This window comes from Engraulis encrasicolus, chromosome 10 (assembly GCF_034702125.1).
Source record: "Engraulis encrasicolus isolate BLACKSEA-1 chromosome 10, IST_EnEncr_1.0, whole genome shotgun sequence".
NCBI classification, from domain to species: Eukaryota; Metazoa; Chordata; class Actinopteri; order Clupeiformes; family Engraulidae; genus Engraulis; species Engraulis encrasicolus.
In genome coordinates, this window is record NC_085866.1 from 3,823,609 (window position 1) to 3,880,324 (window position 56,716).

Below are 56,716 nucleotides of genomic sequence, written 5' to 3' on the forward strand. Positions count from 1 at the left end.
GTCGAACTCCCACAGACTTCTGGGGTCCGTTTCTCGAAAGCGTCTTTGCTATCGTCGTTAGCAAAGTCCTTCGTAAGAGCGACTCAACTCTCCCTCGACAGCGATGCTCACCACTAAATCCAAGGGAACGGTAAGACGGTCTTAAGGTGGTCTTAAGACGGTTAGCAACGACAAAAATCGAGAAACGGACCCCTGGATAGTAAAGTAACCATCGTTTGCCTACTCCAAATATGACTGGATATAGAAATTCTTCCGGGTACCGTTCACCTCCTGGTTGAAAGCTACAAGGGTACTCGGCTGTACTACATCCTGCAGGCGCTTCCTTATTGTTTGCCTTCTACATAGGAGGGCTGTAGGGACTAAGAATGAAATCAGACGTAGCCCCTTCCCCCTATCACCTAATGAATGTGATTAGTAATAAATAATCAGTAAAATATAACCATGTACTTGGAGTGGCATTGTGTATTGTTTAAATGTGTGGGAAATAATGTCATAAATAATCTGATCAGGCAAGAAAAATCTTTCAGGATGTTTTAATCCATCAGGGAATGTTTGTGCTGACTCCTATACTGTGTGAAACTGTGTTACTGGATACATTATCGAAGAAAACAGGACTATACTTTGCATTATTAAATACTGAATTCACAGACGGAACGTCCTCGACGAAAGATCCCATGCCTTATACGAATGGTCCCAAGTTTTATACGAATGATCCCCTCGGAACAATTCATTAGACGAAACGACCTGTACCCAATTCACAAGATGATTAAATAATACTGTAGCAAACATGTCTTTTGTTAGTGCTGAATGATTTTAAACGGCTAAAGTGTTCAGGAAAACACAAGGCAACCTGATGTAGCATTTATTTATTTTCTCTGATGAGCACCTCACCATTCTAGGACAGGAGGCAGTGCACTGCGTACAGTAGCCTTACCAAAGCATGTACTTAGCCAACAGATCCATCTCTTTGGCTTCTCCATTTCTTATTTGAATCTATTTGGTTTTGACTGATTGCATTGCTGAAAAATTGGCCAAAGGTTAGTCAGGTTTCACAGAAAGTCATCTGGTTTTTATTTATTTAATTATGTATTTATTTATTTATTTTAGATTTCCCTGAATCATCTTCGTCACCCACGACCACCACCAGAGAGCTCATCTTCTCACACAGCCCAGGATGACATCATCAGCTGAAGCAGCACTGCCTGGAAGAGGCCATCAGGTGATTCCCACTTCCCACTTCACTGCATGCTTTGGCAGCCATGACCTAATGGGAAGGGTCCCACTTCCCAGTTCCCACTTCACTGCATGCTTTGGCAGCCATGACCTAATGGGAAGGGTCCCACTTCCCAGTTCCCACTTCACTGCATGCTTTGGCAGCCATGACCTAATGGGAAGGGTCCCACTTCCCACTTCACTGCATGCTTTGGCAGCCATTACCTAATGGGAAGGGTCCCACTTCCCAGTTCCCACTTCACTGCATGCTTTGGCAGCCATTACCTAATGGGAAGGGTCCTAGTTCCCACTTCACTGCATAATTTGGCAGCCATGACCTAATGGGAAGGGTCCCACTTCCCAGTTCCCACTTCACTGCATGCTTTGGCAGCCATTACCTAATGGGAAGGGTCCCACTTCCCAGTTCCCACTTCCCTGCATGCTTTGGCAGCCATGACCTAATGGGAAGGGCTGGCCTTGAAATCAGAGTGTTGTAAGTTTGGTTGGGAGGTTTAATCCCACCTTTAGCGGTAGGAGGACTGTTTGATCTCTCTCTCTCTCTCTCTCTCTCTCTCTCTCTCTCTCTCTCTCTCTCTCTCTCTCTCTCTCTCTCTCTCTCTCTCTCTCTCTCTCTCTTCCCTTGCCCCCCAGCCCAGACCCCCTTACTGCTTCAGGGGCTGTTACCAAATGCCTATACCTCAGTGAAACAGAATGTCACTTTGGTCTCAGTGTGTCAGTTACACACAAGTATAGTAATGTTCTTGAGGAGCCTGTAGTGATCATTCCAAACACAGAGGGCGCTAAAGGATGCGATCCAGTAGGCCAGGGTGATTTGGGAGGGGGGAGGGGGGGTTGGGGGGCATGATGGATTATGGATATGGGGTAACACTTTACTTGACGCCGGCGTCATACGTATGACAACAGTGTCATAACATTGTCATAATGCATGAATCATGAATGTGTCATAAACATTATGTCAATGTCGTAAACATTGTATAACTTTGTGTTTAAGTGAAATTCGGTTATGACAAAGACAGGCCAAACAGTCTTCTCATGCCCATTAAATATTTATGACATTGGCATTATGTTTGTGACTCGTTCATGACACTATTGTGACACTGTTATGACACTGTTATGTCATATGCATGATGCCTGTGCCAAGTAAAGTGTTACCGGGCCCCTACAGTTTCAATATGAGGAATTTATCTACCTTGTGTCTAGGACTATAGGCCTACCGTATATAGATGTTTTTTTTTTCTTAAAACATCTCACCATTTTTTACATCCAACCATTTTTTACTTGTGAATTGACTATTTCTCTTCAATATTAGAGGAATATAATAAGAATGTAAAATATAAGAAATAGAGGCGTTAGTTTAGTTCAGTGTTTCTCAACCTTTTTTCAGGCGAGGCACCCTTTCAATTCCTGAATTTTTTTGAAGGCACCCCAAACCAACAAGCTGTAACATGGCATCGCATTGGATGCCACAAAAGCTTAGAAAAGTAACACATTTGTAGACGTCACACAACCTACGTTCGAAGCTGCAGCTTACTGGGGCGACCTAAACTTACTTTATTGTACATAAATGGCAGATGAAAGACTCCACTGACTAAGCAATACTTTATTAATTTAGACAAATATGTATTATATTACATAATTTATTTATCAGCCACGTTTCCTCGGCACCCCTGAGGGGGGCCTGTGGCACCCCAGGGTGCCCCGGCACCCTGGTTGAGAAACATTGGTTTAACATAACTGGTTAACTGGTTAACTGGTTTAGTTGATAGACCCATATTGAATTGATTAACACTAAGCCCCAGTGTGTCAATTGCAATATCCATGCACAAACAGTTTTAAACATGAAAGAAATGGCTTTATTTGTTAAATATACAGGAACAACACATTAATGTTCTCCTTGTTGTGCTGTTAAATCTGCTTAGCTTTTTCCCAGTCATTATTTTTTCTTTTTTGAAATAGAAAAAGGTCTAAACGGCACAAGTAACATTATTAGATATAGAAAAAAATTATAAATTACACACAGCTGAATTACATATGCCAAAAAAAACTTAAGGGGGTTTACACTATTTCAAAAAGACCAAAGAGGTAGCGACCAGTTTGAACAAATAACCTCTCGGATCAAAATGTTTAACGTTCAAAGAGTTCAGTGCAGCATTCAATTCTGAAATGCACGTTTACAGTACAAAATCTTTACAACAGCATTGAGGAACTGAATAGAGGAAATCAAATTTCATAAACAAACCAAACTTTATTTTTTACCTTTCAGTCAGTGTCGCATTCCAGAGTGTTCAAGGGCCCTGCTGATTCAAACTTTATTTGGCCTAAATCAAAAGTCATCGACATTGAAGTACACTGTAATTGTCGTTAAAAGTTCCTCAAAAAAACTTACGTTTGCAACTGTAGGGCAACCCCTAAAAGGCCTTTTAAGAACTTAGAGGTGACAAATTAGATCTGGGAAGAACCCTGAAGTTTTTCTTAGTGGTTCCTCAGAGAACCAAAGAGTTCGGTAACACTTTGGTTGACACCGGCATCATAAATATGACATGTGTCATAATAGTGTCATAATACAGTAATGGATGTGTCATAAACATTATGTCAATGTCATGAACATCTTATTATTGTTATTATTAAGTGACATTGTGGTAAAGACAGCCCAAACAATGTCAACTTTTCATGACCATAAAACGATGATGACATTGACAGAATGATTATGACTCATCTATGACTGTGTCATGACACCGTTTTGATACTGTTATGACTTGTCATGGCATGCGTATGACGCCGGCGTCAAGGAAAGTGTAACCAAAGGTTCTTTGAGGAGCGTTTGTTTTGGAGTGTGAGTCTAGGCTTACCTCTAAAAAAATCTTTGAGGAACCTTGAGGTTCTTCCAAGAACTAATCTGTGACCTATAGGTTCTCCAGAGAGCATTATATGCAGTTCAGTTTCCCTAATATGAGGCATATCCCGGTTATGATCAAGTTCGGGATAAGGTGTTCCTATAATGTCCTGGTCTACATTCTTTCCCAGCATAGAGTTCTCTTCAAATGCGTGTTACCTGGATACCAGCAACAGCGATAACGTGTTCCCATGCGTCACCATCCCAGCTTCTGGAATACTCTGGATACTCCACCTAGCAAATCCTGATTTCTCAAAGTCCTGAATAAGGGCTTATCCGGGATACTGAAGTCGGGAAAAGGTGTTTATATGTTCAAACACAAATTTGGAATACTTAATATCCTGATCATATTCTGGATAATGAACTGCATATAAATGCACTCAATGAATAGAAGAAGCTCCAAGTTTTACAGAGTACCTCACCCATTCAGCAACACTGGGCGCTTTCACCATTAGCATTGTAAAACCACTGGTGTTTGGCAAGAGTGATACTCATCACTACATCCAAGCAATTTTTAAACCAAACCAATACTTTGTTAGAAAAAAATCATCTTAATTGTACTTGTTTGTAAACTTTAATTCATCACAATACAATCATACACTGTTAAAATAAATGTTACTAGTAACACACCTATACAAATAATGATAAGTGATGTATGATGAGATTTTTTTCAATTGAAATTTCTTTTTGTCTATACTACATATGATCAAAGAAGCAAATAATAAAGGGGAAAGCTAAAACTGAATAAATAAATAAATAAATAAATGATTAAATAAATAAATAAAGATTCCTTCCAAAGCCAGCGGAATATCAGAGCACTAACTGCTGAACACCCTCTGGTGCTAACATGTATAACTCCTACAAGTGAGACCAAAAGAAAGTTCACGCTCGCTCGTTCTCGCTCTCTCTCTTGTGATGTTGTTTTTCCGCAATTTCCTATGAGACATCACCAGCCTGAGATGGAGGAGGAGTCCCCACAGTGCGTCTTCACCAAGCACAGTGCGAGTGGGTCTCAGGGACAAGGGGGGGTCACAGCTACCGCAAAAGGTCATAGGTCATTCATCGAGGGGTTGCCAGCCAGTCGTCACTCTGGCCCCTCCCCTCGGGTGAACGCTACAAAGGTCAGTCCCCAGAGCCTGAGGGTCAAAGGTCACTCGGTCCCCACAGCCTGAGTTTAAATGCAGCATACAGGGCATGCCTCGTTTCAAGCCACATCACCACACGCCAGGAGCACAGCACATCGCCTCCTCCGCCTGATACTAGTGTTTCTATTGTTGTTTTTGTTTTCTTTTAGACAGAGCCACATACAGTTAAGCTTGTGTTGTAATCTTAGCATGCCTGCTATTAATACGCACACTGTACTTCTTCAGCGATTTGATGCTAGGTTTTATTTGGACGACCTCCATTCGTTGTGACTTTTCGCATCTCACTTTACAGATGTACTTTCTCGTCCGAAACGAATCTGGCTGTTTTCGGTCGGGGTGCTATGTTACTTGATGAGCTCGGAGTAATGAGTAGGCTCAGAAGGTCATTCCGATCCTTCGCGCTGAGCTTTTTGTGATGAGGAGCACAATGTATATTACAATAGTGGATATGCAATATTCAGATGTACTGGTATATCACATTATACAGTGTCTGTCTGAATATTAAATGATGTACACTCGACATATATCACAATATACATCTGTAGTCAACAATGGAGCAACTCAATGCAGAAAGAAGGACGAGAATGGGATGGAACAGAAATAAATGTACGAATGACAGTTCATCAAACAGATCAAAAGAACAATTCATTCTTCCAAAAATGTTCAAGTGACATGACAGTGTTTTGTTTCGAGGGATAGAAGCATTTTCTCCATTTCATTCAGTAGCCCAGTTTCATGAGCTCACTGTTCTCCCAGCTTCTTACCTATACAAGTTCCAGTGTCACATCTGGCCCTGTCTAACTAGCTAAGTAGGTTCAGCTAGATTCAGTTACTGCTCCTTCACTTTTGTACGCCTTTCTTGGCTTTCTTGGCTTTCTTGGGTAAACTCTTCCTTTCGGTATATAATGAGTTTGTTTTCTGATCAGACCAAACGACTTCAAGTCATTTGGAAACAGCGTTGAAATGGTGAATTGGTGAAGAAGGACTTCGGTTTTGAAGGACTTTTGCCAAAATGTGATGAGCAAACTAAAATGATCTCGGCGGCACCATGTGGACTAAAGTGGAACTACATGATCGATACAGCACATGCAAAGTCAAACTGTCCAAACGTTATATCAGAAAGCCAATCAGCAGTTAAACAACACTCAATTAAAAGCACAAAGTTCTTGTCAAAAAACACTTCCTCAAAATCTCACCCAATGATGTTGTAATCTGACATTTTGAAGGAGATAGAAAAAGTTTGTTATAAGTATAAAATGTTTTTTTTCTTCTTCAATATGCACAACATAAACGTGTGTTTAAAGAACAACAGAAGTTTAGAATGCATCAGTGCTTGTCACAGTTTGGAAGCATGGAGACCTGGTGTGGGGATGGGTAGACTTACTCTCCCCAGTAAGGTCTTAGAGTTTACAAAGCTTCAGCGAGTCATCGTCATACTCCAGAAATATATACAGTACGTACAGTATATCCAATCGGTTTCAAAATAGATGACATTTACAATGCGCAAGACTGACATCCTTTTAAAAAATATAGCAAATTCAATGTACAAAGAGGTTGGGGGTATAGTATATGTAAGGGGCTCCTCGTAGCTCACAGGTCAGGGGGGTTTAAGGGGGGAACGAACGGCAGACGGACTGCAAAGCGTTTTGCCTGTGGGGTGGGGAGGAGCTTTAGAAACGTTGCCCAGTATAACGAGGATTTCTTCTGTCCGGCACCTCAATCTGTGAAAAAACACACGCACACACACACACACACACACACACACACACACACACACACACACACACACACACACACACACACACACACACACACACACACACACACACACACACACACACACACACACAGAAGATGTTTCAATGGAAGGTTCATTTGGACTCTACACATTTACTACCAGAAATGAGATGTATAGAAACAGGAAACCAACCAAGATGGACATACGTCATGTTAACCAAGTACTGCAATTTTAGTGGCATGCAGACAGTATTGAAAAAAGCACAATTTAATGGATTAAGGAAAAACAATGAGGGGCATGCAGTGTCAAACTGACAGGAAGGCACATGCATCAACATTACTCAATCATGTTTTAATTTGGTCACATGATCATTTTGTAAAAAATATGCAGGCCTATAATGAGTAAGACAGTTGAGACAACCTCATACACCGATGAAATAGAAATAAGGATACTAGTATTTATCCTGCTAATTGGGACGTTACTGTAATACAGTATATGGGTTTCTCCAATTGTGTGTATTACCATCTCTGATAGTCACCACGATACTGAAGTGCACAATTAATACGATACAATATCATACAATACGATACCATAGCACTTTATTGTCAGTTTGCACTTAAATTCATTTTGCATCCCTGAGCACGACTCATTTAAGACAGGACATACACATAATATCACAAGACTATTGCACATGTGCCATGCTCCACATACATAAGCACTAACTGACAAAACACTGCAGGACAGAGGCCCATATACACTTAATACACTCACTGCCACATTCGTGAGTGCATGATAGCAGTTGCATGCATGCAATGCTACTGAACTTACCCTAGACACAACCATGTCTGAAAGAGAGGAATGGGAACATCGTCATGTAGTTATTCTGTGATACAGCAGTGAATAGCCTACATCTGCTTTTGCTCGCTAAAGGGCAACCTGTATGTTAGTTTTGCTGCCGATGATGATTTAAACCCAGAAATGCAAATGGTCATCATGCCACAAAAAGTCACATTGCTTATTCAATTTGTGCCACGCCGCGGCATTGTCTGTAATAAAACACTGGTCATAGATGCAGCGAGAGGAACTCAAATAAGGGGGCTGACTACAGTGAGGGAAAAAAAACTTATCCCCATGGTTGGTAACCATGGAAACCCTCTCATTATAGTTGAGTCGTGATGTTAATTTATTAATATATTTTTTTCTCCCGTTCTACAGTCACCACAACCTGTGCTCTGGGTTTATGGATGCTAAGTACACTTTACATTCATATTTTGCTAATATTTGGCAAAAACAAAGTACCAGCAGGAGAAAAACATTGTCGATGTTAAGTGTGCAATACAGCCATATGCTAGTGCAAGCACGACATTTCATGCAGAATATTTTTTCTTTGTTTGAAGATGTATAATAATGTGTTTCTCGAATGTGTGCCATGACTATTTCCATGTATGACTCACACATGTGTAGTTTGCTTTAGAAAAACACACTTGTTCTCAGAATGATAAGGTCATCCAAGTATATTCCTCTGAATTGCTAAATGAAGTGTACGTGTATGTAAAAAAGCTATTTATAGGCATACGGCGTGACCTGTCTGCCATTGGACTATCATCAGTCTAGCTTCGAAAATAATGCATGCAGGTCATCAGTGATTAGCAGACATCAGCAAGTACATAACTCAGCCTGTCAAAACATCTTTAATCCCGATTCATACACTATTTATGACAGGGTTACGGATACGTGTAGAATATTTCACAGGCGCTAACCAATGGCAAAATACATTTTGAGTGTTAACACAAACGAGCAGAATTATACCGGCACGTATGTCGTTTACCAAACATAGGGAATGAAAGGGACATTACATGTTAATTCTGATCAGTGACCATGCTATTGATATTCAGTATGGTAAATCAGATTGCTCGCTCACCACTTTTAGGAAAAAAATCTGGAACAAAGTGGGTTTTGAGTATTTCGCCAGTGGCGTACTATAGCCTATTGTACAACTACCAAATTTGGTCATCATGGTCCACAGACGTCCAAATGGTAGGACTGTGACAGGAATGTGATGTGCTTAATTTTTTTGCATGATATTTATATGGGCAGATGTTGCAATTGTAATCTATAATCTTCCACATGCAGATTCTAAGATGGGCAATGTTTTTATGTACAGTACCACACCCACCAATGGGCAATAATTCCATCATTCAATTCAATATAATACGACATTTCAACTATGCACCAGTCAACATGGAATACAGTAAATGCATATGTGTGGTCTTAGTTGCATGATGAAAAGTTCACTGGAAGAGTCCCCAGGGGTAGTAAATAACGCCAGTGTACGGAGCCAGAGTGGATAGCAAGTTTTTTCACAACCTAGTGTGAATTTTAAAACAAATTGGCCTGATGTCTTCAGGTTCTAGGGTTAGGATTAGAGTTAACTTCACAATATCTTTAGTATACAAACACATGAAGGCTGCTAAGTGTATACTATGACTAAAGCAACACCACATCACCCCTCAGAGCTGTAATGTTACCAATTTCAGGCCTTTCGTAGTTTTTGTCTGTCAAAAAGGCTGCAATAATAGTAATTGAAAGGAAAATGTTTGCACACTTTAAATCCTCGTTGTTCTTTTAATTGCCAGGAAGGAGGAAGGTCTTTGACCGAAAGCTTGACAACTAGGTGCTGTTTCCACGTAGCAGGATATTCTTTTAGCAGGGTATTTTTTCTCCTGCTAGGTGTAAATGCAACATCCTCCATTGTAACAAATGCGTTTCAGCCCCCTAAACAGGATATTTTTTTCTCCTGCTTTTTATACCTGGATTTTAAATATCTGCTACGTGGAAATGGAAGGCCAAAACCAATGCAAAACCAATACAAGCAGGAGAAAAAAATATCCACATATAAAAATATCCAGCTACGTGTAAACAGCACCTTAAAAAACAAAAAGAGGAATTCATTTTTCTTTCAATTTTCACAGTTGTTTTTGTTTATGGCTGTCATCTTTTAATTGTGACCTTCACACACACACACACAAGCCTTCAATCAAAACACACTTTGTAATATGGCAACATATTAGACAATAAAGTTTTTTGAATCTTTGAATCTTGAACCTTGAATAAAACAACCCCTCCTTACCTTTGTTGTCAGTTCGGACCTCCTCAAAGAAGAAGTCGCTCTGTCTGTTACCCAGCACGAAGGCGAGGAATGAGAGGATGAGGGCGTCCAGGATGCCGATGATGGCCAGGATGTAAGCCCAGCGCACCGAGCACCTGCCCAGGGTGTACTTGCCCGTCTCCTCCCCACACAGGTCCCGCACCACCTCCGCGTCCCAGCCGTCCGGGAAGATGATGCAGCCAAACACCAGGCACACGGCTGGAGGAAGGGGAAGAGGAGAGGAAGGGGAAGGGGAAGGGGAAGGAGAAGGGGAAGAGGAAGGGGAAGGAGGAGAGGGGAAGGGGAAGGGGAAGAGGAAGAGGAAGGGGAAGGAGGAGAGGAAGGGGAAGGGGAAGGAGGAGAGGAAGGGGAAGGGGAAGGGGAAGGAGGAGAGGAAGGGGAAGGAGGAGAGGAAGGGGAAGGGGAAGGGGAAGGAGGAGAGGAAGGGGAAGGAGGAGAGGAAGGGGAAAGAGGAGAGGAGGAGAGGAAGAGGAAGGGGAAGGAGGAGAGGAAGGGGAAGGGGAAGGAGGAGAGGAAGGGGAAGGAGGAGAGGAAGGGGAAGGAGAAGGAGGAGAGGAAGGGGAAGGAGGAAGGGGAAGGAGGAGAGGAAGGAGGAGAGGAAGGAGGAGAGGAGGGGGAAGGGGGAGAGGAGGGGGAAGGTGAAGGAGGAGAGGAAGGAGGAAAGGAGGGGGAGGGGGAAGGGGAAGGAGGAGAGGAAGGAGGAGAGGAAGGGGAAGAGGAAGGGGAAGAGGAGGAGAGGAAGGAGGAAAGGAGGGGGAAGGGGCAGGGGAAGGAGAAGAGGAAGGGGCAGGAGAAGGAGAAGAGGAAGGGGAAGGAGAAGAGGAAGGGGCAGAGACAGGGGCAGGAGAAGGAGAAGAGGCAGGGGCAGGAGAAGAGGAAGGGGCAGGGGAAGGAGAAGAGGCAGGGGAAGGAGAAGGGGTAGGAGAAGAGGAAGGGGCAGGAGAAGGAGAAGAGGAAGGGGAAGAGGCAGGGGCAGGGGAAAGGGAAGAGGAAGGGGAAGGGGAAGAGGAGGAGAGGAAGGAGGAGAGGAAGGAGGAGAGGAGGGGAAGGGGCAGGGGAAGAGGAAGGGGAAGAAGAAGAGGAAGGGGAAGGGGAAGGGGAAGGGGAAGGAGGAGAGGAAGGGGAAGAGGATGAGAGGAAGGGGAAGAGGAAGGGGAAGAGGATGAGAGGAAGGGGAAGAGGAAGGGGAAGAGGAAGAGGAGGGGGAAGGAGGAGAGGAAGAGGAAAGGGAAGAGGAGGAGAGGAGGGGAAGGGGAAGGAGGAGAGGAGAGCAGGAGGATGGGGAAGGAGGAGAGGAGAGCAGGAGGATGGGGAAGGAGGAGAGGAGAGCAGGAGGATGGGGAAGGAGGAGAGGAGAAGGAGGAGAGGAGGGGGAAGAGGAGGAGAGGAAGGGGAAGGGGAAGGAGGAGAGGAAGGGGAAGGAGAAGGAGGAGAGGAGGGGGAAGGAGGAGAGGAAGGAGGAGAGGAGGAGAGGAAGGGGAAGGGGAAGAGGAAGGGGAAGAGGAAGAGGAGGAGGAGCGGAGAGGAAGGGGAAGGAGGAGAGGAAGGGGAAGGAGGAGAGGAAGGAGGAGAGGAAGGGGAAGGAGGAGAGGAAGGGGAAGGGGAAGGGGAAGGGGAAGGGGAAGAGGAGAGGAAGGAGGAGAGGAAGGGGAAGGAGGAGAGGAAGGAGGAGAGGAAGAGGAAGAGGAAGAGGAAGGAGGAGAGGAAGGGGAAGGAGGAGAGGAAGGGGAAGAGGAAGAGGAGGAGAGGAAGGGGAAGGAGGAGAGGAAGGGGAAGAGGAAGAGGAGGAGAGGAAGAGGAAGGGGAAGGAGGAGAGGAAGGAGAAGGAGGAGAGGAGGGGGAAGGAGGAGAGGAAGGAGGAAAGGAAGGGGAAGAGGAGAGGAAGGAGGAGAGGAAGGGGAAGAGGAAGGGGAAGAGGAAGAGGAGGGGGAAGGAGGAGAGGAAGGAGGAGAGGAAGGGGAAGAGGAAGAGGGAGAGGAGGGGGAAGGGGAAGGAGGAGAGGAAGGGGAAGGAGGAGAGGAAGGGGAAGAGGAGGAGAGGAAGGAGGAGAGGAAGGGGAAGAGGAAGGGGAAGAGGAGGAGAGGAAGGGGAAGGAGGAGAGGAAGGAGGAGAGGAAGGGGAAGGAGGAGAGGAAGGAGGAGAGGAAGGGGAAGGAGGAGAGGAAGGAGGAGAGGAAGGAGGAGAGGAAGGAGGAAAGGAAGGGGAAGAGGAAGAGGGAGAGGAGGGGGAAGGGGAAGGAGGAGAGGAAGGGGAAGGAGGAGAGGAAGGGGAAGGAGGAGAGGAAGGAGGAGAGGAAGGGGAAGGAGGAGAGGAAGGAGGAGAGGAAGGGGAAGGAGGAGAGGAAGGAGGAAAGGAGGGGGAAGGAGGAGAGGAAGGAGGAGAGGAAGGAGGAGAGGAAGGGGAAGGAGAAGGAGGAGAGGAAGGGGAAGAGGAAGGAGGAGAGGAAGGAGGAGAGGAAGGGGAAGAGGAGAGGAAGGAGGAGAGGAAGGGGAAGGAGGAGAGGAAGGAGGAGAGGAAGGGGAAGGAGGAGAGGAAGGGGAAGGAGGAGAGGAAGGAGGAGAGGAAGGGGAAGGAGAAGGAGGAGAGGAAGGGGAAGGGGAAGGAGGAGAGGAAGGGGAAGGGGAAGGAGGAGAGGAAGGGGAAGGGGAAGGGGAAGGAGGAGAGGAAGGGGAAGGAGAAGGAGGAGAGGAAGGGGAAGGAGGAGAGGAAAGGAGAGGAGAGGAAGGGGAAGAGGAGGAGAGGAAGGGGAAGAGGAGGAGAGGAAGGGGAAGGGGAAGGAGGAGAGGAAGGGGAAGGAGGAGAGGAAGGAGGAGAGGAAGGAGGAGAGGAAGGAGAAGAGGAAGGAGGAGAGGAAGGGGAAGGAGAAGGAGGAGAGGAAGGAGGAGAGGAAGGGGAAGAGGAAGGGGAAGAGGAAGGGGAAGGGGAAGAGGAAGGAGGAGAGGAAGGAGGAGAGGAAGGAGAAGAGGAAGAGGGAGAGGAGGGGGAAGGGGAAGGGGAAGGAGGAGAGGAGGGGAAGGGGAAGGAGGAGAGGAAGGGGAAGGGGAAGGAGGAGAGGAAGGAGGAGAGGAAGGGGAAGGGGAAGGAGGAGAGGAAGGAGGAGAGGAGGGGGAAGGAGGAGAGGAAGGAGGAGAGGAGGGGGAAGGAGGAGAGGAAGGAGGAGAGGAAGGGGAAGGGGAAGGAGGAGAGGAAGGAGGAGAGGAAGGGGAAGGAGGAGAGGAAGGAGGAGAGGAAGGGGAAGGAGAAGAGGAAGGAGGAGAGGAAGGGGAAGGAGAAGGAGGAGAGGAAGGGGAAGGAGGAGAGGAAGGGGAAGAGTAAGGAGAGGGGGAAGGGGAAGGAGGAGAGGAGGGGGAAGGGGAAGGGGAAGAGGAAGGAGGAGAGGAGGGGGAAGGGGAAGAGGAAGAGGAAGAGGGAGAGGAGGGGGAAGAGGAGGAGAAGGAGGAGAGGAAGGGGAAGGAGGAGAGGAAGGGGAAGGAGGAAGGAGGAGAGGAAGGAGGAGAGGAGGGGGAAGAGGAAGAGGGAGAGGAGGGGGAAGGGGAAGGGGAAGGGGAAGGAGGAGAGGAAGGGGAAGGGGAAGGGGAAGGAGGAGAGGAAGGGGAAGGAGAAGGAGGAGAGGAAGGAGGAGAGGAAGGGGAAGGGGAAGAGGAAGGGGAAGGAGGAGAGGAAGGAGGAGAGGAAGGGGAAGGAGGAGAGGAAGGGGAAGGAGGAGAGGAAGGAGGAGAGGAAGGGGAAGGAGGAGAGGAAGGGGAAGGAGGAGAGGAAGGGGAAGGAGAAGGGGAAGGAGGAGAGGAAGGGGAAGGAGGAGAGGAAGGGGAAGGAGAAGAGGAAGGAGGAGAGGAGGGGGAAGGAGGAGAGGAAGGGGAAGGGGAAGGAGGAGAGGAAGGGGAAGGGGAAGGAGGAGAGGGTTTATTAATACATGTATTCTCTTGCCTTTATTGGACGGTGCAGTTTGAGAAGAGACAGGAGAGTAATTGGGACAGATAGGGAGATAGGAGAGGATCAGGAAAGGAACTGTGGAGATAGGGGAGGATTGAGAACTGTGGGTCTGAATGGAACTGTGGACTCTGGAATAACAATCAGTGCCCTAGCACTTTGGGCCACGGCCAAGGCCATGGAGAAGGACTGGGCCTGTCACAACTATGCAAGCAAACTAGGCAATTCGCAAGGGCCCCTGCTGAAAGAGGGCTCCGTGCAATGCATGGTAATACTTGTATTCAAATGACAGCACAGAGTGCAGTGGCATGCAGTTGTAATGCTATCACCCCATATGTTCCCACTGTAAAGAGAGAGAAAATGAGGAAGTGTTAACAGCCAATCAGTGGTCTGGGGGGGCGGGAGCAAACCATCCATCTCTATGAATCATCATGAAGCCACAGTGGAGTTCTAGAGGTGCTCAGATGATGTATAATGGCTGACACCAATCATCATAAACTTGACAAACTGTCCTCTGGATACAGTAGCTTTACTAGATGACAGAGACATATAGCCTCAGACTTGTAATTAGAGCTTGACAATGTCATGGTGACTCCCCCTCATTAGCTTACCTTATGAGCTTTATTTACAGGAATTGAACATAATATTATAATATAATTAAAAGATGGATGGAGTGAAAATGCAACGAGACGCTTTCTGGCATATTGTGATGGAGCTCTTCCTGACGTATTACAATGGGGGAAGCCATGACCTAACCTGTAGCCCCTTAATGCGCGCCGTACCTCCTGAGGCACGCTGTAATAGACATTGAAATGTAACTACCATAGCACTACAATACTATGACACAACACAGGCCCTTTAGTAATGCACCACGACTTGGTCATTACCATACTGGTAACAATGAATTTATAAAGCCGCGCCTTAAGGGGTTAAGAGTGTACCGTCACACTGGTGTGACGGGAATGTTCGGGCAGAGAAAGTTCTATAGAATTCTGGGCGTCATTCAATACAATATGGAATTGTAGAATCTTGCATTGTTATAGAACACATTCTTTTTATAGAATGCTCAAAAACCCACAATTTTGGTCTTAAGGAGATAGATTTGAGATCAGAGGGTTTCAGCAAATGATTGTCTGTTAGAGCAAGATACACCAAACTGCCCAATGCAAAGAAGTGTGCTCAAGTTTGGTCTCCTAATGGGGCGTCTCCTAAGGGGGTCCCCTCCTTCTTCTTCTTCTCTTACTGAGCCGCTTGGTGACGGCCAAGCCAAAATCTCCAAAGATCTCCTAACTGAAGGTCTCCTAAAGGGGCATTCACCTGACGTCACATGGATCCAGTACACATACGGGCTTGATTAACCCTTCCACTCCCTACCTCACTCTATGGCTGAGGTGCTGAGCAAGGCACCTAAACCTGCACATTCCCCCAGGGACTGTAACCAATGCCCTGTAAATAACTGTACGTTTCTAAGTGTAATGTAATGTAAAGTAATTGAAAGCTTCCCAGCAATTGGAGGATTCCTGAGGTAACTCCTTGTCTGCAGCACAGAATCTGGCTATATTGTTTGCAATCCCAAGCCAATGGACACTTCTATTGCATTTAATTTGGTGGGTTTCACAAGCTCAGTAAATGTATGAAATGCACTATCTACCGTTGAGTGCTCTTTCATTCTTCAAGTTCAGAGTTGAATGCTTGTAAAAAAACCAAAACAAAAAAAAACAGCAAGTACTAAAGAAGGACGGGTGATGATGTACAATGGCAGGCGGAAATTGGAAATAAATAACATTTTGGATTTGTTAACATATCCTTCAGTTGACCATGCATATACAGTTTGATGAGGAGACTGACAGATTCATACAGTTTCAATTGCAAGTGTAGGGATGTACAACCCTACACTGCGTGCAGATTTTGCAATGAACTATGGGTCCCTGGTATATAGTCATTATTAAACAATAAAGTGATGCACATATACAATTAACTGCAATTATGAGGATCTTTAAGAAGTCCCTGAAGAGTCTACTGATCCATTAGCTCATCCGGACAGGACAGCAGCAGGATGAGTGGGAGCTTACAGTATGGATGACGCTGATGGAAAAGTGTTTATGTCCAAGCTGGTTCCTGTAATAATGCCCACCGCTAGGAATTGGAGTACCTGCTGACGCCAAACATTTGTTTTGCAACACACACACACACTCACACACACACATACACGCACGCACACATGCACACACACACACACACACTCTCTCTCTCTCTCTCTCTCTCTCACTTTCACTTTCTCTCTCATACACACACACACACTCTTGCTCACTCTCTCTTCCTCTCTCTCTTCCTCTCTCTTGCACGTACTCTGCTGCGTTGATGAAGTCGTCTGTGCTGCTCCTGGGCTAATTAAGCGGTGAGAGGGGGGCCCCTGATGACATTGGGCATTACTGCTGAGAGAGACACCTTTCTCTTCTCTTCTCCCAACATGGCCCACCCTCCATCAGCATGTTTGGAGGAATGGAAACCACACAGATCAAGGTTGTTGATGATGGTGCTTTTGTTTCTGTTTTTTGCTTACACCGTGAAATTTAAAATTAGCTGGATGCTGCCTAAAAAAATCTGCCTTGGAAATATTACAGTGGATATTTGTGATTTGATCCAGGTGCCCCTCATAGTCAAGGACATACAGCATTTTCTTCTTTCTACAGGCAGTGGTTGTAGCATATGTACTCCTTGCATCACTTCAAAACCAGAACTGGCATTACTGTTAACATGACAGTGGGGGATATATGCAACCTGACAAGTCGGCCCACGTCTGGCCATGGTGGATAGTGGAGCAGGTACTATCCAAGGGGGCAGCGTCAGCGGCTGTCTATCAAAGTGCCTCTGTAGCCTATGCTATTATATAGGGTAGGCCTATTATATGACAAAGCGGAAAAGGAAATCTCCTATTTTACTGTGATTTACTGTAAACCTTTTGCATTTTGTTTGCTCTGTCGGCTATTCCATACGTCATCAAGGGGGGAAATAAGGCTTGTAATAGGACCCATAAACATAATCGCAGCGTCTCATGTTACAACACAATAATTTCTTGCACGATGTTCTACCGTTGATTAATGGTTGATGTACGGTATGTATGTCTGCTAATTGATGTTATTGATCGGTGTTCAGTGGCTGGCCTGCATGGATGTTCACAATGTTGCTCTCCAAAGTCATGAGTGAGCAGGGCTGCTGACAGCTTTGGTGGGGCCCAGGATAAGTCATCCGAAAGCCCCCCCCCAACCTTCAATACATGCAATGTAATGAGGACCCAGTTCTGGGCCCACTGTCTCCCTGGGCCTGGGACAACTGACCTCTTTGTCCCCCTCCCCTGTCGGCTGCCCTGTCTGGGAGCCTGTGAGAGGAGGCTGAGAGGACTCTTGGACGCCTGCCTGCCCTTGGTAGGGTAGCTCCCTCCCTCCCTCGTCTCGTCTCGTCTCGTCTCGTCAGGTGCCCGTCTGTCTGAGCTGTCAGTATGGAACACGCTAGCGTCTCCATGATCCAAATAGCCACGGCAACCAGACATGACACAACAACAACGACATGCAGAGCAGAGCGCATCTCATCTCATCTCATCTCATCCCTTCAGCCGCGCCAGTCATACATCCCCCTGCCTGAGGTCTCTCCTGGGACGCCACTTTATATAGCCCTATGACTAAACTCAAAGCATCATCACAAGCGGTAGAGAGAGAGATACAGATAGAAAGATGCTGAGGAGACAAAAGGGATGCATGTTGCAAAGTCAGAACATCAAGCGCTCTAAATATAGAAAACAATATGCCTTCTGCCGTAAAATATATGTATATTTTTACAGTGCCTGGTAGGCAGATGATTACCAGCGAAAATAACAGATCTCCACTACACCAGTCGTGAGAGGGAAGCGTGTCTTCACCCATCTACACTAGATAACAAAAGACTGCTTTCCAATAGTCTACAAAAATAATTTGTGTTTTGATGTTTGACACACATCGAAACATTTATACATGTAAATGCCTTACTTCAAATTACTGTAATATCTGAAAACATTCATGTAACAAGACAAAGACAGAACACAGTCAACGAATTGGTAATTTAGGGCCACTACTACACATTCATGCTGTCCATCAAATTAGCTATACATGAGAGCCTTTAGCATAGAGCTAACACATGCTATTACTTAACCTGGGAGGGGGGAAGTTGATTCTGGGAAAGAATTTCAGGGTCCACAGACCACAATGTGTGAGTGTAAATTTTACAGACCATAGGGGCAGTTGTGGTAGGATGCGGTGGTGTGCAGAGACATTTTGGAGGGCAAGTGTAGGCATTATATTATATTATATTATATTATATTATATTATATTATATTATATTATATTATATTATACAGTATGTCAAAAGGGCATTTTTTCCAGTCCCCAAAACTGCATGCCAATGGTAGGATGCTTTTGAAATTAGTCTTTGGATCAGAGGTTGCGGGTTCAACTCCCACCCTTGCCCATCCATTCAGTAGCCTAAGTCTGAGATGCCATGTTTGAGCTAATGCTCTTGGACTATGGGGAAAGGCACCTAACCCCTCAATTCTCCAGGGATTGGAACCAATACCCTCTACATGTATGTTGCTTTGTATAAAAGTATCAGCTGCGTAAATGTCATGTAACATATAGTATATCGAAACCTGAGGGAGCATAGGGTTTATTTGCAAAACGGTGTATCTCCATTTTTTGACTTTTGTATTTTATTATTGGAAGTGACTGTTCAGAGGTCCTATCACCTATGTGTGAATTCTTACCATTCAAATATTTTGAGAACATACTTTTTAAACCTATATAAAATGCATTTTGCAATGTAATTCAATGGAATGCCCAATACAAAAATGTAAATTTCCCGACATCCTACAAAATGGAGATACACCGTTTTGCAAATAAACCCTTCAGTAATACTTGTGAAATGGTGTGATAATAGCCTACTTGAGATAATATAATACTTTGGTAACTCTAAGGTGCAGGTGATATTAATAATAGCCATCAATGTGGAACAGATGGAACTCCATGTACTGCACATTGTATTGTGCGCGCCCCAATCAGCACAGGTACCGTACAGAGGCACTGGAGGAGAACAATAATCTGTATGGGTTTCAAAAGACCCATCTGTAGAATATCTCTCTGTGGGTGGGCTGTCCTCCAGAATAAGATAAGTGTTACCCAATACCTCCCGTACAGCACAGCACAGCACAGCACAGTACAATTCAGCACAGTGACTCCCAGCTGTAAGGCTGTTGCCTGCACATATGTTCTTCTCCTCAGTAAAAGCTGGCCCACAGGTTGGAAATCGAAGCTCCAAAAATATCCTCTTCAGAAGAGCGAAAGGCAAGAGAGCTTTGAAGTTGTTGTCTTTTTTTCCCCCTTCTTCTTTTTCGCTCCTTCATTTTTCTTTTCCTTCAATACCCCTCCCGTCAGATATTACTGAACTTGCAAAGGAGCTTCAAAGGCAGTTGGGAGAGGAACAAGGTTAGAGAAAGAGAGAGAAAGAGAGAGAGAGAGAGAGAGAGAGAGAGAGAGAGAGAGAGAGAGAGAGAGAGAGAGAGAGAGAGATGAACAAGGTTAGAGAATAAAAAGCGAGAGAGAGAGAGAGAGAGAGAGAGAGAGAGAGAGAGAGAGAGACACAGATAGAGAGAGAGAGACAGAGAGAGAGAGAGAGAGACAGAGAGAGAGAGAGAGAGAGAGAGAGAGAGAGACACACAGATAGAGAGAGAGAGACAGAGAGAGAGAGAGAGAGACACAGAGAGAGAGAGAGAGACAGAGAGAGAGAGAGAGAGAGAGAGAGACAGAGAGAGAGACAGAGAGAGAGAGAGAGAGAGAGAGAGAGAGAGAGAGAGGGGTCTGTGAGGAGGAAGAAACAACAACTGAGAGAGGCTGAGGAGGCTTGCTCTCTCTCTCTCACGCTGGCCCACTTTCTGCCTCTTCTCTTTTCTTTTCTTTTCCAGCATCTGTTCAGGTTTACAGTTTTCTTTTTACAACAATCCTTTTCATTGTGGATTTACAACGAATCCAGGATTATGGAAAATACGGCAAATGTCTACATTATGTGACGTTACATTGCATTATGTTAAACTGATGTACTTAACCAGGCTGTCAAAAAACTTGAATTAGGAAAAGAGAGAATCTCCCTGGAACAAAGTGGGGTTAGATGCCAAAGTGGGGTTAGATGCCAAAGTGGGGTTAGATGCCTTATGCACTTCAGTCATAGATGAGGACCGGAGGGCACCGGGAACCTCCACTCTCGTCCACATATACAGGGGCACATACTGTATATTTTATTTTTATTTTTTTAAAATATATTTTTAGGGGCTTTTTATGCCTTTATTGACAGGATAGTATGAGATGCTGACAGGAAGTGAGTGGGAGAGAGAGATGGGGGAGGATTGGGAAATGACCGTGTCCGGACTTGAACCGGGGTCCCCATGGGCATGAACGCCCAAATGTGGGGGGCTAATCGCGTTGTGCCACAGCGCCCCCCACATAGGCCTACCGTATATTTTGACGTGGTATGGGAATCTAATGCTATGCCTTCTGATTATAACCATTCAATTGAGTTTATATTGGTGCAAAGTTAATTCAGGTATGAGGACCATAGGCACTGTATTAACACTAGATATTGTGTTTAGCCTTTTGGCATGGGGCCATAGATACTGTATTAACAATAGATATTGCGTTTAGCCTTTTGGCATGGGGACCATAGATACTATGTTAACACTAGATATTGCGTTTAGCCTTTTGGCATGGGGACCATAGATACTATGTTAACACTAGATATTGCGTTTAGCCTTTTGGCATGGGGACCATAGATACTATGTTAACACTAGATATTGCGTTTAGCCTTTTGGCATGGGGACCATAGATACTATGTTAACACTAGATATTGTGTTTAGCCTTTTGCAGAGCCATCTAATAACAGAGTTGCGCAAACCGGGGACCAGGAAGTCGGTTGGTGATGTGATTCGCGTAGATTAAAATGTTTCTTAACAGTAAACTTCTGTTCGTTGGAAACTAACACAGAACCATCACATACCAAACAAAGATTAAGTACAAACAAATTACATTACCTTTACCACATTTTCTGTGTTCTACGGCCACCTCCTGGAACTAAGTAACTTCTAATAGAACTAAAGTCTGGGCATTTCCATGTTAACGCTCCGTGAGGCTCCATGAGAGCCGCCATTGCTGTGGAAAGATTGGTCCATAGAGGTCTATGGGAGTGGCGTAACTCTGATATTAGATGGCTCTGGCCTTTTGGCATGGGGACCATAGATACTATATTAACACTAGATATTGCGTTTAGCCTTTTGGCATGGGGACCATAGATACTGTATTAACACTAGATATTGTGTTTAGCCTTTTGGCATGGGGACCATAGATATTGTATTAATACTAGGAATTGCGTTTAGCCTTTTGGCATGGGGACCATAGATACTATGTTAACACTAGATATTGCGTTTAGCCTTTTGGCATGGGGACCATAGACACTATGTTAACACTAGATATTGCGTTTAGCCTTTTGGCATGGCCGGCCTGCACACCGCCACTACAGGCTTCCTCAGTCTTACACACTTAAAAGTGCACTGTGTACTATTTTTTTTCCAGAATTCATGCTGCCAATTCACAAATAATATCTTTTTTCGCAAATTCCACCACCTTGAACACCCAAGTTTTCATTATGACTGGGAAAATTGCACTTTTCATACATAAAAAGGTGGATCTTCTTCATATTTCCAGATGTAGGCAGGTTCCAGAAATAGGTTCTACCTTGCTGCATGAACGTTCATCTGGAGCTACGCCATATGCAAAGATCTGCAAAGATACGGTTTTATCAAAATCTCCTTGCACATGGGGGGGCGCTGCGGCGCAGCGGGCTAAGCCCCCCACATTTGGCCTTGCATGCCCACGAGGACCCTGGTTCGAGTCCGGCCGGGGTCATTTCCCGATCCCACCCCGTCTCTCTGTCCCACTTGTTTCCTGTCACCATCTCAGACTGTCCTATCAAAATAAAGGCATAAAAAGCCCCTAAAAAAATCCTTGCACATGATTGGAGAAACACTTGTCTGACATTTTTAACGAGGTGCTACTTTAGCAACTCACAGATTGGAAAATACAGTTGAAATTACAGAATCAATGTCGATGAGTGAGTCCATGCGACCATCCATTGTCTGAAACAACTATTGCAGTTCACTTATTTTCCCCTTCTCCACTATGTGTAAATTTGGACTATGTCACGATCCCACAATCTTTATTGCTTCAGTTGCGAGGCAGTTCGGGAGCAGCACGAATCCAAAGGTTCTCCAGACCCTCATGTGAACTCACAAAGCTGCGTGGAAATGCTGGAGGATTTGGCGAGAGTCAGGCTAACTCACATGATGGACTTCAGACAGTTTGTGTGGTGTAGAAAATGTCCAAATTGTTCCAAATTGAGTCAGACTTGCTGTCAGATCACATCTTTAACCCCTTAGTGCAGCACTATGCTGCCCTACAATCTTAGAACGCAGTAACTCTGAAAACGGCAAACTGAGAAAAAAGGCTTCAAAGTTTTCCATATGGCGCGACAACTGTGTTGTCGGTAAATTGGTGGTGACACTTCCTGGTAATGCTTGTTTAGGATAGAAATTTAATGCACACAAAAAAAACCCAAAAAAACAACATTTATGTGTCTTTTTGCCACAAAAAACAGAGTTACTGCGTTCTTGGCTGGTATTACTGCCACAAAATGGAGTCACTGCAGCAGTAACTCGCCGACTTACTGCGTTTTTGTTTAACCTTTTTTGGGTCATTTTTGCACTTTCAAAATGAGTTTTCTCCAAAACGGGACGGTGTTGGACCACCATTTTTGGACACAAGACAAATGAGGTAGTTTAGAACCGATTTCCGATATAAAAAAAATTTCGACCATTTTGAGTTACTGCGTTCTAGTATTGCACGGCAGTATGGCTCTCTGTAATGTCATGGCAATGTTGTTATGATGTAGTTAAGCACTTTCAGCAAGTGAATAGGGTCACCGGCGACCCCTGCTGCAGTAAGAGGCGACCTGTAGTGTTGGTTCTCCATAACAATGTAATTTGTCATTATACATATCAATTATAACACTAAAAAGAAATGCATTTACACTTGACCTTTGCCGTCCAGCCTTGGTACAGTTGTGTGGAAAGGGATTGATGAGGGTGGCGTGGGTTGGGTGGAGTTGATGAGGGTGGCGTGGGTTGGGTAGGGTTGATGAGGGTTGGGCAAAGCCCATGTGTAATAACGGCCAGGTCATGAAGTGGTTATGGAATACTTTGTGGTACGGGAACCTCACAATGACCTTACACATATGAACCTGATCATTAAGGATGAGGCTGGTACAACAGATTGGTACCAATTACAGCTGATCATAGTTCACGGAGATTAATGGATTTGAGTACTTGTAGTTAATCAATCATTTGAAATGAAGTCAGAAAAAATCTACGTGGGTTGGTAGATGGGGTTGCTGTCCTTTTGAGTCACAGTTTAAGCGGACCAAGGCTAGACCAAAACCATTTTGGCCGCTAGGCAGGTTCATTTGTTACAACGGGGTCATCCCTATGTTCCCCGGGTCCTATGTTCCCCGGGTCCTATGTTCCCCAGGTCCTATGTTCCCCTCTCCCGGGGAACATAGGACTTTTTTTTCAAAAAAGGGTTCTATGTTCCGCACTGCTTCCAAGTAGACAGCTGCCGCATGGTAAAGCGCAGGTTGTTGTTGCAGGGATAGTTTTGGTCAGGGCACAAATTTAAAATTCGGAAACATTGCATTACTGACAGGTTAGGTTTAGGGATGGTTTTGGGAAGGGTACAATTTGAAAACTCGGAAACATATTATGTGGGGAACATAGAAACCTCTTTTAGAAAAGGGTCGTATGTTCCCCGATCCCTAACAAAGACAGGGGAACATAGGACCTGGGGAACATAGGACCCGGGGAACATAGGTACGCTCCTGTTACAACAGTCTTGGTCTTTGTTACTTCAGGTAGAAGTGTAATATCTCTACACTGCCCTGGAAAGCAACAAAGGAAACTCTTAACTGAGTAAAATGATCTTGTAGTGCAGTCTGAGTAGTTTTGGGTAGATTGTTGATACGTGGCAGTTTTGCTACTTCATATTATCACGTTTTGCAGATCATTTAACTTTATATTTTGTATGTCATCAAAATCAAAGTAGTCTAACTCATTTTCAACAACAATGCAGTTACTGCCTTTTTGCATTGTAGGGCAGTTACAGTCAAATATAATTTGGTATCGTGAAATCAACATGTTTTGCAGAGGTACAGTAGATATACTGTATTTTTTTCAGTAGTCCTTTATCATTTTATGCATGCAGAACGTATGCATTAGTAGAGGGCATGGTTCACTGATGACAGATATTACACTACATTGCTTTATTGTTGGTAGAACAAAGATAACTTCGGAACTGTCTATTCTTGGTATGAGCTTCTGCTGTCTCAGAAATGTATTATAAAATGTAATTGCGTTTCAAAAAGGCATTGATGCAAATATGCATACAGTACATATTGTACATGCGCATTTACATACACATTAGAGGCTTTGAACATCTACAGTCTTCCACTGCCATTGCATTGTTGTTGTGACAGATCAGTGATCACGACACCACGACGCCCTCAACTGTAATTTTAACAGCTTTGTACAGTATCTGACAACAACAAAAATAATTCAGGAAAAGCCTGCACTGAATCTGAGTTGGTCGGTCGGGCTCGGCGAGCGTAGAATCGGAATCTAAATTCCTTCCACGTTTCCCCCTGTATCCATAATCACAGGGGAGACAATGCAATGCAAAGGTGGGTCATTTAGATGCATTATTCAGCCGCTGAGATATTTTTAGCCCTTTAGGGCCCCTGGTGACTTGGAATTATTTATTACGCCCGATAATTAAAACATGTCTATCTCGAGGAGAGAGAAGACACGGGGCTCGGAAATCTTGAGAAAGAAAGAGAGAAAAGAGGGAAACACTCGACTCTGCTCGCCTCGCTGGGGATTCCCTGGGAGATTAGCTCCCCCTTTCCTCTCCTCTCCTCTCCTCTCTCCTCCCGTCTATTTATAGCCACCGCACACAGCACCGCACACTGCAGCAGCAGCACCCCGTTTCACAAGATTACACACACACACTACACACACATAGTACACACACACACACACACTAGACATACACACTACACACACACTCTATACACACACACAGTACACACACAGCACACACACACACACTACACACACACAGTACATTTGTGAGTACACACACTGCACACACACACACACATGCATGAACGCCCCCTCCTACACACACACATGTAACGTGCACAAACAGTTATTGTGATTGCTTTGACGATATGTTAATATCATCCCCACACACAATGGGGGAAACAAATCTTCTTGCGTGACCTTTTTTACGATGCGCATTGATATGTTGCGAGTGGATTTAACGCGAGGCGATGATCAGAGTACATCCCAAGCCCATACATCTATCTCCCTAATTTAATTAAAAATAATAGATTGATTCAGGCCAATGGCAATAACCCCCCTGCTCTGTTTTTCAGCCTCTGACAGTGATTGCCAAAATGGCCACAGTAGAGAGGGGATGGTGGAATAAAACAAGCCTGCTATAAACATGTCTGAGGGCTGCCTGCTGCCTACTGCAGCCGCCCCTCTACAGGGCTCGACTGGACATCTGGCATAGCGGGCATTTCTCACAGGGCCCCACACCCTCGTGACCCCCTATTTTCAGGATTGTAAAAATGTTGGGTTTTTTTTTTGCATTTCTGAAAATAATGGCCCACAAGGGTGCAGGGCCCACCGGTGAGTCGGTTCTGCGCTGATAATTATGAGGGGTCCCTTTCAGCCAAAAGTGCCCGGGTCCTATTTCTCCCCCAGTTCAGTCCTGCCCCTCTACACCAAAACACGCTGAATGCGTCTGCTGTGGTACACTGAGGAAACCAATCATAGAGGAATATGGGGGTTGGCGGAAGGCAAAGGGGGGAGACACCAATAAATTAAAGTCTTCATAAGGCCATTCATATTCCCCTTTCCGTTTTTCACACCAGAAAGACCAAACAGAAATGATTTTGATTTTCATTTAAATTCATATATTTTTAAATTGTGACATGCGACTATGAAACTGGTCAACTTATATTCGACAACATTCTCCTTCTGTTTTGTTATAGGCATCAATCACCATTTTGCCTAAATTCATGCTGACTAAAGTTGATACACAAATATGGGATGCTTCCTGCCTGCTTTCATCCATACTGTGTAGACACACAAAGTAAGTGACAGTGTGAAAGCGAAAGAAAGCAAAATATAAAACCAACCAAATTAAAAATAAATCTTATGCTGCATGATGGCTATATTTATACATGTGTTTTACTTACCAATGCCATGCACATTAGGCCTATACAGTACAGTAGAGATACTGTAGCTTATGCAAATGACATTGGTAAGATGTAATGTAAAACAAAAAACACCCATGATATTGCATGTTGAAAACACCTGTGATGTTGCATGTTGAAAACACCTGTGATGTTGCATGTTGAAAACACCTGTGATGTTGCATGTTGAAAACACCTGTGATGTTGCATGTTGGCTACACTGTTGCCAGATTGGGCTGTTTCCCACCCAATCTGGCTGCTTAGGATGGCCGTGTGCGGGTAAAAATGGCATTTAGCAGAAAAAACCTGCCCAATTTTTGCCATAGAAATCAATAGAATTTGGCGGGATTTTGTGATTCTAGGCGGGTTTTGAGCATTTTTTGGGCTGGAAATCATCAGCCTCATCTGGCAACCCTGGTTGGCTTATTTTGTTCTACACAGCATACTGTGTAGAGACTAGTTGACATGACATCTGTTCAGACACATGCCAGTGTAAGATACACCCATCCTGCAGCTACTGCTGACACTAAAGAAGAAGTGGGAAGATTATGCATTTCTCTCTGTTCTACATGGATCTCTTTTATTCAGAAAAACCTTTTTATCCAGGCAAAAAAAAACCCAAAAAAAACCAACACACTTAGAAAACAGGAGCATGCATAGGAAAATGGATGGGTGTTGTCCAGGCCTGGGCTTCATTTCAAGAAAGTGTGTCCTTTGAAACACTGTTCAATATTTCAACAGGACAAGGTCAGTGCACGAGCAGAAGACGGTATAAAAAGGTATGTTACGGCTAAGAGAGTGGAGTGAGTGGAGTGCGCTGACCAGTGAGCCATGAAAAGTGGGCTAAGTTTCCCCGCGTTCTCCAGCATGTTAAAACACATGCTTTTAAACTTATCTGAAAGCTTTTTTTTTTTTTTAAATATGATGATGATGATGGTGATGATGATGGTGACGACGATGACGGTGATGATTTTTATAATGTTCTTTCCAGGGAACATGTAGCAGTGATGGAAATCATGCAGCAGGGAAATGATTCAGACATGAAATCCACGGGGTCTCTCTCTGTGCAATAAAATGTTGAGTCTGTTTAATGGAGCCACTTCCTTGGAAATTCCTGCTGTAAAATATTGTGCTGAGTCCTCCATTTGGACTGGAAGTGAGTGCTGTGGCATGGAAGACTGAACAGTGCATACGAGAGAGAGAGAGAGAGAGAGAGAGAGAGAGAGAGAGAGAGAGAGAGAGAGAGAGAGAGAGAGAGAGAGAGAGAGAGAGAGAGAGCATAAAAGCTCTTAGCCCAGAAACAAAGAGAGTGGGAATGTAAACAGCCCTTTTAGTAGTGCAGTATATGTGTGAGACATACTGTATCGTGTCCATATACACTGTGTGTTTTTATGAACAGACTCACACACATTATGAAAAGAACACATAAACTGCCTCTCAGCAGCTCATGTACTGTAGTACAGTGCATAAAGTCAAAGTAGTCCACAACATTTTTTTTTTATCCACACAACACTCACTCGTACACAGGGCCGCCGCCAGCTTTGACTGGGGCCAAGACAAAGTCATCTGAAGCACACCCCGGCCTCACCCGACACATGGATGGCTGTGCAGCAATGTACCGTAATGAGGATCCAATTCTGCCCCCCCCCCCTCTCCTGACCCCTTTGCCCCCCCCTGTTTCCGCGGGGCTGCTGACACCTTATCACCCCCCTGGTGCTGTTGTTCTGCATTAGGCCCATGTAGTGTAGCCGCCATGCTGGATGGGGGGGTGTGGTGTGCAGACAGACGGCCCGGCGCATATTAAGTCCCATGTGCTCTCACACATATCTGACAAACGGTATGAAACATGACGCTATAGGCCTTGATGGCAGTCAAGCAACAAAAATCAATGCTTGGCACTTAGCCACACGCTATAGACAGTCAAACGGAGGTGAATTGATGGCCAGCCGGAGCTGTGATAATGTCTGGCACTAAAGCTTCATACCTTGGATACAGTTCAGGAAACCTGGGAGTACATAAAGGATCATTTAAAACACTCCCTTCTCCTCATGGGGTAGGCCTGCCCCTTTCTAATTCCAGATTTGTATTAAAAGTTAGGCCCATTAGGTACTTTTCTGGGTCACGATTTATACAGTATATAATAGACTGTATTAACATCTACTACACTGTATAAACAAAACCCTTCCTTCAAGCATCAATCGGCTCATTACAAGTTGTCCAAGTGACATTGTACATGGCTAGCTTAAAACAAACAGCATCAGTCAGTCAGTCACTAGTCTATAACAAATATCTCCTCTTGGAGTAACTCTTTTCAATATGCTGTTACATTACATTACATCGCACCTAGCTGATGATTTTATCCAAAGTCACTTTCATTTATTTAGGTACAGGGTATTGGATACAGTCCTTGGAGCAATGTGAGGTTAGGTACCCTGCTCAATGGCGCTTCAGCCATGGATGATTGGAGGTTCGACCTGCAACCTCTCGATTCCAACGATTACAGCTGCCACAATATGTACAGTATTTACAATCGACATACTAACACAACCTTCCCTGTCACGTCCCTAATGGCTTCATACTTTAGTTCACCCTCATGCTCTGCATGTGTTGCCTAAGTGCATCACTTGTGAGCAGGAAGCCGGTTCAGTGAGGTCTGCTACTTTCGAAGGCTCGCCCCTCTCGCCCCTCTCTCTCCATTTAATCTGAGCACTCCGAGTCGAGAGCAACCGGAATTTCCCCGAGAGTGAGCACACGCAAAGGGGCGAGCAGAGGGAATACTGGGTCTCTCAGAGACTTGGGAAATGTAGGGCAGATGCAGAAGCACGTAGGCTTTTTCTAACCAGGCTACTGCCTTCATGTAGTGCCTTCTCTCCACTCAATATGGTGGTATTTGTTTGGCTATTTGTGGCTATTTGTTATTGGCTATTTGTTTGGGCATTTGTTTGTGCTACTACAGTGCGTTGGAGAACACAGCTAAGAAATTCATTTGTGTAGACAATTTTTTTAGACTATCACAACTATTAAAAATTAAGTTTGCAGCAATAAGCGTGAAGTTTAAACAAAGTGCCCACTTACTACAAAGTTAAACATGATTAGAGTGTCCACCTACTGCAAAGGTTTTTTTTTTGGTAGGTTTTCACCAATGGGAAATGACCTCAGGCCGGAATCGAACCCGGGTCGCCGGCATAACAGTGCAATTTCGGTAACGGTGGGGCCCTGACAAGAACGGTAAACATGATTAGAGTGCCCAGGCCCCCTGTGAAAACATGTAGGGCTGTGGGCACAGAGGCTCCGGACCACCGCATGGCCTGTGGTCCTTTGCCGTCTATTCTTCCTGGGATCCAGCAATAAAATCATATACAGCTCTATACAATACAATTCAATACATTCTTTTAAGCAACCATCAATTGAAAAGAAAAGAAAGAAGAAAAAGAATAGAAGTGAAAAAGAGAAAAACGGTGATGAGACCGTCAAAGAGTGCCCAGGTATTGTGGATGGAGTGGAGGCTGTGAGAGCCTCCAAATGCCAACACCAAGTGCCTGGTTTATCAAACTATTTACCCTTCCTGTGAGAACATGTAGGGCTTTGGGAATAGCTAAAGGGGTGGTGAGTGTGTTGGTATAGCATGGAGGGGAAGGAGGGTGGGAGGGGAAGGAGGGAGGGAGGGAGGGTAGCGTCAGTGGCCAGTCCAATTCTCAGTCCAAGTATAGTGTGGAAGGGAGGGAGGGAGGGAGGGAGGGCGGAGGGTGGTTAGCGGAGTGGCTAGTACAATTCTGCCAGCACCAAGCACTTGGTCCACGATACTATGCTTCTCCCTTCCTCTGAAAGTATATACGTAGTGGCTTTGGGAAAGAGGAAAAGTGTGTGTGTGTGTCTGTGTGTGTGTGTGTGTGTGTGTGTGTGTGTGTGTGTGTGTGTGTGTTATGTATTGTAGTGTCCAGTTCTGCCCGCACCAAGTCCACTATACTACATGCTACATCTTTCCTGTGAAACATGTAGGTCTTTGTGGAGTGTGTGAGGGAAGAAGGTAGGGAATGCAGCAAGACCGCCAGCACCAAGCAGCATGCTTTCCCCTCCTTGTGAAAACATGTAGGGCTTTGGGAAAGAGGAAACGGGTGGGGTGGGGTGTGGGTGGGTTGAGCTTGGTACGTTTTAAAGAAAGGAGGGGAGGGGAGCAGGAGCATCCAACTCTGCCAGCACCAAGCAGCATGCTTTACCCTTCTTGTGAAAACACACTAGTAGCTTTCGGAAAGAGGAGGAGAGGGGGGTGAGTGGAGTAAGGGAGGGAGGGAAGAGTAGCAGGAGCGTCCAACTCTGCCAGCGCCAAGCGCTTTGGATGCTGGGAAGCATCTGTCCGTCCTTGTCCTCCGCTCTAGGCCCGCTGTTGCCTGGCCCGCTGTTGCCTGGCCCGCTGTTGCCTGGCCCGCTGTTGCCTGGCCCGCTGTTGCCTGGCGCGTGGCGTGGCAGAGTGGAGCGGGTCGTGGCTCGGCTGGCTCGGTGCTGGGACTGACAGCTGATTAAAGCATCATCATCTCCAGGCCCTATTGTGGCTCCAACGGTTGGGCACTGGGCTGCTATGCTGAGGACCCGGGTTCAATTCCGGCCCGGGTCAAATGCCAATCCTACTCCATCTCTGCTTCCTCTCTCGCACTCCTCTCGGAAATTAAGTCGGTAAAGACGGAAAAAATATCTAAAAATTAAGCATCATCTCCAGTCAGGCTGAGAGGAGAGCAGGGGAAGGTGCAGGGACAGGGCCAGGGGCAGACTGAGAGGAGAGGAGGAGAGCAGGGGCAGGAGAGGAGGAGATCAGGGGCAGGAGAGGAGGAGATCAGGGGCAGGAGAGGAGGAGATCAGGGGCAGGAGAGGAGGAGAGGAGGAGAGCAGGGGCAGGAGAGGAGGAGATCAGGGGCAGGAGAGGAGGAGATCAGGGGCAGGAGAGGAGGAGATCAGGGGCAGGAGAGGAGGAGATCAGGGGCAGGAGAGGAGGAGAGGAGGAGATCAGGGGCAGGAGAGGAGGAGATCAGGGGCAGGAGAGGAGGGGATCAGGGGCAGGAGAGGAGAGGAGCAGACCAGGGGCAGGAGAGGAGGAGAGGAGGAGATCAGGGGCAGGAGAGGAGGAGATCAGGGGCAGGAGAGGAGGAGATCAGGGGCAGGAGAGGAGGAGATCAGGGGCAGGAGAGGAGGAGATCAGGGGCAGGAGAGGAGGAGATCAGGGGCAGGAGAGGAGGAGATCAGGGGCAGGAGAGGAGGAGAGGAGAGGAGGAGATCAGGGGCAGGAGAGGAGGAGAGGAGAGGAGGAGAGCAGGGGCAGGAGAGGAGGAGAGGAGAGGAGGGCAGGCCCAGATTGAGAGGAGAGCAGGGACAGGAGAGGAGAGGAGGAGAGGAGGAGAGGAGAGGAGGGCAGGCCCAGATTGAGTTTCATTAAAGAGCGCTGTGTCTTATAGGTCAGGCCTCACCACCACAGGTCTTCCCTCATGGCTGGCACAATGGGAGGAGATGGAGACGATATGGATGTACAGTACGTAGGCTCACAGCATGTAGTAGGCCCATCCAATAACAACATTCGCACAGCTCTGATGCTGATCTTGGTATGGATCCTTGAAAACTGTCTGGGAATGACTTGAGTTTTTAATCTTTTTTTATTATATATTTTTAAATCAGTCAATTTCAATTGTATGCATTTGATGTTTTCTTTTGAACAATGTACACACATTAGTGCCAATAGAATACAGTGGTAGCCAATGCAGTGGGCTATATTTGTTTGCTGTCAAAGCTTTCCCTTTGATAGGCTGAAGGGGGAAAACACTGAGCAATTTGCATAAACCGTCACAAACACCACAGATAACAAAACTGATCCCTCTGCAGCATCAAACCCTTGTCATTGAGTCTCTGATATGCGAGCCACTGTTATCGATACCAAAGTAGCCTACTGTTCCCAGCACTGAACTGATATCGCTGCCTTTTCTATTTTTATAGGTTCAGGCATGGCGTGACCGATCCATCAAGTGGCCTGCTTGTATTACAGTACATCCAGATCCATTGGATAATAAAGACGGCATTGGATTTGATGGTGGATGGTGTGGTGTGATACTGAATATGATAAATGGTTATGATGGAGCTCCCTAACTTGATTTGCACGTCCTCATCATCATGATCATAATAATAATCGTCACCTTCTTCTTCACCACCATTAGAAGCATTATTGTGAAGTTCTTTGCAGTGTATGCACTAACTGAAACATCCCCTTTGCATGGAGAGGGAAATCTTTGTGCAGCAAGATCCCCCTTTTTCAGATTTTATCAGGACAGAACAGAGATCCCCAGACTCGACCAAACGAAAGATGGGTGAATACAATGTACTTAAAAAAAAAATAATAATAATAATAATAATAATTCAAGGGTCTATTACTACTGCAGTACACTGAAAAGCATTCTGTTCAAACTGACAATACCAGCAGCTAATTGCAATAAAATCCCCACACCTTATTTGAATGCTTTTTATGTTGCTGGCCTGGAGGCAATGATGAGTCCACACTGGTAGGCAGGCTGCTGGCTTTCCCATAGCAGCAGCTCTCACACACAATTATTATCGCCACTAAACGCTGACCACAATGCCCTGCATAACAAATCCTTGTGTATCACTGACACGGAACATATGACGTGTTGATGGCCACCATCAATAAATAAGCTACAATTGCACGATGATTCGAAGTCATTTTCACAAGCATACCCGCACACACCAAATAACCAATGGGTATAAATAAGACAGAAGATGGTGCTTTTATGGAGTGTATCACTGTGTAGTAACAGGGAACAACATGGACATGGTCACCACGGTGGCTTTCATGTAGCCTGTATCACTCACCACAGAGCAGCTGCATCCAGGCGCACGTCTTGTAGACAGTAGCGATATTGCAGAAGAAGAAAAGCGCCATGCAGGCGATGCAGCTGAGAATGAGCACCATGGACAGCAACACGAAGAAAGACGCCGCTTTGAAGGCGCCCGACGGTATGGAGGCGAAGTCAGACATGCTTCCCTGGCAGGCCATCTCCTTGCTCGGGGAGCCGGCCCCGATACAGTAATGAAATAAGCCAAAGTGGCCCGCTTGTGGCGTGCTCAAGCTGTCGCCGATCCAGTAAGGCTGAATGAAGACCACCACGTTGATAATCGCGAAGCATATTGTGAATATCGCCCACAACACCCCGATTGTTCTGGAATTCCTCATGTAATTCTCATGGTAGATCTTTGAGGCTTCTTGCGAAGGCAGCATTTTTCCCTTTTCCCTTCGGTAGTCCTCACAGAGACTCGCCCGTATTTTCCTCCCTTTTGTCGGGTTCTCCTTTATGTATTTTGAGTGGCTTGTGGTTTTCCAGTGATTTGGAAATCAATGCATTTGATAGCAAATTGGTGTGCCTTGTTATTGCTACTTCTACTGCTTCTAGACTACATATGTGATCCATATAGTGTGCAGTGCCTATTTCTTGATCTGTTTCAAGAATTGACTACCTCTGAATTACGAAGGGGGAAATATGTGGTAGCAAAATATTTCTCGTCGATGCGTAAAAGCCCACGCTAATTTGCCACAGATGATATAAAGGAATATCTTGGCAAAATGTCAATCAATAGAAATGCACACAAGGTGGACAGTTGAACCGACGTGTTTTTTTTCATATCCCCTATGGTAATTAGCTTTGTCTATTTAGTGTTTACCTTTCATCCAAAAGCATACCGAGACGTGCCGTTTTGCTGCTCTATTTGAACGCTGTATCCCCATTCGAAAACAGCTGCTTAACCGCAGTTCACACATCCGTTGAAGCCTTGCCTGAAATATCTCCAATTTGTCAACGGGAAGCCTGGGATGTCTCCTGTACGCGTCCCTCTTATTTGTTTCAAGCGTGTCATAAGCGTACTGGCTCCTGTCGAACGATCGACTTCAGTGACTCCATTATTGTGGTTTGAAGTCTCTCTCTCTCTTGGTGATGCTTTCTCCCTCTATCTCTCTCTCTCTCTTGGTGTATCTCTCTCGAGCGCGCGCGCACACTCCGTCCCCGTGTGTGTGTGTGTGTGTGAGAGAGAGAGAGAAAGCGCTTGGACAAAACATGTAAATTACATTACCTACAGTTCATCTACTGTAGATCGCAGGGATTTGTTAAAACTCGTCTTGAAATTAATTGAATTATCCTGAAGGTGGAGGCAGTGGAAATATTTAAGCAACTGTCCACATATTGGCATAGCCTATACCACCGCTGTTGACATTAAACCATATTGGCAGAGACTATACCAGCGCTGTTGACATTAAATCATTGCTGTAGAATTTAGATTAGCTGGACATTACTACATTACATTACACTTATCTGACACTTGTATCCAAAGCAACTATACAGTTATTATTGACATGTTATTGGTTACAGTCCCTGGAGCAGTATGGTGTTACCCGTGCAGTGCTTTGCTGAAGGGCACTTCAGCCATAGGTAGAAGAGTAGGGAGAGGTAGCGTAACTGTGGGATTTGAACCTACAACCTGCTGACAGGGCTTTGAACCATTATTTTTTTTCCAAACGTTCCGTTCTGAACAGAAACGGAATTATAACGTTTCCGGTTATGAGTTCCACCAATAAATTGACGTTCCCGAACCGGTTAGAACAAAAAAATATTGTTCCCGGAACGGTTAATTTCGTTCCTGTCAGCTGATTACTCCCCATGGGCCTAACAGACGGTAATTAACCAAGAAAGACGGAAGTGCAAATGAGTCAGCCTACTTCCAAACTGTTTATTCAAGCGGATGAAAATAATATCCTCCAGAATTTTGTCATTCAGGGACGACCTAAGCGGAGAATAAACCTCAATGATGAAAATGCGCGCTCCACGCTGACTTGGGTCACGGGGAGCGCTATGATGGACAATAGCTAATAATTGTGGGAGACTAAGGCTAAAGGCTAATAATTGTGAGTTGTGAGTGCATATTTGAATCGGCCATGGATGCCCCAATAATGTTGAACATTCTCGGTGCACTTTACATGCGCTTCTCTGCAATATCTTACAATGATGCAATGGAAACTCTGCCCTTTTGTATGACAGTGGTTTCTCTTATTTAAGATGTGGAGTGGAGACTTTGTAATCCACAGCTCTCTCTCCATTCAGTCAGAGAATGTCTGATGTCACACAGGACGTGAACCTCAGCCTTTTTTTTTTAGTTTGAGGAACGGTATTAACTGGTATTAACCGGTTACCATTATTTTTAAATAAGTGTTTCCGTTCCAGAACATAAAAAATAATAACGTTTCCGGTTTCGTTTCTGTTCCCTCTAAAATACAAAAAGTTCCTGGTTTTCGTTTTCGTTCCTTGAACCGGTTCAAAGCCCTGCCTGCTGATATTAAGACCACCCCTAACCATTAGGCCATGACTGTTCGCAGGCTACCTGTAACTTTATGAATTAAGCTCTCTGATTTGTTCAGCATGGAATGTAAACCACTGGCTGCAACGGTGCTGCGTAATCCTAGGCCAGGGGTTCCCAAACTTAACCATGACTGACATGACATGTTGATTCGCTGTCCACATCAAGTGCGCATGTTCCCTCCTCTGCAGACCGGGGAAACATGCCTGTCGCGTCGCACAGTGGGAGCATTCGGCTCGCATCTGACTGTCGGCTCGTATAGTGTGAGGACGTGAGTCGTGAGGTGTGAACTTTTAAATAGTGAAATTCCCTCGTGCAGTGTGAGCAGGAGCTTAATATTACCCACGAGTGAAAATATCGCACAGTGTATGCCCGCCTTAACACAAACTTAGCTGATATCCCCATACATCACATCAGGGTTGCCAGATGTACAATAATGATAGTATTTGTACCATCATTTTTAATTTAGGTCTTGTACGATAATTTCCTCCCAGAAAGTCCCCAAAAACAATCATTTTGAGGTTTTGGTTCGATAATTCAGCATTTCCCATCTGGCAGCACTGCATCACCACCACAACACAAGCAGCATGGTGCCACACAGCTACACCACAGTGGGTTTACATAAGGGGTGCATCCCAATATGTGACCTTGCCTCCTCCACTTGTGCTTGTCTCCTCGTCCCGCCTCCTGGCCCCTCCTCCGTGGAGAAAACGATAAAGTTTCCCAGCTGTCAGCCTCGCCACAACAACTTTTGAGGGACTGTTTTTCATTCACCATCCCAATTGCAAATGAGAAAAAGACTTTACAATTGAGCTTTTGCAAGATATTGAAATATAATGCTGTTGTCAGTGATGTCATCATGACGAGAAGCAAGTGGAGGAGGCAAGTGGAGGAGGCAAGGTTGCATATTGGGATGCACCCACAGTGTTCAATCTCGCCCTCCAACCCGTGCCTGCAGTTCACCTAGGGAGCGCTGTCGAGACAGCAGAGCTCATAAGGCTGGCGCTAATAAGTGACAATTGTGCTCGCTGTCGGCTGAAACTTGACAATATTATTGTAAGTTCTGAGAAACCAATGTGGATTCAAATGAAATGTACAATAACCTGGGAGTTATGTCCTTCTGATTTCTTACAGCTTTGGCATTTATGAGTCAGGCTCCGCTAGCATCTTGCTAACAAAATTGCTTTACGGCCATCGTGATCACAGCAATGCAGCCGGCCGACCAATCCAAACGCAGTGTGTGAAGCCACTTGTGACGTCATATTGACAATAAAGACGTATTTTACAAAGATCCAGTGAGTTTAAACATTCAAAATAAGTGCTGTTTGAAAGGATAATTTATCCTGCCTTTGGGAAAAATAAATCGAAACGATGATACCAATTCTTTCCCAAAGCAATGGCAGCATCTGTGGTTGAGCTCCATGGGACCCCATTCATTCTAACAGCCTCTTCGCTCCTTTGCGCTTCTCTGCGCTGTCTGGATGGCGCCACTTAGTGGACAGTACCACCCGGAAAAAGTCGCGAGACTCCTCTCTCGTATTACCCATAGATCCTCTCTGGCTACACCCAGCCACTGTGTAACATCATGCTAATGGCGCTATAGACAAACCTACAAATGCACCCCCACCCCACACAACTCCACACACTGCATACTGTACACACGCCATAAATAAGCGCCATAGAGTACTTACCATGCGGGCATAAATAGTGCTGAACATGGATAAGTACCTTGAATGAAACCACAGTGGGCCCGAGACGGAAAGACAACTTCAAGGGACAAGGACACAGGACCACGGGAATGTATGAATCCTAAATGGACGCAAACACTGTTAAGTTAAGTAACACAGACACAGGTGTTTTGGTTTTGGGTTTTGATTCTCTTGAGTTGATGTTTTATTTCAGAGGGGTGTTTTTGTAACTGGTGTGAGTGCTGTTGGATGGATGTTTATGTGAGTTAATACATTGCGGCAAACAAAACAGCAGCCTATGCCGGGGACTAGCCACTGTGAGCCGAAGTGTCCTTTCGCTGGTTCTTCCTAGACGTGTAACTCTGTGCAAAATGGAGCAAGAACTGAATGAATGGGCGGAGTTGAAAGCCTTGGCAAGAAGCAGTCAGGAAAAACTGGATCTGCTTTCCCAATCGGTGGAGCAGCGGCCTCAACCAGGGCCTCATGGGGGCTCTATCACCTGCAGGCGGTACCAACAGTCAGGCCACCTCGCCCGGAACTGTAACCGCAGAAATACACCTACCGCGACAAGACCGAGGCGAGCGACGGAAATAATTGACTTTGTATTGAGTCGCGCGACAAAAACGATTCTGGAGACTAGAGCGATTTGCGCGACGAGCGCGACAGTTTGAAGTTGAAATCCTTTCAACTTTCTATGACGCGGTTCGGCGACAAGCCGCGACAGCCAATGACTGTAGAGAGGTCAGTGACCACTGCTAACGGGAATGTTTGAATGCTTTACCTTCTGCCTGTACGGACATACTCTAGTCTCTTCAATCGCTCGTATCGCTTGCTGCTACACTCTGTCGCCTGAATCGCATCGCGCCTGGTCTATTTGTGCTGTAATGGACTACGGGTTTCGGCTCGTGTGCAGCCCTCAGCAGCTCATTCGGGGGACAAGGGGCTGCTTTCCCCTCGTCAGGCTACGGGAGGACTCGCGTCTCCCAGGATGGGGAGGCAAAGTTCCAGCGGGGGACTGTCGGGTTCAAGGGGCTTGGCCATGTCCGGCCAACCTACAGACTTGCTCCAGCACACCATCCCACTGCTGGATGAGACGCCAATACGACAGCATTTTAGGCGCCTTCCCCCATCCCAATACGACCTGGTAAAGTCTCACATCCAAAACCTTGTCGCCCAAGGCATTGCCAGCCCAAGTCCTCCATTGTGGTTGTCCAGAAGAAAGACGGCTCAATCAGGCTGTGTGTAGACTATGCCAAGACCCACAAAGATGCCTTACCACTGCCGTACATAAAAGAGAGCTTAGACACCCTTAGCAGAGCGAAATTGTTTAGCACTCTAGAAATACAGCTCCAGGCCTTTTTATTAGAATACCATTAAAAAGTTGATTTATTTCCATAATTCCATCAATAATGTTAAACTGTCATGGATTGTAGATTCATGGCCCAGTTTTTTAACTATTCCAATCATTAAATTGTTTATTTTTACACATTTTGGTCTTCCAGCTCAAAAAAACCATGAATTGGGGAATTCACATCATTAGAATATTGTAATAAAATCACAAATTTCTTCATCAAAATTTGTTTCACATCAGTGCACATCAAATCAGTTGAACTTTGGTACTTTCTACACAACATGCAATGTTCAATACTTGGTTAGGACTCTCTCTGTCTTAATATTATTAATAATAACGGCCATGATGCGTTTAACATTGAAGTCAATGGCAGAAACAGTGCATGGGAGTAATGGAAGGCCAGATATCCTTGATGCTTTGCCGTCAGCTGTTTTTGTATAGCTGACCTGGTGTCCCACACTTCACTCTTTAATATACCCTGTAGATTTCCATGCCACGTTTTGGCGCTAACTCACCAGTTTAATTCTAAATAACCAGAAATGAAACCCCATTGAAAATGAATGGGGTTTTATTTCTGTTGAGTTAGAATTAAACTGGTGATTTAACACCAAAACGTGGCATGGAAATCTACAGGGTATATTGAAGAGTGAAGTGTGGGGCACCAGGTCAACAAACAAGAACAGCTGACAGCAAAGCATCAAGGATATCTGGGCTTCCATAACTCCCATGCACTGTTTTTGCCATTGACTTCAATGTTAAACGCATCATGGCCATTATGAAGACAGAGAATGTCCTAACCAAGTATTGACCATTGCATGTTATGTAGAAAGTACCAAATTTCAACTGATTTAATGTGACCCGAATTTTGATGAAGAAAAATGTGATTTTATAACAATATTCTAATAATGCGAATTCCCCAATTCATGATTTTTTTGAGCTGGAAGGCCAACGTATATAAAAAGAAAAAAAATAATGATTGGAATAGTTAAAAAACTGGGCCATGAATCTACAATCCATGACAGTTTAACAGTATTGATGGAATTATGGAAATAAATCAACTTTTTCATGGTATTCTAATAAAAAGGCCTGGAGCTGTAGCTAGTGGCTATAATCATGTATCATTGGCTCCCCAGGGCCGTGAGAAGACAGCATTTTGCACACCATTCGAGCTTTTTGAATTCGATCACATGCCTTTCGGGTTGTTCAATACACCAAGTACCTTCCAGCGCCTCATGGAAAGAATCTTTGGCGATCAAAGTTTACACACACTCTTGCTGTACCTGGATGATATTGTCATATTTTCCAACATATTCCAACAACATCTGGAGCGACTGAAAATGGTACTCAGCCATCTTCTATCGCACAACCTCAAACTTAAACTGAAGAAGCGCATGTTCTTCCAGGCAGAAGTGGGATATCTGGGTCATGTAATCTCTGAAGCCGGGGTGGCCACGGATCCGGAGAAGATCCGAGTGGTTTAGGAATGGCGCAGACCCACCACAGTTAAAGAACTCTGGTCATTCCTGTGATTCGTCCTACTACCGGCGGTTCGAGGATGGATTTGCAGGTCTGGCTGGACCGCTGCATCGACTGGTGGGGACACTACAGGGTACCAAGAAACGGTCCCCTCCCTAGAACAGCTGGCTGTCTAGACCAGCACTGGAACGAGGCCTGTGAGAGGTCATTTGAAGGAAAGAAAGTCAACACAGAAGAACAATCTCTCGGGGGGAAATGCATTGGCCACGGTGTAGTACGGGGCGTGGCCTGAGGCCACGGGTGGCTGGAAAATGTGTTCAGTGTTGGTCAGCAGTAATTGCTGGAGGTAATTAAGGACAGCTGACAAACATTCACGCCGTCCTATGACCTGTTCCACACTCTGACCCTCGCGGAAGTGGCATTGCACTTTACCATGCTTCCAATACTGACCGTAGAAGAAGAATTGTACTCCCCTCGCCATCATTCCGTACTACGCTGTTATGACGTCAGTAAACCCTCTTGTCTCAAGTCTCTTTGATTTGAAGCCCTCAAGGACCGGTTGGTACAAGCTCCGGTACTTGGCTACGCTGACTTAAGTCAACCTTTAATTTCGAAGACCGACACAAAACATGCAGGGCTGGGAGCGGTCTTGTCCCAGGAGAAGGAGGGTCTACGACGACCAATCGCCTTTGCTAGTCGGGGGTTACGACCAACGGAAAGGAACATGTCAAACTATAGTGCCATGAAACTTGAGCTGCATGCCATAAAATGGGCAATTATAGAAAAGTTTAGACAGTGGGTGCATCCCAATATGCGACCTTGCTTCCTCCACTTGTGCTTGTGGCCTCGCCACGCCTCCTGGCCCCTCCTCCGTGGAGAAAACAATAAAGTTTCCCAGCTGTCAGCCTAGCCAAAATAATTTTTGGGGGACTATTCTTCATTCATCATCCAGTTTGCAAATGAGAAAATGACTTTACAATTGCGCTTTTGCAAGATATTGAATTCATTTTCCGTTGTCAGTGACATCATCATGAGATCACAAGCAGGCAAGTGAGCAAGGGAGGAGGGAAGTCCGCATATTGGACTCCACTCAGTATCTCCTTGGCCATAGATTCACAGTATATACTGATAACAACCCCCTCCGATACCTGCAGGCTGCAGAGACCGTCCCCATACTGCAACCTGGTGCCCTAGTTCTCTGTTAGAACCACTTTCAGAGTCGCCACAAGATTCAAGACATCTGAGGGTCTCAGAGGGATGGAATTGTTGACTGCGCCGATCAGATCGGCACCCTCTCCGCAACTTCACTTTCCATCCATATTTATTCATCTAAAGCAAAGAAATGAAAGAAACCTATTTCTGACATACTGCTTCCTCATTCATTCAGTTGAATAACCTGCAGCCTGCTAATCCAACTTCCTACATTAACAACATAAATGAAGCCATTTTACTTCAACCTGCTGGCTGCTTTTGCTGTATGTGTAGAGGTGATTGTTTGCAGGTGGGTGGAATTGAGTGCTCAATTTGTTGAAGCTGAGTGCTTGATTGATTTAATTGCCACACCCCACCTGACACATTTTTTTTGGGACAGTATCATTCACATCAGCTGCCCTAACTAACGAGACTGTCTTGTGATTGTGCAAGGTACCCAGCAAAGAACTGAACCACTTAACTTGGCATATGAAACAGCTCAACAATGCAGTCTAAATTGTGGGGAGACATTTTTTGTATCTCTTTTCCCCAATTGATTTTATCCAATAAAAAAAATAAACCAATAAAGCAAACACGTTTTTTAAAAGCAGGGTGATGAGTGGGGATGCAGCAGTGGCAAAGGCATCGGGAGGCTCTGGATGAAGACTATCAAACACCTGCATCTGAAGAACTCCATCTTGTTAATAATTGTTACTACACATTTACCTCTGTTGCTACGGACTATACACTTCCTGAAGCAGCTCAGAGAGTTCAAAGTCTGTCAAGCAGCTGATTAATTTCTACAGGTCTACAATTGAAAGTGTGCTCGCATTCTCCATGCCTATCTGATTTTGTCAGACCACCTCATGAACAACACAAGAAGGATTATTAGGAAGCAGATCATTTGAATGCCTATGGGCTGCATGCACACAATGATGAACATTCACCAACCCACCAAAACATGATGGTGCTTTTTATGAACATTTAGATAAAATTCTGAAGGCAATTATGCACAAAGCTGAGGCTATGGTATTTGGCGACTTTAATATTAACTGGGCTGACAAAAAAGCAAAAAGCAAATTGAAAAACTGTCTAAAATGTCTAAATAAGTAATACATTGCCCAACAAGAATCACCAGGTCAACTCAATCTCAGATAGATTTAACATTCACAAACAAAACTGAGCATATAATTAAAACATTCAACCTCCTAACAGGCTTGTCAGACCATAATATGATTTTGGCTGCCAGGAAACTAACAAAAAAAGTTTTGTCAACTATAGCTCTAATACACCGAATTCTGATAAGCTCACTATACATAAACGAGATTTACCTACCCTGCAACGCGAGCTGAGCTCACTTAACTGGGACGCAGTGAATCAAAGTAGCGACCCGAATACATGTTGCAGCGAATTCATGAATGGCATCAACAAAGTATTAAAAAGGTTTCTCAAACCTGCCAAAAAATCGAATAGAAAAAAATCCCTACCATGGGTTGACCCAACTATCAGACAACTCATGAAACAGAGGGATTTAGTGCTCAAGGCTTGTTTAAAAAGTCGGACTAATACAGCCCTTGTCCTATATAAAGGACTGCTTAACAGAGTAACGAAAGAACTGCGCAAAGCCAAGTCGAAATATTTTATCACGCTTTTAACTGAACCTAAAGGCAACAGTTCCCTCATCTGGAAACAAATAAAAACACTAACAAAACCACAGCAAGCCCAAAATAGAGTGCAGAAATTAAAAAATGGAAATGAAACCATTTCAGATTGTGCAGCTATTGCACAAACACTGAACGAATATTTTATTGATTCAGTGCAAGACATAGCCAGTACTTTTACAACAAGTACCTGGCCTGTCCCAAGTGCCCTAACTGAAAACAACGACCAAATGTTAGAACTGAAACAGATCTTAAAGTCAAGTAATTAAAATAATAAAAAACCCTAAAAACCACTTATTCAAAAGACCTTTTTAATTTAGATGTAGCTTTTATCAAATCAAATGTCAATACAATAGCTGAACCATTAACCCATTTAATAAATACTTCTATTCTAAATGGGGCTTTTCCTGATATGTGGAAGCAAGCAAAGGTAATCCCCATATTTAAATCTGGTGCAACAGACCAAGTTAACAACTACAGGCCAATTAGTATCCTGCCTGCTCTGTCTAAGATCCTGGAAAAGGCTGTTGCCACCCAGCTTATGGAACACCTTGAAGGTAACAAGCATCTACACCCTCTCCAATTTGGATTTAGAACCAAATATTCAACAGAGAGTGCAAATTGCTTCCTTATAGAACAGATTAAAGCGTCAATAGATAAAGGTAACCTGGTGTGGGCGGTATTTTTAGACCTTAAAATAGCTTTTGACACCGTAAATCACAGCATACTGCTATCCAAACTTGAAAATTACATTATGACAGAAAAAACAGTGGCATGGATTAAGTCTTATCTCTCCAATCGTGAACAATGTGTTGCTATCAGCAATACAAAATCTACAATGCGGGAAACCACAGGCATTCCGCAAGGATCGGTGCTAGGACCGATTCTGTTCAGTATGTTTATTAATGACCTCCCAGATTGTTGTCAAGATGCTGAATTTCAAATGTATGCAGACGATGCTGTGTTATATGTCCATGGAAAACCAGCTGCTGCAGTCTCCCAAAAATTAAATGACCAACTGGAGGCTGTAGCGCTTTGGCTGAATAGGTCATGTTTGGCACTAAATGATAATAAAACTGTATCAATGTGCTTCTCCTCTGGGAGGAGATTTGGCAATGTTTGGCCCTCTCTGACAACTAAAAAGCTCAGCTAGCGACTTTTGGCGACTTATTTTGTCATTGTTTTTCGACATAATTGTAACTGCGGCACAGTCAGAAGCGTTTCCCATGGTTAAGCAGGGCTGGAGATTAGCTCTGATCTCTAAACAATAGCTAGCAATTCCCTTTTGTATTATTAACGTAGCCATGTAGACACATTCTCTTGAGATCAGCGTGTCGTGCGTGACGCCATACGTAACTTTATGACGTCATTGAGCGACTTTTCAGAGAGCTAATAGTGACTTTCTGGGAATTTTTTTGCCAACAATGAGCAGAGCTGAATGGAGCCAAATTTGGACCACAGGGGGCTGACATATGAACACACTAGGGGTGTAAATCACAGCCTCCATTACGATACGAAGCGGTATCGATATCTTAAAGGAGGGATTCGATTATTTTCGATACTTAAGAATTCCGATGAGATTCGAAACGATTTTTTACAATTACTTTTCCACTACTATTAGATTATGGAGCTAGGTTACATACCGCCATTCCGACATTGACGTTTTATTGCAGTGACCATTTCTTCCAGCTTTCAGGAACTGCTTTGAAAGATCTCAGACCCTAGCTTTAAAGGCATTGGGGTCGTGACAAAATTATACACTAAATCCTGTAATTGCATTGCCACTCTGACCACTTTCCGCTCATGTCGCAACATTGTTGCAGAGAGGATCTATGGGTAATACGAGAGAGGAATCTCGCGACTTTTTCCGGGTGGTACTGTCCACTAAGTGGCGCCACCCAGACAGCGCAGAGGAGCGCCAAGGAGCGCAGAGGCTGTTAGAATGAATGGGGTCCCATGGAGCTCAACCACAGATGCTGCCATTGCTTTGAGAGAGAATTTTATTTTTCCCAAAGGCAGTATAAATTACCCTTTCAAACAGCACTTAGTTTGAATGTTTAAACTCGCTGGATCTTTGTAAAATACGTATTTATTGTCAATATGACGTCATGAGTGGCTTCACACACTGCGTTTGGATTGGTCGCCCGGCTGCATTGCTGTGATCACGACGGCCGTAAAGCAAAATTCTGTTAGCATTTTGTTACGCCCCTTTAAGTACTTGCAACAATGTTTAAATAGGTGCAATCGACTTGTTGTCAACGCATGCATGCACATTTAGACAGCAATGCACCCTGGATGAAAATGCTGCATGACAGTTAGATTTCCTGTCAAACTTCGAAATTTCGTCGATGTTGCGTCGACGAGGTGACATGTCACATGGTGTCAAACTATCGCGAGATGAATGCGACTGCAGTCAGATCTTGCAACCTCTGCAGTTGCTTATCCCCTTCAACGCTCGCCTGCAGACTGCGTCCGAGGTCACGCGCCCATGAACTGGGGACCATTCCATCAACGGCGGTAACCCCAAATCCGAGCTCAAGTCGGTAATCTAAGCTATTTTTAGACAGAGATCCGTTCCATCAGCCTTGCTGACCTGAAACTCAGCTGAGTTGCCACGGTAATTTATGCTCCAAGTCAAACCTGGTAGCTCCCAGGTTTAACATCAGGCTAAATAAATCAGTGTTTCAAAGAATTCCAACCTGCAGGAAACTGTGCCACAACCGGACCATTCTACATTTTCCCGCCAGCATTTTGCGAGATCAAAGCGACCCAGTCTCCCTATTAAAACAGTGCATGGGGTGGTAATGCCTTTTAAAACTCCAATAATTACCATTGTCTTTCATTTCGGAGGATTTTTTGATAATTAATTTAGCACATTTTTAGAAAACATTTATTGTCTTGATAATAAGATAAGATCAAGCAATTCTTGCCACGGAGAAGATGGTGTAAATGGCACAGTGGGTAGGTGGCAACATATTATAGGCTAAAAATGAAATCTTCACAAACATAGGCTACATTTGCCTATTCTCTCATATGATGTCTCTTTCAGTGGTTGGCTTCATTCTCAACCAAGCAATAGGCTACGCCTATGTAGACATTTACACTTTACAGGTAATTAGTTTTTGCATTGCAATGATTCAGCAAATGCTCTCTGCCTTGCATGTATGCTTTGTTTCACCCTAAAACAAATTCTTCTGAAAGATAAAATAAAACACTCCAGCTGATGAAAACATTTATATTTTTACGCTGTGAAATGACAGTCAATGTCTGATAAAGCTCCTTTGAAGATTGCATTAACGTCATTGCGCACGATGGGAATCGAACACGGGCCTCTCAATTAGAAAGCAGCTGCGTTACCGAAGACCCACTAATTCTCACATCACTGCTGTGATAAAAACCCGATTTGACAACGCATACCCGACTCCCCAACATGTTCGCTTTTTCGACGGGGGGCAATCGCTATTCCGACATAGCGCTATTCCGACATGCCGCTATTCCGACACTTTTTAGGGGTTAGTGTTAGGGTTAAGGTTAGGGATGTCGGAATAGCGGCGGACGGTGGAAAACGTGTCGTATTCCGACAATAGACATTAACGTCGGAATAGCGACATGTCGGAATAGCGCCACGCAACCTTTTCGACAATCCTTCATATGGACTTCCCCTGTACAACGTGCACGAGCGCAACGACAGCTTTGATAAGCGCAGCTGAAGTCAACTTAAGCCGGGCATACACTGTGCGATATTTTCACTCACTCGTGGGTCTTAAGCTTCTGCTCAGACTGCACGATGGAATTTCACTGTTTAAAAGTTCACAGCTCACGACTCACGTCCTCACACTACACGAGCCGACAGTCGGATGCGAGCAAAATGCTTCCACTGTACGGCGCGACAGGCATGTTTCCCCAATCTGCCAAGGAGGGAACATGCGCACCTGAGGTGGAGATGAGGTCGCGCTCAACAGCGAATTGCACGGCCCTGTTAATTTGTGCATGTGAAGTGTCAAATCGGGACGTAGCGCTGCTTTAACTGTGCGATTTACGCACTAGCCACGACCAGAATTTCAAACCGTTTTGATTTTCTTGCGACCCTGCGATTGCTCGATCGTGAGGCGAAATCGCTTGTCGTTACCCCATGTACACTGCACGATGTGAGACTCGCGATTGACCTGCGATTGAGCAAGAAATCGGCCCGACTCTCAGAAAGTCGTGCGAGTGTCAAATCGGGCCAAAATCGGGGCAAAAGTCGCACAGTGTAAGCCCAGCTTTAGCCAAGGCGCAGCTGATCTTCACTGATGGGACTCAAGTTTAAGCTGCTGCTAGTTGCAACTCTGCTTTTGCACGTAAGCGCCGCTGAATTCAGCGCCAATGATGGAATGGTCCCCTGGTTGGTCAACAACTGACTCACGTGTGTATATGAGTCTTGTCTCACACCCCTACACAAGTTTGCTCAGGTCCCCACTTCAGCTCCTCCTTACTGCCTGTCCCCCCACTCCTCACACGTGGTGCGTTAGTAGAGCAAACTGGTGCGAGCTCATCGTCTTGTTCATATTTGTGGCCAACTTTAAATGCGCTGTATTTCAACTCCTGCCAATTTCAATGTGCTGTTGTATTGCTCACGCTACCCTTGACTTGTCAGTACCCGGTGACGCGTGACGCCACAGTTTTTGGCTCAGCCCTTTCCGAGATATGAGATATTCTAATGGGGGCAACTTTTGTTTACATTTCAAAAAAACATATTTATTTATTCCCAAAAACATCCAAAAGGTTATGCAACATCAGCAGACAGCTAGCAAACAGCGATACAATTAGGGAAAATATTTGGAGTAGGCCTATGCTCATTTATTTTAAAAATGTAAACAAAAGTTGCCCCCATTAGAATAGCTCATATCTCAGAAAGGGCTGAGCCAAAAACTGCGGCGTCACCGGTTACTAACAAGTCAAGGGTAGCGTGAGCAATACAACAGCACATTGAAATTGGCAGGAGTTGCCCTTTAACAACACCCACATCGTGACAACAAGTTCTCGCTCACGTGCTTCGTCAACGTTTGTCGACAGCAACAGAAGTCGTATGGGGCTAATGACTCGGAATGGCAATCACATACTGTCGGAATGGCGGTTGCCTCCCATGGAGCTAGGGCAGGGGTGTCAAACTCAAATTGACTGAGGGCCAAAATCAAAATCTGGAACAAAGTCGCGGGCCGAACTCAACAATTATTTTTAAAAATGGACTAAAATTGTGCATGCATGCACTTCATACTCATAGTTAAATTTCACATACACTCTTTCCCATCATATTTGTTAGTTAAAATGTGTCTGCACATCCTGTGACACAGCAAATTTCATGTTCAAGTCATGTTACGCTATACATTAATGGTGTGTGTGGGCCAAATGAAATACACATTTGAAATGATCTCGCGGGCCGAATAAAATGGCTCCACGGGCCAAATTTGGCCCCCGGGCCTCAGTTTGACATCCCTGAGATAGGGCATTGGACATACTGCGTTTCGCTCCTCCCTCCAAAACCGTCTTCTGGGGTGCCTCAGTGTAGCAGTGTAGCAACCACTTTACTGCTTCACACATGCATCTCATACGGTTAATCAGAGCACAGCTACTCTTAGGTGCCGTTTCCACGTAGCTGGATATTTTTATATGTGGATATTTTTTTCTCCTGCTTGTATTGGATTTGCATTGGTTTTGGCCTTCCGTTTCCACGTAGCAGATATTTAAAAATCCAGGTGCAGGAGAAAAAAATAGCAGGAGAAAAAAATATCCTGTTTAGGGGTCTGAAACGCATTTGTTACAATGGAGGATTTTTTTTATCCACACGTTGCGTTTCCACCTAGCAGGAGAAAAAAATACCCTGCTAAAAAAATATCCTGCTACGTGGAAACAGCACCTTAATCCGTACTACTGGTGTTTGTGACCTGCCCTCAAATCTCCATACGCATGAACGGCGTGCCATGTGCGTTATGCCATTTTTGGGGGGAAAGCCAATGCAAGACAACTGGTGGTGTTGGGAAAGAATAAACGAAAGACAAGGACCTGTAGACTAGCGTTGTTCACGCTCATGCCGAAAACGTGTTGTATTTAGAGGTGTGTCATTCACGAACGAGCCGGTTCTTTTGAACGGCTCCCTGAAGTGAACGATGGGAACCGGATCACAGCTGGGGGAGCCACTCGACTGTTATTTCGTTCATTTTTCATTCATTTTAAGCACGTGACCTCGACCAGAGTAATCCAATTTGGGGGAAAAACACAATTGTTGGCCTTAAAGAGTGGCAAAAACGGTCTTTAGAAGCAGGAGAATAATCAGTTGTTGTTTGAACAAAATCACCTTGAGGTGGAGTCAAAATATTACACTCTAAACACTGATAAATAATTTAAAAAGAGCCAGTTTTTTGAACGGCTCTTTGAAAGGACCGAGCCACTAAGATCCGGATCCCGTCAAAGAGCCATAAATCCCATCTCTAGTTGTATTGCCGGCTGTTCAATTAATATAGCCAAATAGCCGTGACTGAAGCATGGACTGTGTTCATTTAGACTAGCCAATGTAGCATGTAAGTTAAAGACATTCTGTTTGTTTTTGCCGAAAAAGGGGCGTAACGTAAGGCAAGGCAAGGCAAGTTTATTTATATAGCGCATTTTATACACAGGTGCAACTCAATGTGCTTCACAAAGTTAAAAGAAAGGAAACAGGGAAGAAAGAAGGAAATAAATTAGAGTCAAAAAAACATAATTTTGAAACATTAAGATAAAACATGAGGTAAAAATAATAATAATTTTAAAAAAAAACATAAAAATAAAAATAATTTAAAAAATAAGAATGATATGTAATTTAAGCTTGGGGAAAGCATCTAAGAACAGCTGAGAACGCACATTCACAAGCAAAGTACCCGGATGGCCGTTCATGCGAATAGGAATGATGTCCACTTTTGTTTTGCTCCCCTGCCAATGGTAGTCACCCGGTGACATCCTCCCTCACTAAACATTTCTAGTCCCTAGAACCACAGGGACCCCAGAGCCAGACGCCGTTTGTATTGCCCAGTTATCATAAAATGTCCTTTCCTTTTTGCCTTCTCTCATGGAAAAAAATACCCACCACCTCTCTAAACTTTCCTTACTTCAATCAGGTATGACCAAAAGCTGTCAATTAGTGCCACTTCGTCTGTCATATTTGGGGTGTACAGCCATTCAACTGAGGATAGGAATCCTGCCGACTACGTTATATGTGACCAGAGGGGTCCATAGAATTTGCAATCATGAGTAGCATGACCACAACCACCAATGAGGAAAAAATATAACCAAAACGAACGTGCCGCTGGGCGCAGAGGCAGCAATCTTCACAAGAGTCAGAGTTTCCTGAACCCTTTTCAGAATATATTTCCTCCCCTCTTCCACAGACAGCCATCATCTGCAAACAGGGACAGTCCAATATCAGGCTAAACATTAGAAAAAAAAACATCATTGATCATAATATTAAACAAAAGAGGACTGATCACACTTCCTTGTGGAGTTCCATTCTCAACCAAACATCTTCTTGATACATCCATCCCTATCTTGACCCGAATGCTTCTGTTTATCAAAGAAATCCATCACCCAGCTAAAATAGATACACACAAACATACATACTATGCAGATATTGCTGAGGGTTTCTAAGAGCCGCGGGCAGTTCTGTACTGCCACACCACACCACACCAGAGCGTTTGCCCACACCTGAAGAGGCCTCAGCAAGAGGAGGCCTGAGAGGGACAATGTGAGATGCAGCTGTCTGCATACCGATCAACACTTGAAAGGAGTGTAGTGTGGGAGATGCATCGCGGCAGAACTGGCTCACCTTGTGTACGATGGCGTCCACCCGTTGGTCGGACGGGCATGCAGTCATCAGTCGCGAGTCCAGAAGGAAAGACTGTCCGCCACATCTGTGAGCTCTTCCTGAGGTTCACAGAGATATCCAGTTGAGCGATATTTGCAAGGAGCCGAGTTGAGTCCTGGAGCGCCTCTCCTCTGGACTCTAAGCAGACGAGCCAGTCATCCAAATAAGGGAACACCTGCATGCTGTTGCTTTGTAACTGGGCAAATGATGCTGCCACGAACCTTGTGAACACTCTCAGCCCTAGGGATATGCCAAACGGCAGGACCTTGAATTGGTACGCCTTCCCTTCAAAGGATAGGAACGTGGAAGTATGCATCTGTAAGGATAGGAAAGGATAGGAGGCATGCCTCTGTAAGGTCCATGGAAGTAAACCAGTTGCCCCTTCTGATTCCGGTCAGCACGTCATCCGTATGCAGCATTCAAAACTTTAACACCTTGAGATTTATTTATCTTATTTTTATTTCTCCTTTATTTTACTAGGGTAGGCACATTGAGGCGACTGCCTCTTTCCCAAGTGATGTCGGTTCTGGGGTTGCAGGTCGAGAACAGGGCGTAGCCCTCCCCCTTTCTTCGGTATGATAAAATAAGTGGAATAGAAACCACTGTTTAGTGAGGATGGCTCTAGTTGCTCTATTGCATCCTTGTCAAGAAGGGCTTGAACCTCCTGGCATAGGGCCAGGGCCTTGGTGTTGTCTCATCCTGACCCCCTGGAACCTCGGCGGTCGGGACCTGAATTGGATGCTGTACCTGTGACTCACGGTCGACATCGCCCATGGGTCTGATGTAGTAGGTTCCCAGTGCGCCAGGAGGGGACAGTCATTGACGGCGTCCCCGTCTACCGCCACCCCTGGGGGGCGCAGGCTAGACGTGTTCCCCCACGAGGCCCGCTAGTTTGCCGGTGGCTGGCGAAATCCAGCATGCGGTGATCGGCGAGGCAGGAGGTGATACGGTACTGTGGCTGGGGGCAGCGTACATCCGGCCACAGCGCTTCATCCGGCGAGACTATCAGGGTAGCCAGCGTCGGTTCAACACCGGGCATGGTGTCAAGGCCATAGGCGGCTGCCCCCTGCATATTGGCCAAGGCTCGGTCGTCACTGGTACTGTGCGCATAGCGCCTAGGATCAGTCCAGTACTTCTGCAGTTCCGCCATATAGGGGGCCGACGGGGGCACACAAAACCCCACTGGGGCCATCTTCAGCGTGGGCCTCACCAACGGGCCCCGAGCCCTCATTTTTAAAATGTATTTTATCTAACCTTTATTTTATCAGGAGTGATAGACCTGTTGGGATTAAAAATCACTTTCAAGGGCATCCTGGCCAAGTGGCAGCACAAGTTGCAATTTCAGTTGAATTGCTCTCATCCTGGAATTAAATTCGCTCAATGGAATCAGCTCTGTTAATTTCAAATGCTTTTGTAAATTGTTTCATGAGGTGGGGGCAGAAAAAACAAAGTCCCCTTCCCCCTGTTTAGTATGAAAACAGGGGACAGAGAGTAGAAGACGGTCATTGGAACGAAGACCATAAGAGTCAACGTTCCTCACTGTGAAGAGCTGCAAATGTACCGGTAGGCAGAGGCGCATCTTGCCACCAGGCAAGGCAGGCAGCCACTTGGGGCCCCTAAATAGTGAATAACAGCCCATACTGTACTACAATAGTGGTGATTTTGGTGCAAATGTTCATTCTTTTGCATTTTCGCTTGGGGCCCCACCTGAACCTAGAATCGCCTGTGCCGGTAGGCTCCCCTGGGAGCTCTGGTCAGAGGCAGGCTCTGCGTCGTCACTACCGGTACCAGTAGACCAGCCTTCCCACTTGTCGATTATAGCCAGGCCGTCTGAAGCCCTGGTAGAGAGGACATCATCCACGAATGAACGCCCATCCAGGTAGGCCTACTTTGCTCATGAATGTGCGTTACACCCCTTTTTCGGGGGAAAACAACCGAATGTCTCATTCACTTACATGCTACATCAGCTAGCCTAAATGAACACAGTCCATGCTTCAGCAAGGACTGTTTGGCTATATTACTTGAACAGCTGGCATCACAACATGTTTTTCGGAATGTTGAACGTGAACAATGCTAGTCTACAGGTCCTTGTCTTCCGTTTATTCTTTCCCAACCCGACCAATTGACTTGCATTAGCTTTCCCCCCAATGTTTTCCCCCAAAAAAGGGCGTAACGCACATGGCACACGTCATGTCGTTCATGCGTGTGGCCAATGCCTTTTCAACTGAGTGATAGTTCTTATCCAATCAAGTTTCTTTGGTAAACAGTGTGATAGGAGTGGTCCACACATGGGGTTTGAGCTCCAAAAACATGCATTTGATTTCATTAAACAAACAGCAACATTTCGATCGACCAGTGGGATCTTCCTGAGGATGATATATGAAATAAAGTGTATATTTTCTGAGCTCAATCCCAGTGTGCGAACCACTGTATCACACTATGCCGACACTGGCATAGGCCACAACATCAGAAATTGAGCATATAAACCGCAATGTTTTAGTGTCACCTGCTGTCAGGAAAGATAACTGCACTGACAGCTGATGGAGGCATGGAATGAAAATCAAACAACTTCCTCCTGTCCTTTTTATTTGACCTTTATTTAACCAGGAAGGTCCCATTGAGGTAAAAACTTCTTCTTCCAGGGAGTCCTGGCCAAGACAGCATTAAGACAAAGGAGGCACATGCATATTATGACATAAAAACAAATTAAAAACCTTTCCTGTTGTCTACCGCCTCGTGACCTGGGGCTCAATGTCATCAAGGATTAAAGATTTTATTCAATATCTTGCAAAAATAGAATTTAAAGGTCATTTAAAGGAAAAGTATACAAGATCATCTTTCAAAATCAGAGCATAGGCTATGTGTAGTTCGAGACAGGCAGGGAAAGTCAAATGTCTTTTTGAATTGGCTTTTTTTAAACTAAACACAATGTTCACTACCATAGTACTAAGCCTATGGTTTTATATAGCTGTTTTACTATAAGAACATAACTAAAAATACATAAAGAATTAAAGTTCTAAACCCGGCGCTCAGGTGTAATGAAAAGGTGCTCTTGAGTTAGAGGAATCCACGATAAACTAAAACTAATCCAGGCACTCAGAGGTATCCAAAGGAAGAGGGATGTATGTTTAAACCAAAGAGGCTTGAGACAAGAAGGCTTACTCACGTCATAACAGCGTAGTACGAAATGATGGCGAGGGGAGTACGGAAATGTTATTCACTGTGGAACAGGTCATAGGACAGCGTGAATGTCTGTCAGCTGTCCTTAATTACCCCCAGCAATTACTGCTGACCAACAGCTGCCGTTACTTGGCCACAAATTATCCATCATGGTGTCGCCCCCACTGACCATGTGCAAGGGAGTACGAAAATGGTATCCATCGCACCCACTGACTAATGACCATGCGCAAGGGAGTTAATTTTCCATCCACTCGTGTCCTCAGGCAACGCCCCCATATTACACCGTGGCCAATGCATTTCCCCCGGAGAGATTGTTCTTCTGTTGAGTTTCTTTGGTTTAAACCAAAGAGGCTTGAGACAAGAGGGCTTACTCACGTCATAACAGCGTAGTAGGAAATGATGGCGAGGGGAGTACGGAAATGTTATTCACTGTGGAACAGGTCATAGGACAGCGTGAATGTCTGTCAGCTGTCCTTAATTACCCCCAGCAATTACTGCTGACCAACAGCTGCCGTTAATTGGCCACAAATTATCCATCATGGTGTCGCCCCCACTGACCATGTGCAAGGGAGTACGAAAATTGTATCCATCGCACCCACTGACCAATGACCATGCGCAAGGGAGTTCATTTTCCATCCACTCGTGTCCTCAGGCAACGCCCCCGTACTACACCGTGGCCAATGCATTTCCCCCCGAGAGATTGTTCTTCTCTTGAGTTTCTTTGGTTTAAACTGAAGAACGGAGATTGGATGAGAAGGATCACTTAATGGAAAATGCTTTGGCCACGGTGTAGTACGGGGGGCGTAGCTTAAAGACACAGTGCACATGGTCAGTGGGTGCGACGCCATGATTAAAATTGTGACTCAGAAAACGCCGGAATCTCCGCAGAATCGGTCGGAAGAGGATATCTGGTTGACAGTGTTCAGTTTGTGGCCAAATTAACTGCAGCTGTCGGTCAGCAGTAATACCAGAGAATCTTTAACAGGGAGAATGTTCACCCCATTGTAGCCCGTTAGCTTTGCATGCATACTGCAGTTCCTATGGAGTGTCCATGTAGGGAAATGTAGGCCTATGGAATGGAAAGGGGAACCCATATGCTAAATACATTGCTACTGCGATTTCCAGTCACAAATATCAACAAAACATTCCTGGTAAGCACTATGACTGTTGTTTAACAATAGGCTGTATTGATAAATCACTCAGGTGTGTAGTTTTACAGCAGGTTAGAAGATTTCGACCTGTACTCGCTAGCATCCCGCTAATGTTTATGGGTTTGGCCTCATAAAAATTGAGCTTTGTGACCCAGTATATAATAATCTAGTGGCGCAAAATAATCGAAACGCTACTCAAATGGTAGCTACTTATTATTTCTAGCTTCGAACTGAATATTAATATTTCAGGACAAAAAATTATAAAAAATCACAAAAAATATAATGGTAGAAAACTCCATTGACACCCATTCATTTTGCACTCAGGTAGGATTAGGGTTCGCCAGTTGTGGCTAGTAGCTAGTTCTGTGAGTGAACACCCCCTGGTAATACTCATGAACGGCGTGACATTTTCCATGTGCGTTACGCCCATTTGTGGGGGAAAACAACCCATGCAAGTCAATTGGTGATGTTGGGGTTGTTCACGCGCAACATGCCGAAAACGTGTTGTGTTGCCGGCTGTTCAAATAATAGAGCCAAACAGCCGTGGCTGATTGCCTGATTATCATAGACTTGCAATCGAGATTCGAAGCAACGCCGCCGAAGGTGTTGCATTACTAGGAGGGCGCAGCCTGGCTAGTGGCTGAAGCATGGACTGTGTTCAAGACAAGCTGATGTTGCATGTAAGTGGATGAGACATTCTGTTTGTTTTCACCCATAAAGGGGCGTAACGCACATTTACGAGCAAAGTACCCGGATGGCCGTTCATGCCTATTGCGGGGGATAATTAAGGATAGCTGACAAATGTTCACGGTGTCCTATGACCTGTTCCACACTCTAACCCTGGCGGTAGTGGCATTGCATTTTACCATCATGCCTCCAGTACTGACCGTAGAAGAAATGTGACTCCTCTCACGGCCAAGTCGTACTACGCTCTGATGACGTCAGTGCGCCCTCCTATCTCTACTCTCCTTATACTTACTCATACTTGAAATGTAGGAAAAATGCAGAAATGAGGAAACGGAGATAGGGGGACATATGAGGTTGCTTAGAGAAAAAAACACATTCCATCCATAATTAAGGATGGCTGTGGTCTGTTGCCTTTTTGGTGTGCAGCCAATACAAAGGACCACTACCAAGTCTAACTTACACTCTGACAATAAGCATTTGTCTTGGATGTGGACAATTAGTCAAGGGTTGTGATGT

At 45.0% G+C, this 56,716-nt stretch overlaps 1 protein-coding gene across 1 annotated transcript; it reads right to left on the reverse strand.

The window, feature by feature from the left end:
• Positions 1–6,980: 6,980 nt before the first annotated feature.
• Positions 6,981–33,819, reverse strand: LOC134457528 (LHFPL tetraspan subfamily member 4 protein-like). Its single transcript, XM_063209536.1, has 3 exons — positions 33,414–33,819; positions 10,140–10,376; positions 6,981–6,992 (listed from the first exon to the last, which is right to left on the reverse strand). The coding sequence occupies exons 1-3, from the start codon at positions 33,817–33,819 to the stop codon at positions 6,988–6,990; spliced, it is 648 nt and encodes a 215-aa protein (XP_063065606.1). The 3' UTR covers positions 6,981–6,987.
• Between the last annotated feature and the right edge of the window lie 22,897 nt (positions 33,820–56,716).

What these genes read in the sequence shown, in the direction of transcription:
- LOC134457528 (XM_063209536.1), bottom strand. Translation starts at nt 33,819, where the DNA reads ATGCTGCCTTCGCAAGAAGCCTCAAAGATCTACCATGAGAATTACATG. An exon ending in CTGGATGCAGCTGCTCTGTG is followed by an intron (nt 10,377 to 33,413) that starts GTGAGTGATACA and finishes CCCTTCCTCCAG; the next exon opens with CCGTGTGCCTGGTGTTTGGC.